The following is a 64869-nucleotide window of genomic DNA, read 5'->3' as shown; positions in this document are numbered from 1 at the left end:
TACAAATTTGCTCAAATTCTTGTTCTGTCTTTGAAACTGTCGAGCAGGGGGGCGACGACGACCACGACGACACATTCGCGCTTTTAGATAGATTTTTACCCAGAATGCAAATGGAAAAAACCGTGAGTGAAACGGTGACTGGGACTGACTGGTATATATTCCATTGACGGAAAGTTAGTTTCACATCTGCTCAAGAACCCCCCTGGTGGTTGAAGAAAAATCCACATATAAACCGGAAAATACAATATATGAAAAAAAAACACTGAATGCTCTCTGGTATGAGGAGGCGGGCCAGATCCGGCATTGTTCAGGGGGCCGGACCAAACGACGTGGCGGGCCGGATCCGGCCCGCGGGCCGTAGCTTGGGGACCCCTGGTCTAAGGCTTTAAGTTTGTGATTGTAAAGTGAGAAAATGAAGAAAAAAAGTTGAAGGGGGCACACACTCATGTAAGGCCATGTAGTGCGCTTGTTGAACTGACTGCACTCAATCAGGACGAGAAGAAAGTTTGTTCTAAACGGATGAGAAGTGTTGAACAAGTTCTCCACTCATAAAGACTTTTTCTTTTTCTTTGTAATCTAGATGGGACACTTTTCTTTTCTCATTTAAATGCTAATAGCTTTGAGAACACCATTGACGGAGAGAGTGCTGGGAGCGAAGCTTTGCTCCTATCTGTCTGCGGCACAAGGTGAGCACCTGCCTGCTCAATTCAAAATTCAGCTAAATCTTTATTGGAAAAGCGAAGCTGTTGCAGCTTTGTTTAAAGGACTTGTGTGCGTTTGTGCCCACGAGCATTTGATTCTGTTTATCGGTATGTTTGGAAGCGGTAGACTTAAACCTTTCTGGGATCAGAGTTATTTCTGGCAGTGAGATGGTGTGAAACAAAGAACTTTATAGTTTACAGATTTTAATTCTTTTTGTCTCACAAAAAAATGTTAGATTGTCAGAGCATTTTTACTGATTTTATCTAATAAGGATGTTCATATAAAATATTAGAAGGCAATAAGGGATCTAAATATAGTTTAACTTGATTTTTAAAATATTTCTGGGTTTTTATAGTTTATATATAATGGATCTGACAGAAATATTATCACAGTGCAAATTAACTAAAGTTTATAACCCTCTCAAAGTGGTAAAAATAACAGGTTAGTATAAAACTATTATTCTATATTTATATTGTTAGAAATACATTTGGAATAATCTTGTATTCAGAATTCAGATCTCACTGAAGAAGACTGTAGACTGAATTGTAGATAAATTTCATATAAATGTTTAAAAGAATTTATTTATGTTTTCTACTCAGTTTCCTAATTATATATTGCAGTGTCTTCAAGTGAACGCTAACATTTCCTTCCGTCATTGATAAATGATGTTCGCAAGAAAGAATTCAGTTTCCTTCCGAGCCAAAGTTGACGTATGATTTGTAGCATCTGAAGTGTCTCTTTAAAGAGGCGTTTCAGCTTTTTAACTATAGAGTTGGAACCTTCAAATCAGATGCTAACTTCAGTGTTTGCCACCTAAAACAGATTGTTTGTAGCCAAATATGACATATTGTCCTGAATGCGTGTTTGACGGCATTTTCTTTGTAAATGAACCCAAAAGAAACATTGTCAGGTCAAAACATTAAGAATTGTTTTCAAAAAGCACATGAATGTTATCACTAGATCACCACAACTATGTATGTATTGTGTTCTTAGATGCCAGAAATGACAGTATTATATCTCAATAGTTAAGCATTTTAAACCTGAGTCATCCTTTCCTCAAAGCATTTTTTTTTAATCTTAAAACAGGATTTCAGTCACTTCATTATAATTCAGTATGATGGGAAAAATCTAAAGCGTGTAACGTCTGAACACTTCTTGTGTGCGGCAACACAACCGTGCACTTGATGAGGTCTAAAAGGAGGTGAGAAAAGCAGATAAAGAGTTGTGAAATGAGCATAACGGGGTGCAAGTTCATCACTTCGTCTTGAACCGAGAAAGAATCTCGGCTACGTTTCGCGGTTCAGTGCAACACGACAGCCATGAAGTGCAGAGTACGGCGCATCTCTCTGCAGCAACTGAAACTGGGATTGTGTTTGCAGGTGATCTCTTGAACTGTATAAGAATCCCAAATGCAGATTCAACACCTGGCATTCATTCACGCCCTGCTAGCAGAGCCAGAAGATAGCAAAGTTCACACTTCGGCTGGAATGCAGGCTCGTTTTGCAGAATGTTACAAGTTCATTCGCCACTTAGATTGATGTCGGTGACAGTGTGGTATTATGCACTCGCAAGATTTTATCAGAGATAATGGTTTCGCCTCACTAAAAGACCAAGAGATCCTCCTCTAATATAACATGTCTTTAGATTTCCATCAAGCAGAAGTGTTTAAATAGAAATATGCTCTTGGCTGATAGCAAATTGTTTTGTTTTAGGAAAACTGGGCAGGAGAAAGTACAAAGCTGTGAAAAACTATTCGTCCCCTCAGATTTTGTTTGATGTTTAGATCATCAGACAAATTTTATCAAAGATAACCTGATTCAATTTAAAATGATTTTTAAGTTATCTTATTTAAAAGAAAAATGTATCTAAATCAAAATGGCCTCCTTCTTAAATCACCAATTGATTATAATTACCATGTTTTTGGAGAGGTGAGTTGAATTTCAGCAGTATGGTAACAGACCTGTAAAATTAAGAAGTACCTGTCTGGCAACATGAAGTAGACTAAATCAGTGTTGTTCAAAGTGGAGGCCAACAGGGGGCCTTTCCAATTTCAACAATCTAATTTTCTTTAAGTCATATTTATATAACATTTTTATAACAACTGAAGTTGACATAGCTACCACCGGAGTGTTCAATAAAATGGCAGCATGTGCCTGGAAAACACATATTACTGCCCCTTTAAAACATTATTTTACAATCTGAAAGATTTAAGCAAGACAAAAACGTTTTAAATGGAAAAGATCTCCAAAGCGACACTGAAAATCTGCTGTATCTTCATTGAATAGAAAGATGACCGCTTGAAATCAAGTTGAATCTATTCGACCTCTGCCAACTCCCTTGGTGCTGAATCAGGCTGCAGAGTCCTGGATACGTTTGGAGGAAAAGTGAAACCTGGCAGCTCATTTTGACCTCATTGAGCCGACAGCCAAACACCTCACAAACTTTCCCTCCACTTCTCCCTGACGGGCTTAATGGTGTTTCGCCACCAAGACTCCAGAATGAATGAAAGGCAGATAATGTAGGTGCAAAGGGAAATTGAATGGAGAATGATTAAAATTGAGGGGAAATGTTTAATTTTCTCAATGAGCTTTAGAAATTCTGCCTGGGCACCAACTCTGAATCTCAAGTATCCAATCAGTGTTTGAATAGCTGAACAAATTAGGAATTTTCATGTCATTTCCTGCGTGCCATCGAACGAATGATGTTTCTGCTCCATTTTTCCCAAATCATCAGAGTACAAATAAGATAAGAGTTTTAATTTGTGATAACTCTGACCTGACAATTGTTGCATTGTCTGCACTCCAAGTCATTAAACTAAACCTGACAAGTCAAACATTCAATAGAAAGAGAAGTCGATGTAATGCTGCGCAGACCTTGTTATGCATGAAACTCTTAGGTTAATGGAAGTTCTTTTTATCTTTTTTAATACACACCTTTTTGAAAGTCTAATTAATGCACTGTCACTCACTTGGTGGGGTTGGGAGGGGGACTCATGTCAGCACCACTTAGGCCTGTTCTTGTAGAAATATGTTCAATCCTCACCTAACAGTGTGGGTGGCAGATGGTAATGCATTGGTTGTCACGGAAATAGACGGTGAAAATAAAGGCGAGTAATTTAAAGTCAGCAAACGGCTCTCCTGTCAAAGACAACAGCAGCGGGAGGAAGGAGAACTAACAGAAAATTAATGAATTCAATAACTACTGTAACATGTCTGTTTTTATTCTAGTCAGCATAGTGCACAGTTGTGAAGTGAAAGAAAAAGAACACAAAATTTGTTGAAGCTAGTCACTGTACGAAAAAGTTTGGTGTGCGTTTATGTTCTCTGTGCTCTGATATCTCTAAATAAAACCCAGTACCGGTTAACAGAGAAAGTTGTCGTGGAGTTTAAAGCTAGCCTGGTAACAACCAGATCCTTGTTCTACACTTTGCTTCGTCCAGAGGGTCTGACTCTGGACCCTTGGGTTATTGAAAAACGATTGCTTGCTGGAGGCATGGACCCTGAAGTTTTAAACTTTACCCAGTCGCTGCACCAGTTCGATGCTATGAAGCTTCCCGGAAATCACCTGCGCTGTAAATGATCATCCTCCACTGCAAAGAGATAAGTGCCAAGCCAAACAAGATGGCTGTTAATGTTGATTCAATATTTGGAAGCGTGGCCAACACGCTTTGTTCACTTCCTCTGCTGCCACTGCCAAGCAGACTACGATTCTAAAACAAAATCAACATTGCTGTTCACAACGTCTTTCTGTTTGTTGATTGGCACAGTTGAATTTATACTGGAAAAATCCAGTTCAATGGGAGAAAGCCCAGACAGAGCACTGAAGGGAAATGAGAATCGAGTGGAATTGCATAGGAAGGCAATAGCCAGGATAATTCAATCCAGACATTAAAGTAAGCACCTTTATAAAAAGAACATGTTTTCTTACCCAACAAACTTTATGCTCACAAACAGCTGTAACCAAATTCAACTAAATGCACTTGGACATAAACAAGGTAAATCTAATGCATTTATTACTGGGATGTATGAAGACTTTATTTCTTTTCCCAGAAGTGCATAACATGTGGTAATGAGCGCTCCAGCTAAAATAAGACTGGCATAGCATTTCATCCCATGTGGGTGGAGTTAAATTTTTAAATAAAAAAAAAATTCATTTTAACATTGACTGCACTAGTAAAGTAGCAACAGAAAACAACTTCAGGGTGTAACAGACCAAGACTTCAATGCTTAAACTTACGGCAAAAACGTGTTTTCAACAGAGAGACTCTTTTTCCATTGAAGTTTGTGTCCAAAACTGCAATTCCCAATCATCTTCCAAATATGGTACTCGCTTCCTGTTACAGGTATAGCTTCAATCACTTTTATTACTAATATTAACGATGGAGAGGCTGATTATTATTTGTTTCACATGTTCAATATTAGTTGGTCGAAATATGATATTTGCCTTTTTAAGGAATTACGGTTTTCAAACTATAGCTAAGGTGCGTATTTCTAATTATCAGTATGTGGCAGGCTGCCTAGTGGAGCAGATAACCTGACTAATTAATGTGGTAGTAGCTTAACAGGGCAGCAAAAAGTATTGTTTTGCGTAAATGCACTTCAGCATTTAACACGTTCATATTTTAAGCTAGCCAAGCAACGTACCTAAAAGTAACTTTCTACGAAATAAAAACAATTAATATTTTCATAACTAAAATAGTTAAGAAGTCATACTTCAAAAGCGTTTGAAAATAAAATTGGGATATTTTATTGTAAATACTCTGAAAGTACAGCACTTCTAAGTAAAGGTATCACAGCGAGAATCTCACGCCAGCCCACACCTTGGGCTGGCGTGAGCCAGTATTTATTTATTTAGCTTTCATCGATGTGAGATACACGTGAGGGTCAACATGATTGGATCCCTCAGGTGGAGATGACTTTGACTTCTTCCCTGCTGCTCTCTGCTCGCACGCGCTGCTCTAAAGCCTGCAGCGGTGAATTGTATAGCTCCCCGGCAGACCGAGACCGAGGGGCGGCTCGGTACGCTCCAGCCCGCCCCGTGGGTGTGTTCACAGGCAAATGGGCCTTCGCATCCACCTGCTAGCGCCCTGCCTCTCCCCCACAGTCACACAGGAGCTTCCAACTTTCCAGCGCTGCACGCACAGCGCGCTGTCGGACCTTATCTCTCACCGCGGGGACTTTTTCTTTTACCTTTTCTGCTCGCTTTTTTCTTTTCCACTTCTCCCACGAGATGTTTGCTGCGCTCGTGCTAGGAGAGCATGTATTCGCCTCGCGCTCTCGGACAATGATGAATTAGAGAAACATTTTATGTTCTCTCTCCCTGACTGCTCACTGACAACTCCGGGGCCAACACGCGCGCGCTCTGCGCAGGTATACAGACGGCCCCGCCGCCGCACCCCTGAACGCAACACGGGCCGCTGAAGAGCCGCGCAGGGATTTTCTATTATTATTGATTTCAGCTTAGAGAAAGAGAGAGAGAGAGTGTGATCGATCTGTTGGGATTGGCTTTTTCAGTGGCTTGCAGGGTTGGATCTGAACTTGTATTACGGAAAGCTGTGAGGTAAGACTGATTTTACTTCTATTCACTTATTGTTTTAATTATTCTCTTTTGGTATGGATAATATATAATATTAAATAAAAACCAATAAATGCGTATAAAACGCTGACTTGATTAAAAATATATGTTTCATGTTTTCCAATATGTTATAATCTCTCATTTCATTCAAAAAATAAGAGTAGGGATTCTGATCGATTTCTGAATGGATTCCCACAAGATAATTTGAGAGTATTTGTTGAATCGCTCTGCAGTTTATTGTGCGCTCTAATACCACACCAGACTGTTTACAGTTCTGCCTCCCATGTGTGGCCAAGGCTGCCAGTCTGTCACACTCTGATTTCAGTCTACAGCTCTTATTTCTCAGGAACACTGAAACATCCCGCCTGGTTTTCTCTGTGTTTTTCTTATTTTAGTTGCAAGTGAAACGCTGTGAATTGTCTCTAAAATTGGAAGCAGCTCTACCCACCGAGCATTAACCAACAGACATGTTATTTGTCTTGAAATAACTTAAACAGGCAAAATGAAACAGTTTGAAATATGAAGCATTGATATGACAAATGTGGTTTTTAATGTGCGTTGTACATTTGATCTTATATTTTCTGAATGTATGGTACTTTCTGAGGGACACGTTTGATTTTGTGATATGATGTATAAATGCACCGATCAGCCTTTTACCAGCTGACACCAATTTCTGATTTACTTTAGGTCTGACCTGCTGATTTAATTTTTTTCTTAGGGCTATAATAAATAGGCTCAGAGATATAGGTGGTCTACAGAGTGAAGATGTTGTGTCTTTCCTGTAACTGTTATAATTTTTTTTTTCTATTATCAAAAAAGTGTACAAAAACTATATATAGATAGATGCATTTAGAAACAGGAGATTGTGTTAGTCCATTGTTTTAATGCATTTAACAGTCAAAACAGAAATTCTAATTTTCAGTGTTTGCCCTGCCCATCAGAGTTGATACGGAAACAAAATTGGTCGATTTCAATCTCTGGTGCATCTCTAGTAAAATGCAAGAGTGTGTGTCCTTCACACAGTCCCCAGTGTTGTTTTGGGGTGCAGCACCCCGTTTGATGTTGTGTGCTTGTGCGAATAAGGACTTGGCCTCTGTCTCCGAATAAACAGCTGGATAGTTAACAAATTGTCGGTAAACAGTTGAGGTTTAAACAGCTGCAGCATGCTCATAAATCGACCCGCGTCTCTGAGGCCCACGCAGATCTGCCGGGGTCTATGAAGGTGGGTCCAAACACTGGAGACTGGATGAACCCAATTAGCCCTAACCCTAAAAAAGTTTAATCAAGGACAGGAATGGAGTCTTTTTGTTGATCTATGAGTTATGAATCAGCAATCACCCCTCGTGTCCATTAGTCATTCCCTGAAGATTAATTGATGCTCCCTTCTGAGTTGTTTTCAAGCCTATTGAGGCGCGCCGGTCAGTTCTTTCATCATTTATAACCCAGCTATCCACTTCTTTCTGCAACAAGTAATATTTATTCTCTTGATTGCACCAATCAGAACATTTTAGAAAAATAATTCTATCTTTCTAGTAATCTTAGTTGTAACCTGGCATTAGGTAAACCTGTAATCACAGGGCAGGAGCGGCAGCACACGTGTGCTGTCATGAGGCAGGAATGCGTTCGGGACGGAGCGGGAGGAGAAGGCTTCTCCCAGGAGAGTTGACGCACTCTCTCTCCACTGGTTTGTCACACTCTGGGAAACAAACATAATTTTTCCCAAATGGAAGTGTGTGCACATCGCTAAAAGCTTGGCTCCCCTTTGTCAGGGCTCATCAGTTTTTATGGTGCCTCCAAGAAAATCTGGGCGTCATTCCTGCACCTCAGCTCTCTCTCTCTCTCTCTGCCGCCCAAAGCAACAGTCAATGGGGCCCCTGGGAGCCGCTGGTTTGACACGTCGCATAAATTGATAAACAAAACCAGACTTTCTGTGGGAGATTTTATGGAGCACTTGGTTGTGCCAGCATCTCCGCTTCTCACATGTTTGTGTTTGTCTTTGCAGATTTAAAAAGAGAGCGTGCCGTTGGAGGTTTGTCCACCATGAGGCTGGATGATATGTGGACGGTGCTCGTCCTCCTGGTGCTGTCCAGCTTGACTTCGGGGAATCAAATCAGCAGCAACGAAGTAGTTGCTGCACCCAGAGTCTTTATCTCCTTCAAAGGCAGGAATCCAATCTTCTTCTTTCTCTCTCCTCATTTGCTTGCTTCAGACATGTCTTATGAAAGTATTTATACCCCTTAGGCCTTGTACCTTGCTACCTTACGACCACAAATTAATGCACTCATAAAATAAAAACCAATAAATATTTGTGAAGTGGAAGTAAATGCAAGGTTTGTGATCTTTCAGCTTCTGACAGGTTTTCCCTGCAGTGTGATTCTGCTCACATCAGGTTTCAGGTTTGGGGTTGTGTATATTGTTAGTTTTCTGCAACAGAGCCTCTATTTCTATCTATTATCTTCTTTTGCTTTCTTTCAACACAATTGTCTTGTAGCCACACCAAGGTTCACATGATAGTTGCACTTCGACAGACCCTCCCACCTGAGTTGTGTATCTCTGCAGCTTCTCCAGGATTACTGTGCTCCTCTTGTTCTCTGTCTGTGATTAATGCTCTCTTTTCTCTGCAGAGGAACAGTCGTGCCTTTGGGCTTAGCAGTTATACCATACACTTTCCATGTCCACATGATGGATTGAAATGGTTCTGTGAAGTGTTTCAAAGCTTGAGATATTTTTTTTTAATCTAAACTTTTTTAAAACTTTCCTGACCATTGCACTGATGGGAGACACGCTGCCTTCTCATCTCCCATCAGTGCTATGTATGGAATTTGTCCCATTGATCTCGAATTTCTCAAGTTACACTTTATCCTAGCCAATCAGTGAACAAAAGGAGTTTTTGAACAAGAGTTTCTGCATTGCTTTAGATTTGTAGTCTGCCTATGGTTGTAGTTGGGCAATGGAGAGAAACCACTCAGTCCGTGTTGGTCACGCTTCCAAATGTTGAGCGATTCAAGTTGGAGCAAGAGGAATGTTTAAGTCATGCTAATACTGGCCAAGATGTCATAGCCCGACTTGGGACACTGGACTTCTTGAGGGATGGCTGATTACAGTACACGCAATTTCCAGCAAGCTTTATAGCGTGCTTCCTTCACAATCAAGTTTGCGCATTACATATGTCATGGTCAAGCATTGGCAATTGGAAAAAAATCTGTTCCAATCATTTGATACGTCAACAGAGTCCATGCCTCCAGCGAACAATCATTTCTCAATAGCCGATGGTTCACGCACTCTGGGAGAAGCAAAGCGTAGAACAAGAGGCTGGTTTTTACCAGGCTAGCTATAAACTTTGCCACAATTTTCTCCATCGTCATGAAGACAACCAATACTGGGTTTTATTTAGAGGTACGCATGCTATTTTTATTTTATTATTATTATTTTTTTTAGAGTAACCAGCTTCAACAAATTTTGCATTCTTTTCCTTTCACTTCACAACTATGCATTGCTTCATCTGTCTCTCGAATAAAATCCCAATTAAATACATCAAAGTGACGAAATGTGAAAAAGTTCAATGGATTGTGAATATTTTCAAATGTTTTGCAAGCGTTTCCATCTGTTTGCTGCTTGAATGAGTGACGATAGACATTGCCTAAATGCAGAGTTTGTGGCTCCGAGTTGTGATGGGTTTTGCATGGGAATAGCGTGTACAGCCTCGTCGGAGCAACACTGAGCAGACCGCAAACAAATCATTAGATTCCTGTAAGGCCCCCATCATCACCACCGACCCCCTCCCACCCAGACCTCAGGCTCTGTAATAACCACCAGATGCTTCCTCTGGCTTATAATCCACAAACAAATTAAAAAACACAATGACCAAGTAGACACAAAGGCGATTGTGTATGACTCCTTAAGACTGTGAATACTCATGACGATTGCTTCTCTTAATGTAAGTGCAGCAGCTTTGCACAAACCAGTACTTGCACCACCAAGGTTGGCGAGTCAGCAAGGAGCGTGCGGTGACCCGCTGGGCCTTTATGTGTTCCCTCCGTCAGGCTGAGGCAAATGTGTATTTCAGGTTTGTCTGTGTGTGCGCGTTTCAGCGGCAGAGCAGATTAGAAGAGACGCGTCGTTAGGGGGTTCTCCAGGGTCCTCCGGGGGTTCGCCGGGATGCCCGGGCAAGGGTTGGCATTACTGAGAGCAAATTGCTGGGATCTGTCGTGCAGAGTGTTGTCCCCAGGACGCCGATCGAGTCTTTGATTAGCATCCAGAGAAAAGGCAGGAGCGCCCTGTTTGCTTTACTCTCCGTTTCCCAGAGCTCCCTTGGTGTAGTGCAAGTTGACTTAATTAAGTGGACTGGCACGGCTCATTGTTAAAGGCGTTTTCCTGCTTTAATCAAGTGGGATTTAACACTTCAGTGAGCACATGTCCAGAGCTCAGCAGATTTCAAACAAACCAAAAAAAAAAACAAATTAAAATGCCAAATATCATTTCTGCCTAATGCAGTGTTTATCTTACAGAAATGGGTTCTATTGCCCTTTTTTTCTTTAATCTTTGAGGCATCTGATTAAAGGAGCTGCAATTTTGGTTGATGTCCGAAATCATTGTGAATATACCTGAAAGCAGCAGACTACAGCGGTGGACTAAAGAAGGGAGAAAAAAGCTCTACTCTGCTGCTTACCTGTGTGTGTTTGCCTCTCTAGTCAATATGAATTTCACAGTCTACTGCTGCTGCTTCTCTCGGAGGAATACTCCCTGCTCTCCATTCAATAATATGGCTCTCTCTGCCTTAATTGCTTTTTGAGAGGCCAGTGTTGTCCTTAGCTTGGCAAGCTTGCTGCACTTCCCTGATGCAACTGTGAGGTGTTAAGTTTAGTTTATTTTTTTCCTCTTTGCTTGAGCTGTTTGGGGAAGAAAAGTCGCTCTGGGGTGCAGCTTTAATGCAGCACAACATGAAGACGAGCATAGCACCGTTTCTTTATTTGTGTGGTGGCATTTACACAAAAACAGAAGAAAAATGTAGAACAGGCGCTACTGTTAATTTATTACTGAATAATTAGTAGCCAAGTAAACAGATATTGCTTTAGATTCAAACGAAAAAGATAGAATTGACATTTAATTTAACAGTTTATGCTTATTGCAGGGGATATTATAACCTTAGCTCATTGTAGGATACTGGGCTAGTCAAATGGGAGATGACGACGCCCCCCCGATTACTTTATGAAACTTGCAAGTTGAGGCGACACTCAATTGTAACTAGCAAAATTCATAAAAGTGAAATTTTAGGCTCGTATACTCTGCTCTGTGGCCATGAGGCAGTTACCAGGATGAAGGAATAGCCAGGTTTGAAAAAGCTCCAGTTTTAAAACCACCTAAAAATATTCCCTCATACAGCTTCTGGGGTTTAAAGTCCTTTTATTGAGATTGCAGATGAAGTTCTGGAGTGACCAATAGTATGGATCGGAGTACTGCAACATTGTCCCTCCCCTTCATGTTGCTGCACAATGCTGGTCAGCTTGCTGAAAGAAGGCTCCTAAATTTTTCATTTCTTTACAAAATAAAAATAAATAAATTCAGCTATTTAGAAATATTTTAGGTTGAGAAAGATGTGGAAATGCCTGGTGTGAAAGCCAAATGAGCGGCACCCATCACTGGTAAAGCAACAGTTGGCGAGCTGTGAGCAGCATGTCTGTTAAGTGGCCATCTGCAGGCTGGAAACACGTCAGGGCGAGTTACGCCGCAAATATCAGCAAAATGTATACGTTACTTTATAAAGAGCCGATCAGCTAAAAAGAGTTAGCACTTCAAAGGTAGTATTTCATTCAGATGGTTTTAGTTCTGCATTTCTGCTAAGATTTATGGATCAAAACAACAAAAAAACAAGAAATTTATGTCAAAAATGGTTATAATTATTGTAAACATGATAGAATATATTAATAGCGGAAGGAGGATGCGTGTTTTTTCTGGTTTTATGTAAATGATCCTCATCACTCTTTACATTTTTTATTTTTTTTAATTAGGTGTTAACATGTAACGTAGGTATTTTTCACTCAAGGTTATTATATAGAGTTTAGATCGGGCCTAAAAATAGAATAGAATATGAAAGATCCGACCTGAGGCCATTGGCTTTGTGTCTGAGCCCGATCTAACTAATTAAGATTAATAATAGGCCCAAGCCTGGAGTAAACCTGACATTTTGTTTTAAGTGACGTTTCATTGCTTTCGTTTTTAGACCATTATTTAAATAAGCGGCGTAACTTCTAAGCTGCACACTCCTCTATTTAGACTTGTGTTAACAAGTAGATGACTTTATGTCACACGTTCTGGTTTCGGTTTCTGTGCGCTGGATATTCTGTGTGCTTATTAGACGAACCACAGAGACTCGAGTCAATCATCAAGCATCCAGTTTGGATTTCAGGTTGAGTTTGCGTCGGACTCGTACCATAAATATAAACTTTATCATATCCTGAGGATCTCAAACCAGCTGATGTCGAAGGCTGTTTTTGAATCATTATTATGTTTTTAAGCTCGTATACTGGATCCTAGAGATCAGATTATAAGTTTTCAGTCAGTCAGGGTTTATTGCTCTGGATAGAAAAGGCAGCAGTTGTCATTGTGAAAGTTGCTTGTGCCACTCAGGGTTGTTTTGAACACATGCTCCAAACTGATTAACTCGGTAGTGAAGGGATGAGGTTAAGAACCGTGACCTCCATCTGGGAAGCCCTCACTTTCCTATTAAAAGCAGGCAAAGTAAATCATGAAGCCTAATTGCTTTGCTTTAACTGCGCAGGCTTTGTTTTTATGACAGGAAAACACCTTTTATTATTTACATAGAACCACCACCCATAAAAACCCTCAGCGAACATAGGAAGCGCAATAAAAATTTGCCTGTTTATGCTCATTTTAATGAGATTACGTGTTTATTAAGTATGACGGATGAATCTTGGAAGTGAACTTTGTTCAGGTTTTATCATGTCTTCTGTCCTAATGAGTGAGTGAGTGAGAGAGAGAGAGCGCTCAGTTTTAAAACAGTGTTTCAAATAAGCAGAGGGAGTGAAGCAAACTCACGGAGAGGTCCACTGTCGCCAGGGACCCCCGGCCCCCCGAGAGGCTCGTATTAAAGAAAAAAAACCTACCTGGACCCTGCTGAGGGTTAACTAGTTTTTCTCCTTCAAAAAGACAGTTTAGACTAAAGCAAACTCCATGACTCTCCACGAAGCTTTGTGCCTTTAAAATCTTTTTTTTTTTTTTTCTCTTTAAACAAGCCAATTAAATCCGTTCCCAGTGTCAGCCATGATGTGTTTACCGTCGGCATGCTGGGGGCTAAAACAAACACGGGGATTACCCTGTAAGCTCCGGCGCCAATGGATGGCATTACGCTGCTTCCTGTTGGCTTTAACAGACCTCGGTCTCTGAAAGCGAACCAGTTACCTCGCACAGGTAAAACTGATCAGTCCTGTTGTTTTTCTTTGCTGTTGTAAATATTAGTTAGTTAATTAATTATTATTGAGCTGTGCCCAGTCTTGCAGCTAATACACATCAACAACTTCTGCAAAGTCAAAGTAATGCAGCATCATCAGTTCAATGCTGCTCAAGCGCTTTTCCGCTGCACTCCATCGTGAAAACGCTGCAGAAGGTGGAAGCCGTTTCATTGATCAGAGTAAAAAAAAAAAAAAAGAACTTTCTAGAGAAACCATTTGGGTGAAAAAAAATGCAGTTTTAAAGGCTTTAAAAAGTATTTATATCCATGGAAAAGTTTTCCTTTTTATAAAGCGAGTCTCAAACATCAGTGGATTTTATTGCGATTTCATGAAATAGACCAACACAAAGTAGTGCATAATTGTGCAGTAAAAAGAAAAGTCAGCATTGTTTCTCAAAACGATTTTGGTAATTAAACCCTAAATGTGTGGTGCGCATTTTGTTCTCTGCCCTTCGGAATCATTGCTTTTGCAGAACCACATGTCGCTGGGGTTAAGCACTGCGGATCTTTTGGGCGTGTGTTCCTACCAGGTCTGTGCATCTTCAGACGGATGTGGTGGACAATTCTGCTCTTAAAACGGATGGATCTCAGTCAGACTGGCTGCGGAGTGTCTGAGCAGCAGTTTTCGTGTATCACAGCAAATTCTCAATTTGACTCTGGTCCATTCTAACACATGGGTATGCTTTGATGTTCGCCACTGGTGTGCAGACTTACTAAAATTAAGTTGTTGTTTTTTTTTTGTACCTGCTGGAAAACTGAGCTTATAATCATTTAATTAAACAAATAAAGTAGTCAGTAGTCTGTTTGGAAATGACTAATTGAATCATTGAAGATCTGAAGTTTAAATTGATTTTGCATGTTTTCCTTGTTAAAAATAAAAGGCATCCAGTTTGCAAATTATTTTGGACTCGATTGGGAAAAAAAATAGAAAAATGATTATAAAGACTGCTTTGAGTCACTTTCTTTGAACTAAAAGCAGTGACAGACTTTGGCGATCCCAAAGTCTTTGTAGCTCGAGTTGTACGTTTATGGTCGTTATTCTGCTGAACGTTGAACCTCTGTACAACTCTAATTTTTTGCAACCTCTAATTTTTTTTTCTTTTCAAAATGTCCATATTTACTTCCATCCATCTTCTCTAATGAGCCCCATTGTAGCTTCAGAAAACCATCCCCATATCATGATGCTACCACCACGTCTTAACTGTGGGGAGGTATGTGCAGGGTAGTGTGGAGTCTTTCTTTTCTGCGTTTTGCATCCAGGCCATAAAGTTCAGTACTGATCGCATCAGATATTAATATCTGTATCGGCCCCAATAATGATTAAAATTCTAGATTGGGTATCTGTGATGATGTGCCCAATTCATAAGGGCAGATCTACTCGGTCCAATTCTATGCTTTGTGCTCTGAGCGATGTTATGCCTTATTTATTATACATCATATATAGAATTCCTATTTACACTTTCTGAACCAGTTGGAACCAGTAGGTTTGTGGCGTTTATTTTTACATGTTTGATGAAGGCTGTTAATCTATTGTTTTTGTCAGTTTCAGTTTTTTTATGATCCATTTTTCATTGGTTGTTATACTCCTAATTGCACTGACTGAACCAATTAAACACCTGTTGTTGTTTTTACAAGCTTGTGAAGCTATTGGTGTATTAAAGTGTGTTGTGTGCAGAGATATGGAATAAATTTGTAATTCAATACATTTATGTCTGTGTTTAAAAAAAAAAATAAAAAGTCAATTCAGCACTATTATTCTATATCGGACCAGTATTGGCTGATACTACATCTCGGATATATGTATCGGAAGTGAAACGAGTGGATCGCTGCATCCCTAGTCACACATGAATAATATATTCACATGAATAATATATTCATGTGTTGTAATGTTTTCTATGACTTTACCAGGTGCCTGGAAACGAGGGAAAACTTTCCTCTCAATTATGGTCATTCTTTCTGCTCTGTGCCCCGAAACAGCAGTAAAGACATCACTCTTGATTTAATTTGATCTGAATTTAGAGCCACCAGATCGTCCCACTTTGTATCGCCTCCATCACCGCAGTGAATCGCTGAATTAACATGAGAAAGGCACTCGCCTCTCCGGGACTCCCCAGTCGTGCAGGGGTTGTTGTAGCGTGGCTCCATTACGTGCTCGACTGATTTACATGTGCCACCTTTTCTTTTTCTTTTTTTTCCCTTCTCTTTTCACATTCCTCCTCATGGATCACCCTGTGGGGCAAAGAAAACATGACATTTTCTAAATGGAAAAAAAAATAAAAAATCGCTCCCTGGGGGAAAGTTTTTGCCATGCCAGGTTGTGTGTAGAGTGACATCATTGCTCTTGGCCCACATTCCAACTATGACATATGCGACTTCGTGCATTAAGCAGATTCGAATCCAAATCCACTATTATGCCTCTGCTATTGTAAGCTTTCTACCTCACATGAACCCAGTGCCTCATCTAGACTGCTGGGAGTGCGATTCCACTCCCAGTGCATCCACGTTGTGCAGGATTCATCCTGTGTGCAATTTAGCCTTTTGGAGCTGTTTACATAAATGCCTTCAGCCTGGAGCTTTTCACACTCCACTTAGACAAACGGGCAACAGGTAAGCACTGGTTTAGAATGAACAGGGTCATGAATCTCCGCAAACATAAAATATCCCTTCCGAAAAGCCACAAAGACTAGATCTATAGCTGAGGGTGGAGCCAGCTCCACAAAGAGCACAGAAGAATTAACGTTGTGCTCCTCTCACCTCCCTCTGGCTTGATTTTAATAAAATTGGAAACAACTTCATTCACAACCACAGCCATGAAATCATGGTTTTGTCAGTACAAAAGAAAAGTCCTTTAAATGCCATAACATCAGAAGGATTACAGCACATTCCCTCCTCCTCGTCCTCCGCCTGGTAACCGAGCACACGTGAGACCAAAATCCACCGGGATGACACATGAATGTGGGTCAGCACATGGCAGTGCAGGTGGCAGTAAGAGAAAGCAACCATGGCTTTATTGGTATTGCAAACATTTCTAATCCCATCCATGTTCCCTTTTTATGAATGAATTCTATTTTTACCCATTGGCAAAGTCTGTAGTTTAGTCTTTTCCAAACCAGTAGGCTTGGAAATTCTTATTTCTAGAAGGTTCTGCGTAAATTTTTAAATAAAAATAATCTACTCAATTTTTAAGAAGTAGCTAAATGCCACAGAATAACCCAAATATAAATCATTTGAAGTGCCATCTGATGTCAGGTCTGGTGAAAGAAGTTTAAACATTTATCATGAGCCCTATATTGAGACCTGGTGTGGGCCAGTTATCGATGGGTTTAAAATTACAATTTCAAAAACTCAAAAGTTTTTTTTGTCATGCATGGTTGAAAATCCTTGGGATGAGTGAGAAACCAGAAAGAGAGTTTTGTCTGGTCGTAGCTGTTGCCTAGTTCGTCCCCACCTGTTGGCTAGCTAAAATAAGGATGCAACAATAAACATTTCTCTCATAAGAAATAGACATTCGGGATAAACACAAACTGTCATAGTGTGCCAACCATCGCTCCTAAGGGAACAATAATTCAACATAATCTTGAAGGCTATTCTTTTTTAAAAACTACAGTTGGCAAGCAAGTGGCAAACTGCAAGCTAGCTACCTCGAGCAGATAGCCTGACTAATTAGCCAGCAGTGTTGTTGTGCTACACTGAATGGTAAAAAGGTCAAATATTGTAAAATGACAGAATAAAAAAAAAAAGGAATTTTAAGTACTGTGAGACTACCACAACAAACCATTAGCATCTAGTAGAGCTAAAGTTAGCATGTGCTTCAAAGCTTCCAAACGGTGTTAAGATTCAGATATTAAGACTTTTTATGAAACTGGCTAACGGTTTCATAAAACACAAAAGCCCCCGCAGCTTTTAAAACAACTTTGAAATTTGCTGACTGTTAACCACTAGTAGAGGTTTGTTCCAGAGCTTTCTGTCATTATTAAAATAAAACGCTATTACATTTTTATGAGCTTAGAATCCATTTGACCATCTTTAGTTCATAATTTAAAACATCTATAAAATAATTATCCAGTTCAGGTTTGATTGAAGAGATAGCCTTCAATCAAAGGCTATTGAAGGCCTTTAATTGAAGGCCTTCAATCATAGTTTCACATTTTTGCTAAATGTGAAACTACAAAAATTAGCCTTTTTAGTTTGTTTTTTGGCAGTGGGGTCACCTTAAAATTACATAATCTTAAAAGCTGCAATATAGACAAAACAAATATCAACTCTTAACGTTTCAGATTCTTTAAAATCAATTTGGGATCTACTAAAACTTTTTTTCTTTTTATGAAAACTAAAACAAGGGTTTCTAGGTTTTATCAAAAATTATAGAAATAAATGGATTTATAAATGGTACTGCTTGGTAAATAATTGTTGGTGACTTCAGCTTAGGGTTTGGCCTTTTTACCGCCACTCTACGACATGCAGGTAAATGTTTAAACAGTTTTTACTGTTGTTTTCTCAGCATATATTCATGATGTCACTTTTGTCTTTGTGCAGAGGTTCACATTAGCCCCAACCTGACCTTAACGGTGTTGACAGTATGCAGGTTTGAGGCTTAAGTCTCGAGTGTTTACTCTGTATTGGCTGTCTGACTTCAGAGTGAGAAACACAATTGTGTGAATGTGTGTGTTTTACATTCCTGTCGCAGCACTTAAAAGCAAATACACTGTCATTAATGTGCACTCTTTAACCTGTGCTTACCATTTCTTGTGCAGATGTCACCACACTGAATCACTATTATTTTGGTTGCGTTATTCCTGTATTGTCTGACCAAATGTAAAACCTGTCAATCCGTCGCTCCAGCATTTTGGCATTACTGCTGGTGATTGGCTGTAATTTCTATTTGCAAGATCAGAGACGGTGTCCCTACAATAGAGAAGAGTTACGACTGAAATCATTGAAAAACTCTATTACTCTGGCCATGTCCCAGACCTCAGTGTGTGTAGCTGCTAAGCTCACTTATTTTTAGCATAAAGCTCTCTCCTCCGCAGAAGTCATTCAGAAAACCGCGGTTAGCCACTGGAAGCAATCGGCAGAGTAGTGATGGTGGTTTAAGTGCTAACGCAGCTCGGTCCCCAGCAGCTTGCACTCTCCTGTGACCCATCTGTCTTAATTGGAAGGAGCTGGACGGCCAGAGGCCATTTTCAACTGCGAGACTGAAACATGTAGAATTTGAGTGGGTGTAGAGAGGAGTGTACGTAAATCAAAAGAAGGCTGTGCTCCAATCTCCAGTCCGAGCCCTGCTCCAGAAACGCACTCTATCTTCTGGTTTACACAACTTGAAAGACGCCTTTTGAAGAGTTTGGAGGTGTGTATACGTCTTTGTTTAAAACTGGAATAAAGGTATTTCGATCAAAACCTAAAAGTTTTGAGGTTTTCATTAATTTTCCCTCGAATTTCCTTAAGATAAAGTGAGGTTAGCGAAGACCAGATGTGAGTGAATGTTCAGTCGAGCAGTCAGAGGCAATCTCCGAACAGCGCACATTGTATGTCCAATAGCCACAGCGCGACAGGTCAGTAATCGGGGATTGATTATCTGTCTCCCTGTGAGGCCCTGTTTGCTTTCAACTCTGCCCCCTGCTTAGGTGGGAGACTGATGGGACCATGATTACATTTTATTTCCAGACCAGTTAGCACCTTGTCCTGATTGGGATGAACTGAAAATTAAAAGTAGCATTGCATTCAACCTGCAAGTTCTTAAAACCTTGTGAAGGTATTCAAAGTTCTTCACCTCTAAAATTGGGAACTTCTGAATCCAAGTGGTTCCACTGGCTTTTATTTAGGAGCATCAGAGTAAAGGGAGGTTCACATTTGGATGGATATTTTCCTTTTACTTTCAATGATTTTTCTACTTTGTCAGTTACATGAAAATTCAGCAAATACATTCAAGTTTGGATTTTAATGACACAGAATGGAAATGTTTAGGTGATATAGATACTTATATGAGCCTCTGATTGTTAACTTGGAGGTTTTTCATTATATATATTGTACAAGTTGCTCAACTACATTTCATCTTTTGCTTGACCTGATATAAAAACAATGATTTGCTTCTAGCAGATGAATGAATTTAAACGGAGACAGATGATGATCTCCAAAGAAAAATGATTCATCCCATCCAAAGGTGCCAGTTTTTCTTTGGAAATAAAATCACAGTCATCTCATTGCGATGTTGTCCAACCTTTATCTCCGCCTGCACCTCCCACCTGATGCGGTGAGGCTTTACTTTCTCCTCTCCGTGGTCGTTAAGCGCATACAAGCCTTTCTTTATAGTGGTCCATGAATTGAGACATTGTTTTGCTGGTATAGAGTGAAGCCACTTGGCACTTTGCTCCGATTGCTTCCAATGCCATATGGCAGCAAGGTTGTAAAGTGTATCACAGCTTGCTTGGGTGGTCCCAATGTTTGATAAAAGAGGAAGTAGTATCAGTGCTGGGATTGTCTTTCCCCAACATATGGAGAATGGAGGCGTTATAATTGTTAGCATGCAGGCTCTTATTCTCACTATTGTGGAACGAAGAAAACTGAATCCTATAGATGAAATTACCAACCTTTTAATCAATATTAATTTCCTTCCTTAATGGATAAACAATTTCTCAATAAAGGGTTCAAAAGGTCTAAGATGGGAACTTCCAAAAATGATGCAAACTTTGCGGTGACATAGATGTGTCCAGAACAGTGTTGAGTAAAGGTGTGTTTTCACCTATGGTCCCTTGACTGAGTGGTTTTATAAACTGTCTGTTATTGATTCATCTGACCCTCAGGGCATAGACCTTACCTGCCCTTACATAAGTCAGTCTTTTTAGTGCTGTCTTGCCAGGTTAACTTCATCGTCCCTTCTAGCTTCAGACCTTTCGGAAATCACAAAGACGGTGAGAAGGAAACCATTTTGTGAAAGAGGCTGACAACACATATGTCTGCCTAATTTTTGCTCCTAAAGTAAATACTCCAACCACAATTTTGTTTTTCTACGTCCTAGTGATTCTTCCTCTGGCATCAACACATCAGTAACTATACAGAGATGTTGGTGTCTGGAATTCCTGGCAAAGGAAATCCGCGATCTCTCTCTGGACTCTGTAGACACGGGGTTATGTGGCGATGAGAGCAGGATCTTCCCTTTCAGATGATGGTTTCACCTGCTGAACACCCTCCTGAGTCAGGTTTCAGACTCTGTCAGTGGCTCATCAGTGGAAACCGGAGTCCCCTCTCAAGGAGACACAGGACCCAGTGTTGTCTGTCCATGTAGACCTTCACAGGCATGTTGTTGCATCTGACCCACCCTCCCCCACCCTCAGTTGGGAAACACTAACCAAATGGCTCAAGACATAGATGTTTTCTATCCTCTGATCCGGCAACTTTTGATCCGTCGTTTCTCATAGTCTATTGTACAGTTTTGTTCCAGTTCCTGCTCTTAAATAGGAAGCAAGAGCTCATTGTCAGGCCTAACTATCTATGATCAGGTTGGTGTACTACACACCTGCCATTCACTAAGGCGGGTCGGCTTTTATTTAGACTTCCTGCAGGACTTTCATCTAGTCTCACCTGTAAAGAAACGGGGCATTAGTGGAGACTGGCTGAACAGGTTGAAGTCTCAGGCTGGCTTTGTGTCTGCTCTGCCGCTGCTGTTGGACATTGTGTATTCTTAGCACTCAAGTTTCTTTTGTGGCAGAGTAGGGTGTCAGAGTCAATAATAGACCAGACGGATTACGTGAACCGTTGTATCCGGTTCATCCCTGCACCCGTCCTCACAGAACATCTAGGCTTCTTAGACAGCAATGTCAAGTAAATTCTAATGCACCTTAAATAGTAGGAAAGAGTTAATTTTTCTTTTGTGTACTTAATGAAATGTGACATTTTTGAATGTAACCATTCACCTCCATTCCTCATTACTGTACTTACAGCTCTGTCCACTCCCACTATCCTCCTTTAATACTGGTCGTTTGTCTTTGTCATCCACAGAACTGTAAATTCTCGTGGTATCAAGTAGAAAAATTTGCTACCTTGGAACCACTCTACTTCCATGTTTGGATGTATGCAGACCCTCGCGTTGAGGTTTCTAATTATTCACAGCAAACCACTCACACTCACTTCTAATAAAACAGTCCTCAATTCCTGACTGGAGTTGATCCAGTCAAATTTTACTCACCTACATGACAAACATAAACAGTTCAGAGCTTATAGCAAGTCAATTGTTGAACTGGTCCAGCAGGCTAAATCCCAGCGCTAAGCTTACGTAACCAGAGGAGACCAGTCAAAATACACATCTGTTCCTCTGTGAACCCACTTGTTGTAAAGAGTCACAGCAAACATTTGGCTTAACTTGTCAGTCCATTCCTGAGCTTTTTCTGAACGTTTTTAGACCACTTATGGGAACGTGGTTTCAGCTTTTACTGAATGTTGTTGGTGCTGTTCATGTTTGTTTTAACAACACCAAGTGAATTTGAAAGAAGATGTATAATGTGACAAAACAATATTAATCCATCCTTATTGATCCTGCCCCACTGTCTCCAAAATGTATTAAGAATACTGGAGAGTAAAAAGTCAGTGCCTGCCAACTGTAATGATAATTATTGTAATAAATGAATTGTGCTGTAGCACATGGGTTTAGAATTGCTATTGTCTTTTTGGCTCTTGGAAAAAAAATCTACTCGGTCTTTATTGCCTTTTTTGGTCAATGCATCTTCATTTTAAATAACTTCTTGTGCAACTTAGCTGGAATACACCACAAAACTTTGAGAAACCCCCCTCCTCCATCTTCTTTAGCCATTAGTAATTTAAAGCTCGGTATTTAAGCTGCAGTTTAAGCTTGCCTTTGAACGTGTATGTCTGCCCTGCCTCCACCCCGCCCTTTACCTTCAGGCTCAGGGCCTACAAGGTGCTTGGCTCAGTCTCAACCACAAATAGCCAAGTTCTCACTTGTTTGCTTCTGTTACTTATTTTGAGCGTCAAAATGGTTGATTGGTAGAGGCACTCCCTTTCTGCAGCCGGAGGCCTTAAGGCCATCTATCTCACATCCCTCTTCACTCTTTCTGCACATATTTTGCCAACATGTTTAATCTGCGAGATGACAATTCTTTATCACTTTTAATGGACCTTTTTAAAGCTTGTGAAAAGACCTCTAAGTGTATTCTGGTTAAGTGACTACGTCAACCAGATGGGAGTCTTTCAATTAGAAGATGTAGAACCTCAGATCTTTTGAGTTAGATACTAAAGAATTATGAAATCCACTACCTTTACTGACAAAAACACAGTTAGTGACACACTAAATGAACATGTAATGGTCAGAAATTCAACTAATTATACTTAAAAATCCATCACAGGTTGTGACTTGTTGGCAAGCGCTCGTAATTATTGCAGAATTGTGACGAGTGCGTGTTACTCCTGAATGATGTACTCGCTGTCGAGCAGAAGTACTTGTAGTCGTTTGTTTAGGGCTTTTCTCCATATATGTGTTGATCCCTGCAGACATTAAGTATAGGGGAGTTCCTCAGAAAGGTCAAGTTAGGAGGTCAGGTGCCTGACTGAGGAGGTCAAGGCCACGGCCCCCCTCTGGTCTCTAACATCAAGGTAATTTCTCACCCTCTGTCACTTGGGGATTGAGTTTCAGAGGTGTCTCACTGCCTGCACCACTCACACTTGTGCACATTGACATGTATTTAAGGTCACCGGGAAATAGTCTCGATTTAGGGGGGGTGTGATGAGTTTGTGGGAGGAAAATCATTACGTTTACGCACAATAAATCTATGAGCAATAAATGCGCTTGTCGTGTCATAAATCTCGTCTGACAAAAATCCACACTCAGTTGTAACCCCATCATGCTATTAATATCTGCCTTTAGTTTCAATGGTGCCTTGCCTTGTTTTGCAATTTAGACTGTAGCATAAATGATTTGATTAGCCCTTTGAGTTGCATTTGGCCAAAAGGCGCTACTTAAATAAAGTTGCCTTGCTCAGCATATTAGAAAGACTGACCTGGATTTTTTTGGACGTCACAAAATTTCCCTTCATGATACGGAAGCTCTCACAGACCATCTTTACATGCAAACACCACACTCACCTGGGATGCTAGATGCTTGAAACTGGGAGTCACTTAGTGTCTGATCAATTCAACTAATAGTTCTTACAATGTCATGAAAAAGTAATGTAGCTGGTCATGACGGAGCAGAAGACTGTGAGTTCCACACCATTTATCTCACATAGTTGGCCCACTCCTACCTCTGATAAATTTGGACGATTTCATTGCCACTTAATCTTTGTCATATTAATCTTGGTAAGATTACATTATTAAGCAAACACTATGTCAAGCCTGTGATGTTAATTTGCTGATATGTGGATGAAGTCATTGTTGGCAGGGCTGTGTGTGCTTAAAGCTTAGAGCAATAAATGGCTGCTGTACAACAGCAAAACCCCTGAAATGAATGAACTTCTCAGCTGGGGCTTGTTCTGCATGCGTGCCGTACATGGCTAACAGTCAGTGGTTAATGTGCACAGTGGGTTAGGCTGAACATCACTGGCACTGATCAGAAGCAAACTGTGTTGGCATTTAGCTTTTAAATACAGAGTACTATGACTTGTAAAATGATTCAAACTCCTTGAACTTTTCTTCAGTTTGTCTTCGTTTACAAACTCCAATGTGTCTGAGTTATAGACCGGCACTAAGTGGCACATAACAGTTAAGTTAAAGGTAAAGGCTGCATGCAAGTCCTTTACAAATACAAAACTTAGTTTGACATGCATCTTTATGAGTCCCTGACACCCCTAAATAAAATCAAGCGACTTACTCGGTATGAATCCAGTTGTTCTCTGAAGGACTCAGAGGTTTGCTGGAGAACATTAGTGAGCAAACGGCATCATGAAGACCAAGGAGCAGACCACACAGGTCAGGGAGAAAGCTGTTGAGCCAAGGCTGTTCAAGTGAAGCTCAGACAATGGAAAGTGTATTTCACCACTGCAAACCTACTGGGACATGACTATCTACCTAAATTAGCAAACTGGAGAACAAGTGTGTAAGCAGTCAAAACGTCCAAGGTAACTTTGGAGAAAACTTTTACCTTTTTGGGATGTGCAATAAGAAAGTCTTTGCTGAAAGGAAGCCAAAAAAATGTTTCCAGATTCAGTTTGCCACATAGAGGCTGCAGCAGATATGTGGAAGAAGGAGCTCTTGTTAGAGAACAAAATTTAGCTTTGTGGCCCACATGCAAAGCACAGCGTATGTCGGAAAGTTAACGCTGTACATCGCAAAATATCATTATGGCTGGGTCAAAGTTCAGATTAAAATCATCTGTTGTTCAGACAGTCGGCATCCAATCTGATTAAGTTTGACTAATTTTTGCAAAGAACGATGGTTGAAAATGTGAAAATTCAAGCCATAGTTGAAGTAAAAAGATGGTTCTACTTTCCTTTGACGTCCCAATATGAAGATCAATCACATAAAGTCCCCATAAAGTGAATTGATTTCTGAGGTTATGCACTTTCTTTGGGGTAAAAGGAAACAAAGTTGTGTGAAAGAGGGACTGAAGGGTTCAACCATTGTGAGCATTCAGCCCGTAAACAATGCTTTCACTTTGATGTCTTTGTTGCGGTCTGGTTTTTCTAAATGCTGATTTGAATATTTCTCTTTCTGCTGCCTTCTGCATGTTTGGCGGAGTAGGTGTTAATTGCAATGTGTGACTTTTTACACCCACTGAAGGCCTGTGCAGGGTCAGTGGTGCTCTCCCAAACCCCCTACAGGGGCTGTTTTTGTCAACAGCCCATCCTTTCAGGCGCCCTCATGCAGCGGAGCTTCCTCCTGATTGGCGAAGGTGGGGGAAAAAAAAAAGAAAGAAGACTGGGAGGGAGCCCTGGCATTCAGTGCGATTTTCCCCGTGTTGTTGTTGTTGTTTGCTGTTGCCCACACACTCCGTTAGAGTCCTATAGCCGCAGGGGCGTTTGTGTAGGTTTGCCTCCTATTCACAGAAGTTCATTCACATTCTGGGAGATCTGGGGGTGGGCATCAAACTTGCATTAGGCCTTTTTTCTTCTTCTTCTTCTAATGAATGCAGGGTAGAGCATCCTGCTGGCCTTTCTATGTGCTGCCTATAGATTCCTCAACGCAGGTCCAAGGAGCACCACAGAGGAACTGCAGAATGGAAGACGGCGGATGAGAGTAGAGGTGAAAAATGAGTTTCTTGGATTGGGAAAATAAAAGTCCAATAGGAGCAAAGACGAATCATCCGTTCCGTTCTGGCATCCTGCCATCACAGTGTATTGTAATATAGGGGGATTAGAGGCATGTGGGGTTTATTTGCGACACTATTTGCTAATGCCCCGATGTTACTCATTATGTTCAATCACTTCCATCCCTTTGTTGATTCTCTGATCGCTCTCTGCTTGTCTGAGCAAGATGTACACACTCTCAGGCTCTTTGTTTTCAAGTCCCCATTTAACTTCTTAGCTCAGCTGCTTGTTTTCCTGCTTATCCCTTCAATAAGAGGGTTAATGAATACTTTATTGCCAGTTTACGGCGAGGATCTTAGCTGGCTTATTTAATTTCACTCCCCCCCCCACCTTTCCCCTCAGAGATGTCCCGTGGCGTTTCCCAGAGCTTCGAAGCAGCCTGCTTTGCATTTCCTTTCTGTCTTTAAGACAAACGGACCAAGAGTCCAAGGCCGAAGCGCTTCAACAGAGGGAGGGTGAGACGCAGGAGACGAGGGTGAGGCAAAGGTGCAGGTTAGGGTCTCATTCCTATTTTGGTCCCTCCAACCTGTGAATGAGCCGCTCTCACGGGCTGCACTCTGCTTGACTTGTCCCTCCTTCATAAAGTCTTTAAATTGAATGTAATTACGTCATCCAGGGTGGAAATAAAAGTTTCTAAAAGTGATTGAGTAGAGATACGATTTGCTGAATAAACTTTTCAGTAGGGGTGTAACAAAATATCCAGCTCACCAAATTAAAAAATAATCAAATGCTCTACATGCTGGGAAGTTGAACAAGATGAGATTTTAACAACACTTTAGGAAAAATTTATTATCCGCCTTTTTTATTTTGGCAGGGAGCAAAGGTTTAAGACGACATGTGCTGTGTTTATGTAATCAGTGTAGAGGAATCTGGTTGTTCAGTTTTGACAAGTTCAAATCGTTGTTTTAATGCTTATCTAATTTTAATAAGATAATGAAAAATGTTCCTCTTTTTAGTTTCCACAGAGAGATTAATGCTTTCATAGACTTGAAACTATATTTTATGCTATTTAAAAAGAAAAATGATTTCTGGCAAAATTGTAAATTTCCTAAATGGTGGAAAATCATTATATAGTGGAGAATTCAGCCCTCATTTAAAAATAAAAAAGGTTTTTTTCATTTGAATGTTTGACAAAACTGTGGACAAGATAACTTGGTATAAGGTTCTTGCTCCTATTGAAGAAAAGTTTTTTTATTGCCAATATGAAGGAAGTAGTCAATTCTGCAAAAACGCATTTTGTATTAAATGCTTGTTTATTTACATACTTAGGATTCCTCATGAGACCTTGTTGCACTCCTGTTCATGTTTGCCTGCAGAGCTCACTGTAAAGATCTGCATTAATAAATACTGGTTATTGAACATGACTGCCAATCAAAAAACAAACACTTTAATTTCCAGGGCCGACGATAGGCTGAACTTACTTCATCGGACAAAGTTACGCAGACAAACTTTAATTTCACAAGAAATTTTGAGGCGTTTTAATGTTGTGATATCCTCTGCCACACCCCTACTTTCCAGGACAAAAAAAACCCAAACTTGCTCAAAGAAGTTTCTGTCTGCAGCTTTTCTCCACAGCGCATCCAGCGTTTTTCACTTACTAGAGTTGCGCTCCAATGGTGCGCAATCAGGCAGCCGTCTGTGCATTTGTCATCATCGCGGTTGTATTTATGCTAGAATAAACTTGCCAGCTCCACCTCAGGTGGTTAATGACTTATACAGTCACCCACCTTTTTCAAGGGGTTCTTTTCCTATCCTCATAAGTCTGTCAGACACAACTCAGAACTGCAACTGGACTGTGACGATTGTTTGCTGTTTTAAAGCCTGTAATTAAGTCAGCCAGCCTCCCTGTTTTTTTTCTTCTTTTTTTTTTCCATCAGAGCTCCCCAAAACACAGAGAGAGGTTCCAGAGGGTCTTGGTGCCCACCTCTGTCACACGCAGGACCCCATGGTGAGCAATGGCTTTTTAATGGAAGCCTCCCCACGGAAAAAAAGGAGCTAGTGGAACCAACCCGAGGGAGTATTTAAAAGACTGGCAAAAAAAGAGAAAAAAAAAAGAGCAGTAATGAATAAGCAGTTCTTCCTGTTTTCTTAAAGGTGGAAGCAGCATTGAGTAAAGGTAATTGATCGGAACTAATTAGCAGTGGAGAGATAAACGATGGTTAGGTGAGATGTGTGGCTTTTAATGGTGCACCAGTGGGGAAGGAATGCTGGCTGGAATTAACTCTTCAGTGACTCTCCCAGCGTTTCGTTCTGTCGTGTTTTGGGGTTTTTCCTCCATGGCGCTTTGGTCTGTGCTTTAAGTAGCATACAGGTTTTTTAAAGTTAGGTTCTGGTAAACATTCAAAACCCTACTTGCATTGGATTATTCTTTTTGTCTCATTATTAAACTAACCAGGTAAATGTTTGTTTTTACCATCTTGTACCTGAATGATTTGGGTATGGAGGAGCATTTTGTGCCGACGTTGTGTAAGTTTGAACCTAACGGGGGACAATTCAGACTCACTTTGACACTTGATAAGTTAAAGTGATTTTTACAATCTACTCATATGCTACAGTAAGGAAAAGAGGCTTATGCAAGAAGCAATACCGAGGATTATTCTCTTTGATTATGGGCTATAAACTGTCATATTTCATTGACATCAAGGGGACCGAATTGGATCAGAACCAAGACAAATGAAAGAGATCTAAAGCAATTATGAATTAAATTTGTGCATTTTATGACACTTAATCTCTAGTCATGAAGATAAGCTGATTTGCAACGATAATACCTGGGTTCAAATGCTTGGTTTACTGGTTTAAAATGGAAATGGAAAACACAAAGTGGCAACATGAAGATAGAAAATATTGGTACAAATTAGGGTAAAATTTACTTTGATTCAGACAAATAGGACTTCTACCATTTCAAAAACAACTCCAAAAAATGAAAAATGTCCTAGCAGCTTTTGTTTTAGGAGCTTTAAACTGTCATCATGTTTCCATTGGACGCTCTTAAGAAGCCAAAGATTTGAAGTGAAAATCTAAATCTGTCAAATCTAAAAGCAAAGTGTGGTTAATAACTATATTTTTTTTTTAGGTAAATGCTATTATATGGTTTATTGCACTATTTTACATTTCTAATGAGCTTTTGCTGGAAAGGCTGATCCATTCTCTGTTTCATACTGGAAGACCATTTTTGATGCGTTGCCTCCAACCTCAACTTCTGTGTAAAAATGCAGCGATCATGCAAACACCGTCATGGTTTAATAAATTATCCTTAGGCTGACCTGAGTGAACCCAGGTAGTAAATACTCTTTTATCAGAGCACAAAGTTTAAATTTCACTGTTTCGCCATGTGATGCTGTAGGTTTTGTTGTCAGTCTTGACTTGGGTCTTTCTCTCAACAGTATTGTTTGTTTTTTTTTTTCGTAATTTTTCCATCACAGAATCTGTATCGCACACACAACCACTGCAAAGTTCATATGATCGCTTCATTTGATTTGATTTGTGTGGCTCCTGGAGAAGCTGGAGCTTGTTCTGATTGGAGCTGAACCAACCGTGTGCGTAAGCTTGACGAATGAAAGTCAAAGCCGGCGCAAGAGACCATGAGATTTTTCCCAAAAAAAATAATGCCCACCTTAAGTACATAATCCCAGTTCACTGTTTCTGCCCTGTCAAAACATGACAGGAAGGAAAGTAGAAGCAGCAGAAAAGAACATTGTGTAGAATCCAAAAAAAACTAGGTTGCTTCAAGTTCTGACAAAGTTTTTTTAGCATGCCGACTTCGGATTGGCTGAGAGATAAAAGCAGTGATGAGTCTTTTCACAGCTGGAAGCGACCTCTGCCTCCCTACCCTCCCAGGTTTAACACGTCCCCAGTTCTCTCTCTCTCTCTCTCTCTCTCTGAGCAGTGGTTGCCTGGAGGGCGGCGGCTGCCTCTCGAGATGTCAAGAAAATCCACTTTCATGTGTTAAATCAGGAGGGTGGAAGTCTAACAGACTCCTGAAAAGAGCTGTCATAACCCCAGACAATCACTGTTGCACCTGATGGTTTACTCGTCAAAGCTTTCCCACCTCCAACTCTTTCTCCTTTGAGGTGCTTTCATGGGATCTCATACCTGTGGATGCGTCTGTGAGCCTCAACGCTGGTCGTCTCAATGGTGAAAGGATGTAAATAATGTCGATTTAATTAACGAGTGTTATAGGCCTGTGCCTGCACCTTTAATTACTCGTTCGCTTTAATTTGTCCTTTTAATAAGCTGGAGCATTTTAAGTGGTGAATGTAATGAGTGTAAAGATTTCTGCTAAAAGCTTTGATCCATCCACATGGGAATGTTATTGTTACTAAATGGCTTTGGCCCTTTGTTCACAAGCAAATGGAATTTGAGGAGGAGCCCTGAAAAAAAGCTTTATTATATCTATTTTTTTTAAATAAACAGAAATCTCTTTTTTTTTTCTTTTTTTTTTTTTACATTTTTGTTTAAGTAGTAATATTAATCCCCTACCTTCTCCCAGTATTCTCTGTTCATGGTGAACGTCTGCGACAGCGCCACATACAGGCTTGTCTCATCACTCAGACCTCCTCCATAATCAAAGAAATTCACGCAAAATCAACAGATTCACAATTTTTTTTGTGTGTGTGTAGCAATTAAGCACAAACTTTTGCTTCATTGCACAATTGATTCCAAGCACAAACTAGGAATTAACTGAATTTATTGCAGTAAGCTGCAATAAACTTGCAATTTGATGTTGGTTTACTGCAAATTTTCCTCAAGTATTGTGAAAAACATTGGGATGAAGCGACCCCCACCTGCAGAATTACTTTGTCACATTATTGTTTGTGACATAAAGCAACAAACAATAATGTTTAATTTATGTAACAGTTACATAAATTAACATTTGTTACATATCAATGTTGATATCTAACAAACATGTCAACATTTGTCATATGTAACAAACATTACATATGATTTTTGTTACATGCGTAACAGTAGTTACGTATGTAACAAAAGTCTCGTGAAAAGTCTCATGCAATCACTATCTGACTGAATAACTAATAAAACTGCCGCTTTAAATCTCTGTGCGTCCTCCAAGTTCAGTTTTAAACACTTCACTGATACTGAAAATCGTTGACTTTGCTTCTCTCAGCAGCTGCATATACGCCAGATTATGGTTCTCAACCTAATTGAGAAACGATAGGATTTTTGAGTGTTATATCCTCGGTTGTGACCTCGTCCGTCTAAAACTTGCGTGGAAAAAGCAAAAACTCTTGAAGCCTATTTTTAATTCTGTCACAGATATCGATGGCTGAGAAGCTGGGCATGCTCTGGACAGGTCAACGGTCCATCGCAGGGCAAACGCAGAGCTCATCAACTTTGCAGTCATTTGGCCATTATTATTTAACCCAATATTTATGTTTGTGGATTATGTGAGAAAGCCTCAGTGCTTTGAGAAAGATCTTGCGTGTACAGAGAGAATATCCAGACGTCACACCAAAATAAAAACTGAGTCAGTAGTAACAACCTAATCCACCATGCAGGCCAATTATATAAACAGTGAAAAGGAAAACATAGTTTTATAGGGCAATTTAACGTGCAAGTCTGATAATTGCATATTTTTTTTCGCTTTTTGTTGTAACTCCAAACTATTAAGGTATTATCTCTGTAAACAGCTGTGTTTACAAACTGCGATCTCCATTCAGAGGGGCTGTTTTTGAAGCCATTTTGGAAATGACCGTCCATAGTAACATGTCTAACATTCACAACATTTATAGTTTCTTGTTGCGTGTTTTTGTTTCAAATGGCCCTAAAAGCAGCTCAACACCGTAATTATGCGCACCAGACAATCTCCCATGCTTCTCTGTGTTGATACACTGTGGCTAATCATCCATTATTCCCAAATATTTTCCCTGCGCTGAACTCCCTCTGGCTCAGGTACAAGCCATACATCTCGGATGAATTTTCCACATTCTCAGGATAAACTTGCCCCGGGAACTACAGTATTTTTCTCCTTTGCAAAGAGTCTCCAGGCGGGCTCTGTTTTGACTTGTCTTGCTTAATTGCCAAGCCAATTAAAATGTTCTTCAGTAACATGGCGCAAGAAGGGAGGTGGTCTGAACAACTGCAAGGTGCCGTGGCTTGTTCGCAGCTGCACGTTGCCTGCAGTGTTGGGGAGGAGAGTCTGAGAGAAAGTGTGTTTTGAGTTATCAAAGATCTGAAGGGCTGATCAGGAGAAAAGGTGGGAGTTTGTTTTTTTGCCATGGGAAGAGAAAACTTCAATGACTGTCAGAATAGTACACCTCTGCTGCTTCCATAAGATTTAAGAGGGAAGACGCAGTCAGGTGTGGCTAACCAAATGCACTTACTAGACAAATGGCAACGGTGACCACCTCCAAACAACCTGCAGTTTGCTGGTTTGCAGGTGTGTGTATGCCAAGGTGGAAGCAGCTCAGCAGCAGCTGTGTTTCCATTACAAATGCACACAAAATTGCTGTCGATATTCCGCTAATGTCCAAAAAAAACAAAAAAAAACTTCACAATTGCTGTGCTTCCACTTAATAAAAAATGAAATTAAAATCACACATGAATAAACTTGTTCACTATAAAACATGCTGCTCCACGATCCTCCCACTGCTTAACCACACCGGAGTAGGTCTATAACAGAATGGAGGGGGAAGTAAAGAGTCAAGTTGCGTCAATAACCCAAAGTCCACATCTCAGCCTGATTAGAATGATGTGGCGGGAGCTTAAGAGAGCAACTTCAGTTAACTTATGCAATGCTCTAAGGTCGAGTTCATCAGAATTACTCTACATTCATCTGAGGGACCGACGGTCAGATAGAAAAGTGCAACTGCAAGTTATTTGTGCTTAAAAAAATAACTCTAGAAGAAATAACTTTACAGTACCACAAGTATTAGCTCTCTGGGATTACTGTCCAATTATTGCAGCAATAATTGGACAATAATTCCAGTCCAATTACTGGAAGCTAATAGACCAGTAAAGCTTTTCTTCTCCTTGCATTGTTCTGTGGAAGTGCACAAATATTCATGCATATAACATTTTGTAGACAGTGCCACCAGCAATGTTTCCTGTTTGAAGGATCGCATTAGAAAATGTTGACGGACAGAAATTGGCAGGTTTGAAATAACTTCCTCAATTTGGCCAAAACGTTTTTACGCTTGTTTGAGGTGATTTTTTTGGCTTTTCCAAAAAAAAAAATAAATAAAAAAAAAATAGTTAAGTTAAAAGAGGAGATGGAAACACAAAAGCCAAATCCAGGATTTCTCCCATGAGGTCCTGTTAAGCCAGGTGGTCAGTGCAAACTACTCGCAGCCCACCATGTTTTTGTGTTTAAAAAGGCTAGTTACAAAAAGCTACAAAACTTAAGAGGCATTATCATTTTTACAACCTCTACTTCCTGTTTATTACAGCTATTCGTAGCATCAACATATGACAAAATGATGTTTTGCGTACCCTGGTTGACTTGGTTTCAAAAAAGAGGCCAAAACTATAAGCTGGTCATTTTTCAGTACATAACAAAAAAAACATACTTACACAGAGCACCAACATTTATTTCCTCTTTTGGTCCCGTTTGTCAGTGCATCTCTATACAATATATATTTTCCCAAATATACAACCTGTTGTGTGTTTTGCAGTCATAAATTGACTGCTTTCTCCCTAAAGGGAACAAATGGTAGCGCAGAGCTTTTCCCTCCTTCCTCCTCTCGTGTTTCTTGCCTTCACCGTCCAGAATTCCTTCTTGAACAGTGGCTGTTCTTCAGCCTCTTGTAACATATACTTCCGGCCGCTCCCGCCGCTCGTTACCTTTATGCCTGAACTTCTCCAGAAGCGGGCTGCAGGGTCACAGAGCGAGGCATCCAGCCTGTCAGTCAAATGTCAGGACTGTCAGGTGTGTCAAATTTTAAAGCCAAAGTGAAGAGAGACTGACTGGTCATTAAATTCTACCAGGGAGGTCGGGTTTTGGATTTTGCCCAGTCTTGGTGTATTTCCACAGCTGTCAAGTCGTCTGTATGTCTGCAGCCGTGTGTGGATGTCACCTCGGGCCTGACTGAGTGGAGAAGATACACAGGTCTCCTCTGGATTAATGAGGAATAATGATGGAGGGGTAGACATGTGGAACTGTGGGTTAAGTTACTCTCTCTTCTGTTATTTTTTGTCTTGAGGTTAACTTGTGAATAGGTCCAAAAATATTAACAGTTATCACAGAATGGATGTACAAATTAGAGTGATTATAAAGTAAATACCAAGCCGATATCTGATTCTGATGGTATGACAACCTTGAGTAAAAATACAAGTAATTATTTCTACTGTTGCTCAGAAATACATCACATTGACTATTTCAGTTGTTTAATTTATTTTTATACATATACTTAAGAATTAAGGATATGCAAATACAACACACACTTGCTAAATGTAGGTGTAGTTTTCTAGTCAGTGTAGCAAAACATTATACCACAAGTATTAGCTTAGATGACTAGCTAGTCTCGCTATCAGCTCTGGCAGAGCAGATCCTGTTCGTAGCTTCATAAGTGTTTGTAATAAATCGTCACACTATTAAGAGCAGTGACTGGTACATCTGTGGTTTCCATGCCAAGACTCTCTGTGTTTTGCCTTGCTGTAAATATTCCCAAACGATTTTTGTCTTTTTTGTGTAAAAAAAAAAAAAAAAAAGTGTTGGAACCTTCTGGATTTTACAACCGTGCTAGATTAGACAACCGTTACACTGTTGCTCATCTGTTCTTTGTGTCAATGCCTTAAGAAGACATGATGGAAAACAATGCTGTGCCATCACTTCAGAGCTAGGATTAGCATACACAATTTGATCACCAGATTAACCCGTCTGACACCGATGTTTTAGGCATGAAAAAAAAAAAACCTCCATCCCGCAGCTAGTGATCCAGATGTATGTCACACATGCGGACCACTAGTGCAGCACAGACACAACAATTGTGTCTGTGCTGTGAACATTGGTGCAATTGTGAACAATTGCACCAATGAACCAGCAGTGCCATTGGTCTCATACTAAAGTATGAGACCAATGGCACTGCTGGTTCAGATACACAGAGGATTTACTCACCTCGGCATGCTAGATGTTTGACATTTAACGTGAAACTATGACTTACTGTTTTTAGCTAACAATTATTTGACCACTTTGGGGAACAAGTGCGTTCACTCCTGATGGGTCAATTGATTACCAAATATGAAGCAGTCAGGTTTATTTGCATAGGAAGAGCTTTACACCATAGAAACACCACACAGCAACCAATTATGAAATAAGCGATAAATATTACGTTTTGTCAAATGCCATCGTCAAAATCATCAAGCAAATGTACATCAAATACATTGATCAGTGTTCCAGTTATTAATCAAAGGCAACTCAGACAGGTGGCGTTTTAGCCTCGATTTAAAGGAACTCATTGTTTCAGCATCTTTGCAGTTTTCTGGAAATTTGTTCCAGATTTGTGGTGCATAGATGCTGAATGCTGCTGCTCAGCATTTGGTTGTAGTAAACATACTGAAATAAAACAAGATGTCTTCATGCCAACACTGATGTTACACCGTCCTGGATCCTGCATCATTGCTCCCAATGTAATTACACTTTCAGATCAAAACTCACACGCTGTACTTTTTAAAATTCTTGTATTTTAAAAGTACTTCATATTGTCAACCAGTGATGTCATGCAAGTGCGTTTTAGCGATGGACTTTGTGTTCCCAAATGAACTACGATACTGTTTGGAAAAAATTAGCGCCATGCACATGGATTCCTGTCTGTTTGAACAGTTTTCTTACAATGTGCAAGTCTGAAGGTTCACGTCGTTTAGGCCGAAGTGTTTGTACTTGTGGTTCTTAAAAAATCTTTAATCTCAATAGTGTTAGCCATAGGGGGAAAACCAGGCAAGCCGCGGCTGCCACGGGACTTGTTGTTCTGTATAGTGAACTTGTTTCCTCCCATTTAGACCTTTTATGTTCTCCCCTTCCATCTCCTCCTACTCCCTGTTGCTTCCACTGTCATGCCAGCTTTCAAAGTTATGAATCTCCTTTTCATGCTGCTGTCAGGAGGAATCCCTTTGTAAGGTTCAAATGTTCAGGGTCAAAGCCAGGTTATCGTGGACCCAAAAGAACTGTGGATGTGTGAAGTTTGTTATTGAAATGTCTTCTGAAAAGGCCCATGGGAAGAGTACAACACACAAAAAGCAGACAAATGTTTGATAAAGCGAGTGTGGGTAGGTGGACAGGAGTCCAAATAAAGAGTTTCTCAATTTTTTGTATTTTTTAGTTGGTTAGTGTTTAAAAGCAGCTGGTTATCATCACGGTTGACCTTTAAGTGCCATGTTTTCTGCAGATTGCTGCCTGATCCCGTCCCATTTTCTGAGATAAGATTGGTAGGGTTTGGGAAGCTCAAATCAATGTGTTATGAGGAGTAGAGTGTTTTTTAATGCTTGAAGTTGTACACACACACACGCACACACACACAGAGAAAAAATTAAAAAATCCCTTAGTCTCTTTCCATCAGGCCACAGTGAGGCCCGTCCTAATGAAAAAACCCAGCAGGATTTTCTGTGGATTAACTTTTGAGTCCATGTCAAATATGCTATCCAGGAATAATGAGACAGGGCAGTAGCCTTTTCCTGACATTCATAGGTTTATTACCTCGGGTTGTTCTACTTTATTACCTATTTGTGGGTTTTGCTTTTCAGAGGAATGCAGTAGCTGTCCATGCGGATCAAGGCTCTCCTTTGCTCCACGGTCTCTTGTGCCAAACAGGATTTAGCTGTTCGTGAAAAGTAAACCAGCTTCTGAAAACAAGATACTTATCAGGTGTTTCCAACCAGCTGAGAATCCTCTTAACACGATTTTTATGGGTGAGCTCCCATTTACTGAATTTAAGTGTAGTTGCAGGTTTTTGGTTCATACGTTCTTCAAAAGTGACATTTTTATGGATGAGCTGCTGAAGTTCAAGTCCTTTTTTTTTACTTGTGTAATATCAAGCAAGGTTATATCTGAGCAGTTCAGGCAATAATTTTTACCTGTTGACATGAATATAAGCCCATGTGAGATTCTGACTATGATAACCTTGAGAAAAAAACACAACTTCACAGCATTATGATGAAACAATGAAAAAAGTGTTTAATATGACCTTATTGCTTTGATTTTACTATCACTACGTAAATAAAAATGCATTTTAACTTAAATGTAGTTATTGTCTATAATAATTATTGATATGACTTTTAAACTATTGATATGCTGCATTACTGTTCAAAATATGTGGCTTCCACTTCTAAAATTTGAACTTCAGTTTCTTTTTTATTTTTGCTGTTGCTATGAGGTGCTAACAACACCCCCTGCGGTGCCTCTAATTATTTGATAGATTTATCATCCAGTCTGTGGTATCTAGGTGCAAAGGTATGCATGACAGAGCATATAAAACGGCTTACACATTGGATTTGATTGCAATGGGAAATTTTGTGGTGCAAGTTTAACAAGCTCAATCACAATAAAGAAAAAGTATTTTTATCGTTCTGTCTTGGTCTGTGTGCATGTTTCAGCAATGAAAGAGAGGGAGAAGCAATGTTGTATAACTCAAAGATGTCCTGCAGGCATCGGGCCAGTCATCGGTATCTGCCAAGGTTTTAAAAAGTAACCAATTTAAGAAAACAATAAAATTTTGCAACACGCCTTTCGAACAACTTAAAGCTCTTTAAATGAAACACCAGAGCGCGGTGGACTGACTGAAGTTTTATTCAGCTGTATGGAGCTTAAGAGCGGCAGCACCTTGCCCATCCACCACCTGTTGCTGCGCACAGCTGGACAGCTGGCTGTAAGAAGGTTCTTGTCAAGTTTTCTCACTTAGAAAGATGAGGTAATCGTCAGGAAATTTCTGGTTGAATTAGTTTTGCTTTTCTTTTTTTTTCTCTTTTTTTTTTTTTTTACATAAAAGCAACACTGCAGAAACACAAAATCTTACCAATTATTTTTTTGGTCTAGTTTCTAGTGCAAACATATTAGTCCACTTGAAATGAGACAAAACTAACTTCATTTTTCAGAAAGAAATATGAGCTTCTTTTAAGTCAATGATCCCTTAATGTTGAGGAAAAAGTTCTAGTTTCATTAGTAGATTATTGTCCCATGTTAAGTGAAATTATGTGCCAGTGGAATGATTACTTTTTCAAAAATACTTGGTAAGATTTTGTGTTTTTGCAGTGAACTGTTTTTTGTTTGGGTTGTTTTAGATATTTGCATAAACAGTTACATCCTTACATATTTACACATAGTTGTCATACCATTAGAATCTCAGTCCAGCCTGTGCCTACGCTCTCGTATAAACTCGACCTTCTTCATGGGCCGTCTTTCCTAAATCTAGAGTTCCCTTTAATGGCCACGCCTCGGTGCGAGTCCACAGCCACATTTCGGCTGTTATTGATCAAACCTGAAAGGGGAGCCTCTAAGTCAATGTGTAAAAAGTCCTGGCAATCAATGATTGACAGTTATTATTTCCCTCATCGGGGTCACCTTGCCAATTTCAGCGTGTTGCAGAGCTGCAGGACAATCTAGTGATGAGGAGGAAAGAGGCTTTGTGGAGTCTCCTCAGTACCTGGGGGAGGTTAAGCTGCAGGAAGGACTTTCAATCAGAGCAGTACTTCAGCTCCTGGAGGACAACGGCACACGGCTAACAGGAGAAGAGGAGAAATGGATCTTTGTGGAAACTGCTGGGATGTGCCGTTTCTGCCCTGAAACTCAAGCTATGGCCTGGCTTTATATTCTCTGGTATTTGGCAGAGATGGGGTTGCTTGTTAAATCCTCTTTTGGGCTGAGGCTCTTTAAAACTAGCCTCATTTTGAACATTAGCCTCATTTAATCTTTCATTTTACACATTCCTGCATACAGTGCTGCAGATATCCCAAAATGGGGAATATTTCCTTTTTAACACAAACACCTTTTTTAAAATTACTTATCTAACACAACAAATACCTGTAAGTACCGCGCCACAACAGAACTCCACCCAATTCTCAAATGTAACCTTTCATTTACCAAAATCAAATATCATTTGACACTTCCAGACTGACAATCTGGAGTTACATGAAAGGTAGAATAGTCCTTATAGAGCTAGAATAAAGAGACTAGAACTGACCTACAAAATGGGTCAATATCAATGCGCCACAAAGTTCACAGACTCCTTTTGTTTTTCATATTTTGTCACAGCTACATGCTTCAGATCATTAGGCAAGCTTTATTATCAGGGTAAGTACATAAATAAGTTTTCAAAAGATGATTTCATTCATTAAATCAGCTGACCTTGTGTCTGACAAATGGCTGCAACTCCAGTCAAGCGTTTTAGGTAACTGGTGGTCTTTTATATGGCTGTAGATGAATTTTGGCCCATTCTTTGTTGCAAAACTGTTTTAATGAACTTACACTGGTGAGTTTTTGGACATCCTCTCTAAGGTCACGACAGGCAGAATCATAGCTGGACTTCAATCATGCCACACAAAAAACCCTCTGTTTTCTTATTGAATCGGTTCTGAGGTGGATCTGCTGCTGGGTTTGCTTCAGCATGAGGTCAACCGATGGCTGGTCATCCGTCTTTAGGATGTTTTAGTAGAGACCAGAGTTCACAGTTCCCTCAGGTACAACAAACCGTCCAGATCCCAACGCGGTGAAGGGGCCCGCTGACCATCACACCACCACCATGTTTGATTACTGGTATTATATTCTGAAATATCGTACCAGTATGACACCACTTTTCTTATCGGAGCCCACAGAATACTCTCACAGGGAATCGAGATGTTTTTCTTTTGGCAAACATGAGACAGAGCTTTGTGTTCAGAGATGTGGTTTTCCCCTTGGAACTCCTCCATAGACAACATTGTATCCCAATCTACTTATACTGCCGGAGTCCCAAAGCCTCAGAAATGGGCTGTTTAAACTTTAACAGCCTGCTCTGTTCTCAGATTTCTTTAGATTAGGGCATGTGCTGCTTTTTGAGACTTTTTTTCCTTGTCCTCCCTCGTGTTGTCAGACTGGTGCTGTTGAAGCGATTTCGTTATTTTAAGCGTCTGTCAGTAATCAGGCATCGGTGTGGTTTGTGAAATTGCAACCATAAAATAATTTTATTCACCATTATATTACAGATTTAACAAATGAGTCAATATTTCCACAGGCTCTCATTTGAAAAGTGCATTTTGTCTTTGCTCCGGTTGTCTTGGTCTTATATTAAAATTAGCTTGATGAACTGAAACGTTAAAGTGCGACAAATACCCAAAGAAAGAAGAAACCCACAGGACGTGAAATGCTTTGTCACTGATTTGAACTAATTCAAATGAATCATAATAAAGATGTTGATCTCAAACCACCAGTTTCCTTAGTCAGGAAAATCCCTCCAAGATGCAGTTTTCTCGATTTATTTTTGAGTTTTGCCTCACAGCTCATACATCTGGAGTCGAGCACAGAGCCATTTACAATCCAATTCTCTGTCAGTCAGTTATCTTTATAAGTGTGTGTGTGTTTATCCTAGCCTTTGGATTCCTGTAATGTGGTTTTATTGTTGAAAAGAAAATGCATGACTGTACAGTCAAAGCAGAGCCAAAACAACCTCTGGGCCTGCATTTCTTCCTCCAGAACTTTCTCCGTGTCACACTTTAACCTGTTTGCACCTGAAGTTGGTAAATGCTTTCTGACACGCACATTTCCTCCCAACATCCCCCAGCGAAAGCTGGCTGCTAAATGAGGTCCTGCCGGGCTCTGGGCGGGATGTGAAACCCATCAGCTTCACCGTTTTACGAGGTCTGTTTCTTTACGCGACATGTCGGTTGAGTTTTGTTCATAAACGTCCCACCACCAAGGTTTAATTCTGCTTGGCTGGGAATGTGAGAGAATAACTGCGCAGCGCTCTGATGATTTAGAAAGCATATTTCCTGAGTTGGGGAAGAAATGAAGTGTTTATGGTGGGGCAAAAAGAGGCCGGACTAGAGGGATGGAAGACATCGGGGATGCTTTGGCCGAACGTCGCTCTTTTTGCTTTTCATTTTTCCCGTCACTTGAGGTTTTGGTGGAGGCTGCCAAAGCAAACACCTCCATATTGTGCCTCAGAAGAACAAATCTGAACTTTTCACACACTTCCTTATAGCATGTCTCTTCCTTCCAGCTCCAGAAATGGAATTGCTTCATTTCTGCACTGATTTCATTTACAGTGCCTTGCAAAAATATTCATACCTCTTTTTTTTTTTTTTTGTCACAGTAGAACAGCAAACAAATAAATTTTACTGGGATTTTATGACACAATGTTCACACAGCATGACACAACTATAACCCTATGAAGACATGGCTCAAAGAATGTTGGCGTGTTAAAAGTACGGACTTAAATCGAATAGAGCGAATCTTAAATTAAGTTCCAGCCAATCTGGCTCAGCTTAGGTTATGTTGCAAAGAAGAAGAAAAAACTTCTTCTTTAGGGCAATATGGACCTTAAGTTTTATCACGATAGTTTGTAATATTGTAATAAGTGACAAACTTTTTTTTTTCTTTTTTTACGTATGTGTATAGTCCCTTCAGGACACCAGTCACATGTGATTTGCATTACTGAGATGCACACATTAATCATATGTTTAATTTATTGATATTTACACCTTTACTAAACGGTGAAGAAAAATAGTAAAACTGAAATTCCCCATAATACAGTTTTTGAGCATTTAAAACATCATTAATTTGAATTTATTGTGACCATGATGCATCAAAGCTGCATCACGATAAACGATAAATTCCCATCCCTATAAGAATCATTCCAGAAAAGACTGACTGTGAAAAAAATGGACCGTTTCCACTTGTGTCCACGGCAGCATCCCTGCTGGTGTTCAGCACCGTTTGAACCTTCACATTTTACACCTTCCTGCCAGGCACTTCACTTCCTTGTGTATATACGCAATGTGTATTATCAGCATGTGCATGAGAGGGAGAGGGACGAGGTCTAAGAGGGCAAGCAAAGACGTCTCACTCTCACCCACTCAGTCTGCCTCATCCTGTCCGTCTCCCGCGGTTATCGGGCTGATTTTATCACCCCGCTTTCTGCCGAGGAGATTACCAGTGACAAACTGGGATGGCTAAATCGGCTTGGTAAACCTGCTGACCCTGCAAAGCTCCAACCAGTTCCTCGGACACTATCTCCTTAACTCCACCTTCATCAGGCCGTTATGGCATGTGGTCGTCCAGAATAACAGTCTTAACGAGATAAAGCTCAGAGGAGCTACTGAGGCGATAACATGGGAAGACATGTTCCAAAGCTCCGGTCGGGCCGAACGCTGAGCCTATGCATCACAACTTGAGCTGTAGAACAGTGGAAAGCATAATTGACTACTGTTTCAAAACCTGCTTTATAAAAATGCTGTTAATTTCCAACGTTTTGTTTGTTTTTAAGGGTTTTAAACAGGTTTGTTTTGCACTTGTACACATGGAGCCTCAGGAATCGGGTCTCCTGAGGGAAAACCGATCCCATCGGATTGATTCTGTGCTTCTTAAGGAAACCTGATTATCTCATTCTGACTCAGAAAGAGGATAAGATTGCGAAGCTTTCGAAGGTCCTTTTTAAAACGACCATAGTTTACGGACTCCAGGCTTACAGGGTCAGGGTCATGGGATCAGTGAGTTTACCCTCTGTGGTTCTGGTTTGCATTTATCGTATCGTTTAGCATTGATCGCGATCGATTTCTTATCACGATCAAATTCTGATGTACTGCGGTCACAATAAATTCCAATCAATCATATTTAAAAACCCCTAAAACTGCCTGTATTGTTCAGCTTGTTAGTTTTGTCATTTCCATCCATTGTGTGTTCAGTAAAGATGTATAAATAAAAATCCATACATTTGAAAATATGATTAAATGCCGCTGTGGGTAGTTTTAATAAGTCACACTTTTTTGTTCCTGGTCTTCTTAAAGGAAATATAATTGCAATCCCATGCATGGAAAAAATAAACAGTTCTTGTCCCTTTAATTGTCATCACAATAGTACCATGAAATATTGCGATAAAACTGTATTTGCGTATTGCCCATCCCTACTCTGTGGAGCTTGTTGGATGCTGATGGATTTCCCTTAGTGTCCGCATCAATTGGGTTTGGAGGAAGTCGGCTATGTGAGCCTTGATTCCCATGGTGCCGACTCGGTGAGGCGGCCCGAAACACAGTGGTGTTTGAAAAAGAATTGATCATCTTCATGTCAGAGGAACGCCCGGTTGTATAGAAAAAACGTGATGAGACAAAATGGACTAAAGCTGCTGGTGTACACATGACAAAAAAACTGGGATTAGCTTCCTAATCCCACTTCCTATCCCCCAAAGCCTGGGATTCATGGACAGGTTGGAACCCAGCTGATCGTCTGCCTCTGTTCAAAACGCCCCATCAGCTTCCTGCTTCTGTCCACAACGTCAGCCTCTTGACAAGCGTGACTGATGACCGCAGAGGCGCCAACGCAGCAAATTTTCCTCTCAACGACTCGCACCTTAGTCTGCCCACCCAAGAAACAGGAAAAACGAGCGGCGAGGTGGGGCGCCGGTGAGGACGAGAGCGCAGTGGGAGACCGGTGGGAGGAAGAGGACTAGAGCCGGGCCACAATAGCTGCTGTCACAATGTGTTGAGCATCGATGTCATTCTCAGGAAGGGGCTGGAACAACTGGCCTCCCTCACTTTGACCCCCTACACAAGCGAGGCATTCATCGCACCCCTCCGGCATAACAGTGGGCCACTGGTGTCGGCCACATAGCTGCTGTATCCTGTGTCTTTGCAACTGTAAATCTTGCTCTGTCACTTTAAGAAAACACCTGAGAAAGACAGAGATATATGGAGGAGAGGCTTGTTCACACAACTCAAGCAAGGCCCTTAAGAAATTAATGGTTTTTACAACAAAGATGTTGGCTCAAAGGTACAAATATAATTTAAAGTCGCTCCACCTTAGTGAAGAGAAAGATTTTCTGCATTCCTTTTTAGACTTTTGAGAACAAGGATTTACTTTTCACAGAGCCAAAGATTGGGAAATAGTGAAAACTGCACAACTATCAAAGACAACTTTAATCCTTAGCAGAGCTTAAACTAGCTTTTTGATTCCCTTTGATGAAACCGGTTGCTTTTATCATGCCAGAAACATCAGAGATGAGTGTTTATCAGCGCTTATGACATTCTGTGTCATTTGTAATAAAAATAAAATCCACCGTCATTTCAGGAATAAAGAAAATAAGAAATCACTTTGTTCTTGGCGTTTGACAGCTTCAGTGGTGTAGAAGGTGAAAACTTGAGTTTTAATGGGCTTCTTTCCCCCTGCAAGGTGGTGAGATTCTTACAGTGAGATTCGTTCAGTCGATTGGTTTATGGCCAAGGCAAAGCAGAATACTTTAGCTATCACAAAACCGAGAGATTAATACTCTATTTTCTGACCTCCCTTTCTGAAACAAGTCAACATGCTGAAGAATCAGCTGTATTTGACCACTGCAGGGTTTTGCAGTTGTGTAAACACAACACTTAAAGATTTCCTGAAGATCAAACATTTCTTCTGCTGTAGTTCCTTTGAGCTGATCTGACCAGGATTTGAGGCAACATAAAAATCCATCATTTGTGCATCTTTTAAATAATTGGCTGACATTTGCATATTGCTTGTTCAACCAAACACATAAAACTATCTAGTTCTTCCATTGGAACGACTATAGAGATATTATCTATCAGTTGGAGTCTTTTAATGTCTCTTGTTCTGGTTTTTGTTGGGGTGTAGCAAGACATCATGGGTACCAGATGAATTTACTTCCAATAACCCAAAAGCTTGTACATCTCTGTGATCCAGATGGATGTGATCGAATTATATTGACAAAATGATTATCAAGGAGAGTTTGTTGTTGTGGGCATTGTGGAATTATAATCTATAAAGGGCCCTTGTTTGACTTGTTGAATTTTTTTACTTTATTTTGAAAAGCTAAAATAGAAATTCATATTCCCAAAATATTATTAGTTGATCTCATTTTTTCTTGTGAACCTCTTCTGGGAAGCTGGATTGACCCCTTGTTTTCGGTGAACTCGGGGGAATCTCACTGACATTTAGCACAAGTTTAGGGTGGCAGCGAATCATCTTCCATAGTTTATCGCTGTTCTGGCCTCCTGGCTGATGGTGTCCTCCAGGTTTATCCCAGTCTGGACTCAGACATCAGAGCCAGACATGGCAGCAATTTTCTCTCTGCCTCTAAGTGTGTCCAGCATGCAGGGATTATTGTCTGACATTCAGCTGAGGCATGCCGAGTTAAGATAAGGGAGACTGAAGGTATCACAGCTCTCTGAGCCAGGGTTTTAGGTTTAGTCTTAGTGGCGTCTGCTCCATTAAATATCAAGTTGTTGTTTTTTCCTGCTACCTTCTCTGGCCACTGTATGAAATCATCTTGAAGATGAATTCTCTTCACTAAACGTGCTCAGGAAACCAGAACCTACTACACACATTACTATGGCTAGACGGAGTCACAGGGTCATGAGGTGACCCACACTTCCTTACACTGTGGGAGTGTGTGTGAGGATCTCTGTCGCAGCTGGAGTTCTGTATTAAGACAAGTAACAGCAGAAAGTTTGCGACCTTGAGTCCATTGAGCCACGTTTTACAGAATCGGCTCACCCTGTAGCGGTTTACCCCACTGGGACGCACTCATTGTAATTCAGGACAGGCGATGCAATAATGCTACTTTACCCCAGGCGATCCCTGTTTTCTGATTCTGCTTGGATTGAGGAGGGATGACCCTGACCCCGAGTTAATCCGAGATTAGACCAGGACATAAATCGCCAACCGCCGCCAACAGATGAACCTTGACCTCCACCGTGTCTCCTGGCGGCCATCTGAGCATCCCTGCTGACTGTCATTAGCCGAGGCAGGCGTTACCAAGGCGTCATCCAGAAGAGACAGCAGCATGTCTGCCGTTTTTTCTGAGGACCTCCAGAATGATTCTCAGGAATCACGAGGAAGAGGATTACCAAATCAGACATGTGGGATGGGAACGTGTTATTTATTGATGTGCGGACCGTGAAAACCCCGTTTCCATTAAAACGGAGCTCTGCTATTGCAGATGGGTGTTATTAAATCGGGACACTCGAGGGATGATCTCTTTCCTGACCACATCTCCAAATTCCACATGCATATTGTTTTATACGTTTCCACCAGACTGAGAGAGACGGACGTCCATTTATTTGGAGAGACGCCACGAGCTCGACGGAGCTTGCCACTTTTTTTGCGGTGGGGCTTCTTTGTCGCACTTTGTTGCACCAAAAGCACATCTGTCTGCTGTTACGAGAGTTTACATGAAAAAGGAGACAAGGTGCCCCTCCTCCCCCCCGCCTCGCCGTCTCCCTCTGTCCGTCAGTGAGCGGGGCTTAGGTGACGGGAGCCAGAGGCCCCCGCGATAAGGCCATCTCTCCGCATGAGGGCTCATCGGACCTGACAGTGAATACAAATTGGTGCCATTAGCAAGGATGGGGGAAGGGTACGACAGTGGGTCCTAATTATAGAGTGAGTGAGCCCCCCTGGTCGGCAAGAGGGGCAAGAGGGGCAGTAGCAGTGAGGTGGCAACGGTGCTAAACATCAAGGTGTGGCGCCCCCTTTACGCATCACAGGGCATCGCAGTGCGACTTGAGGATGCGGGGAGGGTGAACGATCTGGTTAATGATGTGTGATGTGGGAGCGCTCTCAGTGTAGATCCATCATGCAGTTTACATTCAACACCAGTTGTGACAAGAGAGGGTCACACCCTTTCCCAGTGGGGCAGAAACTCACGAACAAAATCACTTTTAGCATCACTAACAGATAAAATCTGACTGTTTGGATTTTTTCCAAGCATCGAGGTGAAGCCTGTTAAGAAAAACCATCGTAGATTTGGATTTAGGATTATTTCCAATCAATTAAAAAGTTTTTTATGAGAAATGAGACGGCAGTAAAAGGAATCTATTTTCCATGTTTCCATTGGAATTTTGAACGTTTATCTTTGCTTTGAGCTCTCTATTTGGATCAACCTACATAATTAATATTACTCCAACTGTGAGAGGTGATGCTGGTTAAAATTTCTTTAAATCCAAGTCTGTCATGACTTAGTCAGAATTTTAGGCCTATATGTAAATGCAGTATCTGCATCCAAGTGGTTTAAATTTATATAAATGCACCAGAAATGAATCAAGCTTTTTCTACATATCTTGGGAATGATCAGATAAGTTATTTATTTCTAAATTCAACTCAAGAAATGTGTGCCTTTGTATGTTTTGCCTTAAAGAATTAGGTTTAAAGAAAAAAAAACTTTTCACACTTTATTTTTTTCTGCTCATCTGGTAAGAAAGGAAAAATCCTGTTTCTTTGTACAAATTGAGTTTTTGAAGTAAACCTTTTTCTTTCTACATGGGAACTTCTTTTTTTTTCTGAAACCAGAAAGTTTTTGACCATTTTGTCTGGATGGCACCTAAAACAGGTTTTCTAGTGTGAAAATATCGTCCTCATATTCACATGGACAGTGAAAATAATTATTTATAACTTACTCAATTTACATATTAGTCCTACACCTAATTCCTAACCCAAAACCAGCATTTTGTTTTTTAAATGGCTCAGGCCCCATAAGGAGCAGTGAGTCCTCATAATGTAGTGTTTGTAGGAAAAATTGGCCTGACAAGCCAAGAAATATTAAAACACACACAGGATGCACCTCACAATGGCATTCCTCTCTTCAAGAGTTTCAGGCTCTTTGTCATAATCAGCGGGTCAGATCATATCTCAGTCAGTTGCCCTTGCTTAGTTTTTTACTAAGTGACACATCCCTTCTGATTTGGCACTGATTACAAGCGGCTGCTCACTTTTAATGTCCCCCCCTCTTCAAAAGGGTGACTAAGCCAAGGCAAGCAGCTGTTGCATTCTTATGCCGTTATCGTTCCTTCTCATTTAGCAGCGCAGCTAACCTCATGCCCACTCTGCACACACATTCTTTAGCAGCTCGGTCAACTCTATGTTAGCTTTGAAGCGTACAGCTTACACAAACTCAAATTACTCGTAGCGTTTGACACAGAGACGAGTCGTGTTAAAAGTAGCCGCTGCTGAATGAGGCTGCAAGCCTCAAAACCGGCTGATTAGAAGTGGCTCCACTAACGAGATAGGAGTGCAGGTGGCCTATCAGGCATCCAGCGGGCAAACACTTGTCCAAGAGGAGATGGTGCTTTAATCTCCATCTGCGTGTCAGTATGCCCAGTGATTGCCCCCATTTCAGGTGCTTCCTTATCCTGCAAACGCAGGAAGTCATTGTGAGAAAGTTGGCGCTAGATTAAGATAGGAGCGGAGAGGAGGGGGAAAAAAAGCAGCGGCTGTCTGATATGGGCATCTGGATGTAAGCCAGGAACACTCTCTGTAAACACAACGCCTTAATTTGCATGTAAATTGCCTTTCTTTGATTAAACTGTAATGAAAAACTCTCACGTGAAAACACATTGTCACGTTGCATTAAAGAAACACAAAATCCGTTGCAGACGTTTTGTGACAGTTCCTTGTGGTTTTTGTTCGATTGCTAGTTTGCAGGAAAGTGAATAATCATTGACACGCAGCAGAGAAATGCCACATGGCAGGTCAAAAGTTGAGCACTGAACTGTAAGACCTGATGTTGAAATGACACAACATCTTTATTTCAAACATTTTTAAAAAATAAATCTGGACTTTTGAACTTGTTCATACCCTACTGTTGGAATGCTATTGGTTAGGAAATTTACATACAAGTTCACCCAACAGGAAAACAAACTACAACTTAAAAAACCTTGGCTAAGCAAGATGTCTGTGATTCACACTACCAAATTAACCAAAATGAAGTACATGAATATCCTTAAATTTTCTTAGGTGATCATTGCGATGTCTAGAACTTGCATAATTTTTGTGCACCCCTAGTACAAAATCCACAGTACTGCATGTTTAATACTATATTTAAAGGGTCATTATTATGCAAGGTCGACTTTGTTTTTTAGCTTTACATCACGTATCTCATTAAAACCATACCTGGAGTGTTGCCTTGATTCTTTCATGCATGTTTGAGAAATCCATTAATCTGCCATGGCAACCATTGAACTGTGCAAAACGCCTGGTTGGACCTAGCTCCGCCTTACAGACACAGCTCCTCCTCACAGAGCAGGGGTTTTTAAAGAGACAGAGGCCCAATTTCAAGGTGTTAGATTACAAAGTAAAGTTTCTTTTAAGTTTTGTTTGGTGAATTTTTTAACAACTGAAGTCAACAGTTACTTTATCATGCTATAAAATTGTACTATGTGCCTAAAAAAGACACAATACCACCCCTTAATATTTGGATATTTTTATAAAACTTTACAAAAAAGATATGACAACCTTATACTTTCATTTCCAAAGTTCTCCTGCAAAGCTGTCTAAAAGGTTGAACTTTATTTTTCATGTTTTTCTATCTCCGGGTCTTCCGAGGTTAAAGCTCTACATGCTCAAACAAAGTGGACCGCACTTGTCTTTCATAATTTTTTTTTTAATATTCCCAAATTAGAACAAAGTATCATCTGCAGAGAATTAATCTGGAGCTCAGGAGGATTAGCTTGTTTGTATCGGAGAAGTAAACAGGAATCTACTTAAGAAACAACAGCAGGTTAGAGAAAGATAAAGACAGACCAAAACAGGTTTACTAGATCATGCAGCAGATTGCAGTTGTCTGTACGCTCAATCTAAATTTCAAGAAACATACAAACCAGAGAATATCCACACAGGCCCGGAGGCAGCAGACAGCTGAGGCTCACCTGAATTAATGGAAATTATTCCACTGAGCAGGTCTCTAAAACCTGTGTCACTGTCGCCTGTGGCGTCTCGGCTCATTAATGCACCCTATTAAAAGTTGACCCAACTGCCTCCTTTGCAGTCCCCCTCCCCCCACACCCTGCCACCTACAGGATCTCTCTGAAGTTGCCTTGTGCTGTTCTACGAGTCCTGCTTGCAGAAGAAGTGGGTCTTCAGAGACTCTGAGGAATAATAACACCCTCTTAGCTGCAGTCTCGCTTCTTTGCATTGACAGCGTTCAAAATATTTGGCGAGGATTCTTGACAAGGGCGGCCTTTGATGTGTGAGAGCATGTCACCTCTCCCGCCCTCTCTTAAACACCCTAATTATCACTCCTGCCACTCCGGTGTGTGTGAACTAACACACCTCTCTCTGACGGCTTGGAAAGCGCTTCGGGGCGCAGCGCAGGTAGAGCAGCTTGTTTGTGATGTGCCGGCGGCTCATAGGGTATTTTTGTCACATTATGTCACCAGCTAAAGAACAGTATACCCTTATTGAACACAGCCATTTCTAATTTATAGTCGTCAGTTTTGAGTGCAACTAACTTTTCTGTCTTTGAATATCTCAGAGGTGCTGTTTGCCGATTATGCTGATCATCAATGTGAGGTTCAAACTTGCAAAAGCACCAAGCACCACATGTGACTTCATCTGATACAACTGTAATATATATATCTATGAGGCCTTGATATGAAGGTGTGTGTTTCAAGTGTGGCATCCTATGAGACTCTTACTTTGAAGTAATTCAATTATCCCGTTGTGCTGATAGAGGCGACAAATGAAGAATCGTCACTGAAGCTGCCCAAACAACACTTAAGTGTCAAACAAGCCTCCAACTTTGTCAAATGGTTTTGGCAGATTTTTGGGTACAGAGTGCAGGAAAGAAAGGTAAATCATGGTGTCCAGAAACACAAAGGATTTGAACTGTTGGAAGACTGTGACTACTTCACAGTTGGCTCATGTCGTTTTTGATCTAACATGGTATTAACTGATTAGATATTGCTTTATTGGGTCACAACTGCAATATTGAAGTCACAGCTGATTCTGTAGCTTCCATGTATGGGGCATCGCAATACAACATTTGATACAATACCAATATCACAGCTTTGAGTGTTGGCAGGTACCAATATCGGCACGAATCATGCATACTTTTATTACTTTTATTGTGGTGTGGAATGTTAGAAAAAACTTGATCAAGTGATTTTATTCAAAGAACATTAGTGAACAACAATATGCATGAGAACAACTGACCAATTTATTAACTAATGGGTTTGTGGGCAGGATACAGGTGCTGCTGAATAGAAATGCTGGAGCAGACTAAATGCTGGAGCAGAGTGCTTGTATTGGAGATTTTAGATGCAGGCTGATATAATCCAATGCATTTTTTTATTTTTTATTTTTTTCCTTCAGATCAAGGATGTGGATCTGAAGGATCTGTTGGTATTGGACTGATTTCTGATACCAATGTCGGATCGAGATAAATTAAAGAAACTAAATGGACGGACTAAATCTATTGGTGCACTTTGTCCTTTTCAGACTGAAAATCAAATAGCTGTAAACTGAGTTGATCATTGCTACACATTTCGTTCATGGTTCCCTTGCTTTTTGAGGGTCAAGAATCAGACTGCAAACTTCTCATTCTCCCCTTTGCCCACATTTTATCCCCCCCTACTTATCACACTCTTCTGCAGGGAGTTCTGCAGGCAGAGACATGTCCTGTGCTGGCAGAGGCTTTGGCCCGCACTTTTAATTTCTCCAAATTTGAAACCTGAGAAATATGCAGCGTGGAGGAACACCCATCTCGGTGTCAAGTGGTGAGCACACACACCCCACTGTCAGGATCAAGGATGTGGATCTGAAGGATCTGTTTACGTGCATCGGTTCGGCTCCATGACTACTTCCATGTCATATCGTCCTCTGTTGAAAATAAACAGAAGGGGGAGAAAATGAAACGGTGGTGTAAAAATGGATGATTTTTTCTTTGTCTAAAAAGTGGAAAATTTAATTTTTCCCCATCAGTAACCTGATGCTTTGTTGAGAAACAGCCAGGAGCGTTTTGAGTGGGATTACCTGTGTACTGCTAAGTCACTTTGGATGCAGTTATCCTTTCTTAATGGGAGGAAGTCCTGCCCGGTAACCGAAGCACACTGCGGGGTACGAAGCATTAACTGAACACGATACCTAAAATTCAGCCCCTTCTTTCCTTTGGATAACAGCATCGGGGAATAATTTCCTATAAAGCTGCAATGCGCTGCACCTCCTTATTTCTTATTTCGCTCATGAGAGCGAGTTCTGCCTGTGAACCTTTTCAGGCTGAACATATTTCCAAAGTAAACGTGGCCCGTCGGCTATTAATTTAAGATGGAGAGATGGGCTGTAACATGCAGGCATTGCAGCCCCGGAGATCACCGTCAGCAGCCAAGTATTCTCCTAGACGGAGGGATGGAGTGGAGGGATCGGGGTGGGGGGGCTGACTCTGTCTGACAGTGTGCCATATCTCTTCTCCATGTTTGTACTCCTCGTTTACACAAAGTTACTTGTTGTGGTCTGAGGGAGCGCTTCTCAAACTTTCACTACCTGCCTAGATACAGACGGTCCTCTAAAGGTGTCCTGTTACCACCACACAGTCGAGGCATTTTTAAACTGCAGAACAGTTGTGTTTTGTCACAATGAAGAGAGAAAAAAAGCACTTATCCACTTGCAAGTTTCAGTTGAAATAAAACATTCCCAAGCTGGAAATACAAACGGGAAACTTGCTCCCTGAATAAAGATAAATGGATCTTTCTCACAACACAAACACTTCAGTTCAATATGGCTGCCCAGTTTGGTACAAATGATGAACTGTTATTATTTATTAAATTTACTTGGAGCCTAAATATGTAAACTTTTTTCATTAGTTTTTGGACACATATAATGATGAGACTTTGTTTAACATTAGCTTTTATTGCTAATATTCAAAGGTCTGATATCAACCAGAAAAACGGCTGTTGGATCATATTACCCTGCATCTAAAATTTCCAAATTTTCGCTCCAGCATTTCTGTCCAGCACCACTTTGTGTCCCGCACACAAACATGCTAGTTAATAATAAATGGGTCGGTTGTTCTTATACCTATTGTTAATAACACTTGATCAAACCTTCTATAACATTCCACACTACAAAATAATAAAACTTTGTATGATTTGTGATGATATAGTATGGGTGAATTTCAGTATCCTTCAATACTCAAAGCTGCAAGATCTGTGTAGTTGCAGGCTAAGAAACAATTGAAATGCTCTTCATGTCCCTAATGGGTAGATTTAAACATTTAAACCAGGTAGGTCTGGTGTGTATGGGAGGGATTAAAGGCTTTTTAAAGGTTTATGTGTGTAGAAAGGCTTTGAGGGTTTAGCTGAAGCATCTAATACTTGTATTTACATCAATGTAGTGACCAGACTCTCAACGAAAAACCAACAGAGTATCAGATCCTACTTGTTGAACAATGGTCGCACTGTGGACCTGTAGCTCTGACTTTGAGGTTAAGCTGCCTTGCAGGTCTGGATGCAAAAAGTAAGTTGCTTACCTTACAATTCATAAAGCTACTGTGTCTTGGTCAGTTTCCCACATCCTGTGCGATCAATCATCAGCTCTGCATTTATCATTTATCAGGCCTCTGATTCCAGCATTGAGCTCGAATGTCTGGAGGAGCCATTGAGCTCTCGCTCCCTGTCCTCCAACCCCGGTAATGACCTTCCTTACAGCCGCGGTGGAGCGTTGAGTTATGGGAACGGGCAGTGGGCCGTGTCGGCCAACATCGCCACAAGATGTCGGCGAGAGGCCTGGATTGCCTGCGTTCAGCAGACTGAGGAGTGGAACCAGATCAGGACTCGCTCGTACCTCACTCTGTCCTGCTGTGGAACCGCTTAGAGTCCCGTGCACAAATTCAGACATGCAGTGTGGTGCACAAACTGAACCCCCCACAAACTGAACCTACGTGCAGTAATGGGCTTCTTTAAGTGTTTATCTGGCTTCAGTAGACACACTTATGCTCCACTTCCAGCCTTTAAATCTCACGGATAAGTCTCTTGTGTTGTTCTAATGTGTCTGACAAAGAGCAAAGCAGCTCAGCTTGCCTGAGCCTTTCCTGTAATTGTAATCTGCAACTGCAAATTTTGTAGGCGAGTTTGGGGATCCAGGGTGCAATCTTATACGTCTGCTTCAATAAATGGCAAAGGGATCACTCGCAAATTTGATTTAGCTGCCAGCGTTTTAAATGATTCCGGCAGCAAACGCGACTCATTTTGCCGCCTCCTGGGAATGACGGCTCACATTAACACAGCGGCATGATTAACGGCTTCTTGACCGTGTTTTTCTTGAGCAGAGCAGTCTCTTTACACGTCTCATTCAGGCTGATTGTGACACGCAGCTTGGCAGGCAACAGCCTCGGCCCGGAGACCTGCTGGGCTGCTGCCATTATACATCCTCGGTCAACATTTCAGCGGAGCACAATGCCGCCTGGCCCCGCCTGAGGCGAAGGTTGACTTTGAGGTTAAGCTGAGGAAAGTCTGACAGAACGGGGAATGATGTCTGATTGCTGGACCGACTTTTCCAAGAGAGTCCAACAGCTTTATTCTCGTTCTTAGAAAGCAGTCCAGTGTGAAATACTATGCATACTGTGAGTTATAAATGTATGGAAGTATCCACAAGTCAAAGTAGATTGTCATTCACAAACTTTAATGTGTTTTATTGGGATTTTATGTGACAGTCCCACAGAAAGTTGCACCAGACAGGGAAGAGGAATGAGAATTTGTTGGGAAAGGTTTTGAGACATTGTTAAAGTCAGTCTGATACCCCTGAATAAAATCTAACTAATTGACTGCAGAACGATTAGTAAATAGAGTTTAGTTTAATATTAGTACAAATCCAGCTGTTTTGTGGAAGCCTCAGGAGTTGCATCGTACAGACCAAGGAATACATCAAAACACAGGTGGTTCTCCAAATATTGTTGTATTCAACCTCCCTACTGTTGGTCTGTCACATAACAGCCAAATAAAATGCATAGGAGTGTATGGATGGTTGTAATGTGAGATACTGTAAAACAGTTCAAAGGGTATACACGCTATATGAGACATTTTTATCTGATTTGGCCATAATGAATGATCTACGAGGTTGGGTTTCTTCAGCGGTATGGGGAAAGACACTCCATTCACCGATGTTTGATCTGGGGACTCGAGATTCAAACGCGCTGCATTATAGATTTAAAGGAGCCTTTGCGCTCGTTATCCGATGGCTGTGGGATTAGATTACATGTTTGTTTCCTAATGCACAATTCTCTGTAGGGCACACTGTTGCTTTGCGCTGCTCACATTCCCTCCTCAGCTGACAGATGGTCTTATCCAGCTTCTCTCTGACAACAAACACAAACCGAAGAGCTGCTGACAACCTGCTTCAGGAAGGACTTGAACTGGCCCTCGGGAAGTGTGTGTGCACTTGTGTGTGTGTGTGTGTGTGTGTGTACTATCGCAGACACACACACAGGGACTCATCATTCAGCGTAAGACTCCTACACAAATAATCGAGGGGTCCAACCTTGTGCGAGAGAACTCTGACAGATGCCAATCACCTGGCCAACCTATAAACATTCCTTCGGCGGACACAGTTATTAAATCGAACTATACAAATAGAGCCAATCTAATGCTATTAATCCTTGCTTATTGATGTAACCCTCATGGTAAATTTAGATCTGGCTGGAAAGACGCCAAGATCGGATTCCTCGGGGGAGTCTGTTTGGAAAGGTCCAGAGATGGTGTTTATTTTAAGGCCTCATGCCGGACATGTTGATGGCTATGCATTCTTGGGCGTTCAGACCTCTAAAACACCTCAAAGGAATGTTTCTTGACAGTTTTAACCACACAGAACATGACTTACACATACATGGCTTGCAAAAAAACACAGCCCCAAAACCTTTTTAAGGGCAGGTAACCCCCTGTGTGCAAAAACTACTCCACAGGCCTGACGTCCCACATTTCCTCCTTGGCTTCTATCGTTATATCCCAGCAGACCTCTGTTTGGATCGCTGTGTAAAAGCCAAACACAGCTAACTATATTTGACAGTTTATACTTCTGGTTTCTTTCCACTGCAGCTTGGCCACACAATTAGTGTAAAAGAACCTCAAAAGATTCCTCGAAGGTGGATTGAGAGTAAATCTCGCCACTGAAGCAGGACGTTCCTGCTCCTTGAGCGAGCACTCATGTTTGCCCAGCAGTATATGTGAATGCCATCCGTCCCTGCCTCTCATTATAGATGTCAGAGGAGTGTGTTTGTCTATGGTGGGGCGTGTGACCTCTGTGGTTGGAGCGACGGCTTCGCCGCTCTGCCTGTAGTTGGTCGCTGAACCAAGGAGAACGTATCAAACAAACACTCCAACGGCGAGCTGACAGAAGAGTTTGTACCTCTCGGCGTGCCAGTACATGTCCACTACATTGTGTTGCCACGGGCTCGCCGCGCTTTTCTGACCTTCAGAGAATGGCGTTCTATCAAGAACTGGAATGTTTAAACCAGACATGTCCAAAGTCCGGCCCAGGGGCCAAATGCGGCCCGTGGTGAAATTTCATCCGGCCCGCAGCCTCTGCCATAAAATCAATAGCGTCTGGCCCGCATCGGGCAGCAGTACTGTTACCTGCATATGGCGTAGCTGACACACTAAACGCTGTTCCTCGTTTACCCACTAGAGGGCAGTAGCCCGTGTGACTCAGACCATTTGCACCTGGAGCTCTTTGATCTGCAGAGTGACGCAGAGAGCCGCGGTCGGCACCAGCAGCTTTCTCTCGCCAACTTTTACCGACGGGTTTTTAAAGACGGGTTTCGAGAGATTCGCGAGCATTTGGTAAGAAAATGCTAAGCTTGTTTGGGTCGACATATTTATGTGAGAAGACATTCTCGGTTATTAACTTAACTAAGAGCCGTGTTCTAACACGGCTAACGGACTCTCACTACAGACATCTTGCGCATCAATACCACTGATTTTGCGCCAGACCTGGCCTATGTGCTGCAGTCCAGATCTCAGTATCACCCATCACATTAATGCAGACAAGTCATTTGCCATTTACAATAAGTCTCTGAATAAATTATGTTTTTTAAGATCAAAATCGGTCATAAATTCAAACAAGTTTTCAGTTTTCACTCCAGAATAATAAACTTTCAAAAATCTAATCAACATTTATAGTTACTAATATATCATATTTAAAAAATGAGCCCGGCACTTGTTGATATGACTATTACTTTCTCATTTCTCTGTTGTTTTATTTAGAAATTCTGTAAATATTGAACTGCTATGGTGACATATTTTTTTATGTTTCAAATGTAGTTTGCACTCAAGAGTACAATTACTTGTGTTTAACCGTTAGAAAAAAGTTAGTTAAAAAAGTTAAATGAATTTTCAATTGCATATGATATGCATGTTTCAAATGAACCAAAAGACATGCTTAAGATCGCTGAAATTAAAATAAAAAAGCAAATGTGAAACACAGAATGGCTTGCTGAAATTTGTTTAAATATATTTTTGTTCTATGTAAAGAACATCCGCCAAGGTCGGCCCCCATACATTTTTAACACACCAAATTTGGCCCCCTTTGCAAAAAAGTTTGGTCACCCCAACCCATCGGAGGGTTACGGAGCCCCACTCTGTGGTACAGAAGTCACTTGTTGACCTCGTATCAGAGTGCAGCATCTGTTTTCTCTGACTTCCCACAGAAAGTCACAGGCAGTCTCTGGTGGGATATTTCCCAGATCTTTTGATCCACTCAGGAGGTATTAACCCATCAACACAGTGTGACAGCCCCTCGGTAGCACTTATCTCTAATGTGCGGTGTTAGGTTACCGTTGTGATCATGGAAAACCATCAGATAAGTTCATGTTGCTATGCTGCAGTGGCATGAGGAGTATGTCAGTTGTGTGTATGAGAAAATGTGCATACATGAATGCGTTCAGCTGTCATAAACAAAACCGTTTCTGTCTCCATGCAGAACTGAGGTCCACTGGTACAGCTCATCACTTTGCCTACCTGCTGAATGCGTCCGACTACCGGATCCTCCGTATGGATGAGGACCACGACCGCATGTATGTTGGCAGCAAGGACCACATCCTGTCCCTAGACCTCCATGACATCAACAAGAGTCCACATATTGTAAGACTTCTATTTATGGCTTTCACTATGACCCTAATCTGGGATAAACGTCTTCACCTCAGCAGCTGCTTCCAGGCCAAAAACGCAACGCAACACACAACTGTGAGGTGGAATCAAAATAAAGGCTTTTTGACGTCTTTTCCAAAATATGTTCTTGCATTTACAAGTCAGGGTCTGTCTCTATCAGGTTTGCACATCTGGAGACGTAATACAGTTAGTTGCCTGTTCAGTATCTTTAGCTCAGTATGATTGAATGAAGATCATGAGAGAAGATACATTTTCAAGTCTTGACTCAGATTTAAACTGGGTCTGAACTTTGACTCAGTCATTCTGAAACATAATTAGTCATGTCTTAAGATGGCCTAGTGAAAGTTAATTTGTTAGGCATACAGTCAGAACTGGATCAGATTATACCATAGAACATTCATGTAAGATGATGGCATAGTCAAAGTATTTTAGATCTAAACTTTGACTAGGCCATTCTGAAACATAGAATGTTCAAGGTTAGCCTAGTAAAATTTCATTTGCTAGGTCTGAAATCAATAGTCTAGTCAAAGTTTCAGGTGATTTTGTAACCTCCAGCAGGTTTTCTGCCTGTTTTTTTTTTTTCATGCTGAAGTAGGGCATCCCGTCTTCACGACTTTTCCACCACCGAATTAAGGGAATGTAATATAGACATTCCTTACTTTTCAGAATTTTACTTTGACATTTTTTAAAACCATGGATATTTTTCCTTCCACTTCACTATTATGTGCTACTTTGTCTTGGACTTTCCCAATGAAGTGCATCAACATTTCTGGTTGTTTCTTCCCCCCAGCTGCAGCCTTATGGGTTGTTTTTATTGGACTGCACTTTTTTGATGTTGGTTTCTGTAATGTGTTGCAAGACATAAATATTATTAAACTATGTTAACATTATAGCCATTTCAGCAGAACTGATATTAACATTTGTGGATTTGAATTTGTAGCTTTAACCTAGAGATTGGATAAATGACGCTGATGCGTAACAGGTTTGATCGTAGCAATGAAACACATTCTGGTCTCGCCTTTGCAGATCCATTGGCCAGTGTCCGAACGAAGGCGGACAGAATGCCTCGTGAGCGGGAAGGATGCCAGCGTAAGTATGTGCGAAGACGGCGCTTGTAAAATCTGCAGGGTCGTTCTGTTTGGGTGATTCCCATCAACGCTTTCAAAAATATGGAACATTGAAAGTATACAATTCTCTCCGTTGATTTTTTTTTTTTCTTTCTAATGTGGATGGCAAGTTTGAAAGGTTTTGAAATCAGCCCAGTAAAAAAGGATTTCCTCCTGCCTAGCCAAGCAGACATCAACAGATTACTGAGTGGCTTCCACTGGATGATAGTTTTTTTTTTTTAATATTTCTACATTTTGTACCGCTTCATTTTGGCAAATCAGCAGACGGTGCACCTGTTAATAAAATGACATGAATTGCTTTTTATTTGGATTTCACTTCAGGAATAATTTTACTGTTTTTCCCGTTTCCAGGAAGAGTGTGCAAACTTCATCCGTCTAATTGAGCCATGGAACCGGACTCACCTGTACATCTGCGGGACAGGAGCCTACAATCCAGTCTGCACCTTCGTCAACCGCGGGCGTAAACCTCAGGTTAGAAACTAGAACCTGAACACTGTGGAGCCAAAGAAGACACTCTCAGTAGATGGAAACAGTTTTCTCCACCTGTAGCATTAAGGATTCACCTGTCAAACCTTTCCCTCCTGCCGCCTCACCTTGGCCCTGTCCCAAAACGCTCACCACACCATACGCTCCTCTATGAAGTGTGTACTCCACTCAGAGTGCACAGAGAGGTTCAAGTGCAAATGTAGGGGACGTACCGATCCACTTTTTTAACATCCGAGACTGGTACAGACATCTGAGGTTCAGTTTTAGACGATACAGAAAAACAGTGCTGAATTAAAATGTTGTTTGTAAGCACAGAGTAAATGTACTGAATTACAAATGTATTTGATAACTCTGCATCAACACAACACAGTTTAATACAACGGACATAAACAATATGTTGACTTCATTGGTCAAACGTAAAAATTAAACGACAAACCTTTTTTCAAATGGTTCAGAAAGTGTAGGAATTATAAAAATAAAATGAATAATAAAGCATGACATCGCTCAGAGCACAGTGGATAAAATTAGATTGAATAGATCGTCCCTTTTGGATCGGGGAAATTGTCACTGATACCTGATGTAGAATTTTTTTACACTATCAGGACCGATGCAGATACCAATATCGGATTAGTGCATCTCTGCCACAATTCATCACGCAGCAATGTATTATGGGTAATACACTTTGATCTATTCAACCTAATTTTATCCACTGTGCTCTGAGCGATGTCATGCCACACTTTGGCTTAAGCCAAAGTGTGGCTTGAGGGACCAAGGGGACGTGGCGAAAGAGAACTGGGACACAAAACGCACTCGAACCCTTCAGCAGGAACTCGAACCCTTCAGCAGGAACGCGCGTTTGAAGGACATAAGGGTGGAAGTGGGAGTATTGGGACCAGGCCAACGTCGACCCTTTATGACGGTTTTCCTCCATCATTTGAAAACCAGCTCTCGGTGCCATGTGTCCACATGCAGTAAAGCAACCCGCCTCCCTCTCTGGTCTCAGCATTTACTGGAAGCCTGAACTAACGACTTTGCCACACTCCCCAGTAACACCTCACTGTTATTTTTAAAAAAAATTTTTTGTTTTTAATATCTCACTTGTTCCCAAACAGCAATTAAGGGAATATCCCTTTTAAAAAGCACTAAACTGCTGCATTACTGCTTCCTCTAGAGATCACAGAGAGCACGGTTTGCATGAGTTCCCTTTAAAAACACACAGTTCGCCTGTGACCACCCCACCACCCCCAGCACCACAAGGCTAATCAAGGACCTCCATCCAGTCGCTCACATATCCATCCACCGCTTCATGCATTCATCCAGGCAGGCCACCTGCCAGACTCCACCATGTGGGATGTTTGGTAATTGGAAGTGGGAGCTCCCATTATGGGGTGCAAGTGGAATGTTCCATTAATGAGGCCTGTTGTTTTCTCTGGAACAGCAAACAGACGGCCCGAGTCGTGCCCCCCAACAGCACCTTTTCTGAGGCGGGCCAGCTCGTAAACCAAAAGTCAGGAATCAAGCAGTTTTTACACGTGCCTGGTTCTTATTAATTCAGACGGGCTGTTGTTCTCTGATTGGACCCTTTGAGGATAGTTTTGGAGCGGTGTGCACACGTGGGTTTTGGGAACTGTTTTTAGTGAAATGTTTTTGCTTTTGCTGCAGATTCTAGCAGGTTGTAGGATAATCTGGCTGTCATTGATTTAAATGGAGGACAGGAGGGCTGCTGCTGTTCAGCCGTCCTACAGACATACAATTACAGCAACATGTACTTCCTGTGGAACCAAGTACGACCATATATAGTGTGCTAAAAGTCTCTTGAACTTTTTCACATTTTGTGACGGTACACCAAAAACTTTAATGTACTTTATCGGGATTTCATGTGAAATAATTAAGAAAAAAAAAATGACGTAAGATATCCTCCTGACTACCAGTAGTTCATTTTTGTCCTCTGTAGAGGACATTTCTAAACTTGAATATCTCTTGTGCAATTTTCAGAAATAAATCTTTTTTAAAAATGTGACATTCCAGCTGCCATTTAAGCTGCGTTCACAAAGCAGGTCTCGATCCTCTGCAATTTTTTGCTGAAATCAGATTTAAGTTTTTTGTTTTTTGCGTGATTGTTCGTGCTGCTAGTTAACTCTGACTGCACTCAGACTTCTCTGTGAACAGTTTACTACCCCGAAGCGACCCGTCTGCGCAGAGGAACAACACAGACATCACACAGCATTGCTCTGTTTACAGAGGTAATAATGGAATGAAAATAATGTTGCCGTCTTTGGATCGATTTTGATGTTAAGCAGTGGGAGCTGACAGTATTTCCCACAAGATCATAACAAGGCAAAGGCAGCTAAGATAAATAATCCTAATTTATCACATCTGACTTCTTCTGGTGCAAAAGTCACTACAGTGACATAAAAGTCTGAAAAATGTGACATGACACTTTGAGAACTACTGTAAACACGTCCAATTTAGTACCACATATGAAAGTAACACAAATCAGACTTTTTGGGAGGCGAGTTGATGACGGGATCTGAATTGGGCTGTTCAGACAATCATGAAAAAGTTGGATATGGAATCACATGTGCCTGACGTGTGGCTGTAGCCTTACTGTGCGTTAGCAGCAATATGATGTGTGGTTGCCAGTGAAGAAAAGTGAACCATTTTTATTCGTAAGCAATTTAGAAAAAACGGTTTTTGGCCTTTGACGTAAAATCCCAGCAAAACACATTGAAGGTTCTGCTTGTAACATGACAAAAAGTGAAAAGGTTCAAGAGGCACGTACACTTTTCTCCAAGGCACTGTGTCTGCTTTTGCGGTAAATGTTTTACTTGAGGAGTTTCTCATCATGTTTTGCAATCAGAAGAGGCCCATGCAATTCACCCGACTGCACAAGGAGGGCCTTGATCCTCCCTCGTCAGCCGCGTAACATCCAGACTGTATTGCTGTTTCCTGTTTTAGACGTCCATGTATCTGCAGATGGCCCTGGCCAGGGGAAGGGCCAGCCGCGCGGCCGAACCCAGCGCGGTGCACGACACACTTGGACTGAAGGTGCGATGCGGGCCCCTGTTTGCGCCGCGGCCCCAGCGGACTGCCGGGGCTGGCGGTCACCAGCAGCATGCCCTCCATTCTTTGTGTCTGAGCACATCCTGTCAATGCCATTTTTAATCTAAAAGCCATCGTTCGTTTATCTTTGTAACATTTAGCATGCGCCTTTTTTTTTTTTTTTTTTTTTTTTAAGTTTGTGCACCATCCTCAAAATTGAATTTCACGTTTCATTCGTACTTTCTTTGTGTCCTCCTCAGTGTCGCAGCACACCGTCTTACTCGTCATCGTCCTTTGTTCGTTTCCGCTTTCTGTATGTGTTAAATGCCACGTTTTGCATGAGCGCGGGGTTATCATGTGAAATGGGGCCGATCAGGCTGCTAAAAACACCAGGCGCAGTTTGAATTAAACAGGCTTTTGTTCCCTTTCAGCGCATGGCATTTAGTCTCATTTACCCCTCATATCAGAAACGGTGGATATTCTAATCACTCACGCTGCTTGTTTGAGTGAATCCAGCTTGCCCCGCCCGAGCAGCGCTGCGTCCCACAGAGGCCGAGTCAGCATCTGACCCACTCCCACAGCAGGGCCTGTTAGCCCAGAGCAAACACCAGCCATCTGTATCCAACTGGCTGCGCTTTGAGGGGAGGAAAACAGCAGCATACTTGAACATGTCTTCACTCGAAAGACTTTGGAACAGGCTTAACGTGAAATAGTTCACTTCAAAATTAGTTCATAGTTCCTTTATTTAAAATGTATTCGAGCCCCTTGGATCTGATTTTAATGTATTGTATTAGGATGTCTGTGGTAGACCAACACAAAGTAATAGAGTATCTTTTCAAACATATTTATAATTCAAATACCATACACTTTTTTTTTCTTTTTTTGCAAATGAAAATCTGAAAAGTGTGGCTTGCACTTGTATTCAGAGTCAATACTGTCCAAATTTTTGTCAGCTTTTCACATGAGGACACCACATTTTTATGCTCATTCTTTCCAAAATAGCTCAAGTTTAGATCAACTGCATAGAAAGCATTTGTGAACAAAAATGCTCAAATCCTGCCAAGGATTCACTAACTGATTTCTGTATGGACTTTGACTAAGCCATTCTAACTGATTAAATTGGCCTAATTGGCTCTGAACCATTCCTTTGTAGCTCTGACTATAGTAAAAATCTTCCTGGGATTTGTTTCTCAGCGCTGCTCCATGAAGGCAGGATTTGTGGAGTTGGTGACCACTAGTTGTCATAGCAACACACTGTATCTCCTCCAAAGTCATCTTATAGTTGCTTTGTTGTCCAGGCTGCATCTTTAGGTGGTTGACTGTGTTGGTAACACTTTATTTGAAGGGGTGTCCATAAGACTGACATGACACTGTCATAAACATGACATAACATCTGTCATGAACATAAAAAAGTCTTTATGAATGTTTATGACTGTTGTCATGAAGTGTCATTCGGTAAATAATGACACTTTTAATGCAAAGTTGCTCTAAAAGTTGCATTAAAAGTCCATTAAAAGTGCCAACTTTGCATGATTTTGTAAATAATGACAATTTAATGCAAAGCTATAATTTAACTGCATTTTTTCAACATTAGAGGAATACTGACAACGTTTTTTGCACATTTGCAATGGAAACACAAATTGTATTCGCTTTATGCCAATTTTTTTTTATAAAAACGACTGTTTGCAGTCTGTTTAATTTCAGGCTATCAATGCACAGGGTGTTGAATCCTAATATTTTCCACAGATTCCCTCCAAACACTTAAAACCATCCATCGTACACTTTACACTTTAAGATTATGTGCCAAGTTGTGTTGGTCTGTCATAAAATCCCAATAAAATACCATAAAGTTAGTTTGTAATGTGCCAAAAAATTTTAAGAGGATTGAATACTTTTGCAGCGTTTGTAACTTCTAATGTGACAGAACTAAGGTAGGATTTTGCGTGTGGAGGGTTGAGGTCTGGGCCGGACTAGCTGAGCTTGGAAGCCGTAGATAACTGCCTTCAGTTCTAGTTTGATTTTTATTTTTTGACGTTTCAGCTTTTCTGCAGGATAATCATGTCACATTTTCATACGAACCCATATAGACACATTTTTTCTTTGGGTGTACATAATTATATGCAACTTCTTTTTATTCTGCACTTCACTTTATGGCATGGCTTTGAGTCAATTAGCCTGCACCTTCTCTCTCTTTTTTTTTTCTTTGTTTGCTCGAGCGGTGATG

At 40.9% G+C, this 64869-nt stretch overlaps 1 protein-coding gene across 1 annotated transcript; it reads left to right on the top strand.

The window, feature by feature from the left end:
* Window positions 1-5751: 5751 nt before the first annotated feature.
* Window positions 5752-64017, top strand: LOC106963038 (semaphorin-3F-like). The gene is made up of 6 exons (XM_015057751.1): window positions 5752-6261; window positions 8279-8437; window positions 57803-57963; window positions 59017-59079; window positions 59469-59588; window positions 62562-64017. Exons 2-6 carry the CDS (start codon window positions 8317-8319, stop codon window positions 62766-62768), a joined length of 672 nt encoding a protein of 223 aa, XP_014913237.1. The 5' UTR covers window positions 5752-6261; window positions 8279-8316; the 3' UTR covers window positions 62769-64017.
* The last annotated feature ends 852 nt before the right edge of the window (window positions 64018-64869 follow it).

Source organism: Poecilia latipinna, unplaced genomic scaffold (assembly GCF_001443285.1).
Source record: "Poecilia latipinna isolate Pla-1442-1.1 unplaced genomic scaffold, P_latipinna-1.0 Scaffold1488, whole genome shotgun sequence".
Lineage (NCBI taxonomy): Eukaryota > Metazoa > Chordata > Actinopteri > Cyprinodontiformes > Poeciliidae > Poecilia > Poecilia latipinna.
This window is presented reverse-complemented; position numbering and strand designations above follow the sequence as displayed.

Excerpts from the sequence above, each read along its gene's own strand:
- LOC106963038 (XM_015057751.1), top strand. The coding sequence starts at position 8,317 with ATGAGGCTGGATGATATGTGGACGGTGCTCGTCCTCCTGGTGCTGTCC. Across the intron at positions 8,438-57,802 it reads AGTCTTTATCTCCTTCAAAG|AACTGAGGTCCACTGGTACA; the intron begins GCAGGAATCCAA and ends GTCTCCATGCAG. Across the intron at positions 59,080-59,468 it reads TGAGCGGGAAGGATGCCAGC|GAAGAGTGTGCAAACTTCAT; the intron begins GTAAGTATGTGC and ends TCCCGTTTCCAG.